This window comes from Nicotiana sylvestris, chromosome 7, assembly GCF_000393655.2.
Source record: "Nicotiana sylvestris chromosome 7, ASM39365v2, whole genome shotgun sequence".
Lineage (NCBI taxonomy): Eukaryota > Viridiplantae > Streptophyta > Magnoliopsida > Solanales > Solanaceae > Nicotiana > Nicotiana sylvestris.
In genome coordinates, this window is record NC_091063.1 from 32,565,854 (window position 1) to 32,637,942 (window position 72,089).

Below are 72,089 nucleotides of genomic sequence, written 5' to 3' on the forward strand. Positions count from 1 at the left end.
ACGAAGGTACTTGTGGGAACCACTCCGGTGCCGAGTCTTTAATTCACAAAATTATCAGAGCAGGGTATTACTGGGACAACATGGAAAAATATAATAAGGATTTTGTCAAAAATGTGATAAGTGCCAACGGTTTGCACCGATGATCCATCAACTTGGAGAACAGCTCTACTCCGTCCTATCCCCATGGCCTTTCATGAAATGGGGGATGGACATAGTCGGTCCCCTACCAACGGCCCTGGGTAAAGCTAAATTTATTTTGTTTATGACTAATTACTTTTCTAAATGGGTGGAAGCACAAGCATTCGAGAAGGTCAGAGAAAAGAAGTTATTAATTTCATCTAGGACCACATCATATGTTGGTTCAGGATGCCTGCCGAGATTGTATGTGACAATGGAAAACAATTCATCGGCAGCAAGGTGACGGAGTTCCTCAAAGCACATAAAATAAAGAGGATCTTATCAACACTGTATCACCCAACTGGAAATGGACAGGCCGAATCAACAAACAAAACTATCATTCAAAACCTGAAGAAAAGGTTGGATGATGCAAAGGGAAAATGGAGAGAAGTTCTACCCGAGGTCCTTTGGGCATATCGAACAACATCGAAGTCTAGCATAGGGGCTACTCCGTTCTCTTTAGTTTATGGCTCCGAGGCCCTTATCCCTGTCGAGGTAGGAGAACCCAGTGCCAGGTTTTGACATGCATTGAATGATTCAAATCACGAGGCTATGAATACTAGCCTCGAGCTATTAAATGAAAAATAAGAGGCAATACTTATTCGGATGGCTGCACAAAAGAAAAGAATCAAGAGATACTACAATAGAAGGACCAACCTTCGATACTTTGGAGTCGAGGACTTAGTTCTACGAAAAGTCACCCTCAACACTCGAGACCCGAATGAAGGGAAATTAGGCCCGAACTGGAAAGGACCGTACTGAATCCTCGAAGTTGTCAGTAAAGGATCTTACAAACTTAGCACAATGGAAGGTGAATAACTGCCAAACAATTGGAACGTATCATTACTCAAATGATACTATTGCTAAGGTATGATTTTCTCTTTTGTCCATTCAAATTTGAAACTAACCCACAACAGATGTTCGATCGAAGCTATCGAAGGCATCATTTTTACACGAAGGCCTTAGGTTTTAAAGCATGCGTTGTACTCTTTTTTCCTTAGATCGGATTTTGTCCCATACGGGTTTTACCCGCGAGGTTTTTAACGAGGCAACAACTATGTGCTACCTAAGAAGAACTCAACAGTATCGAAGGAGAACAACTATGTACTACCCAAGGTTTTTAATCAATCTCGAATACTGGGGGGCATCACCCCTTGGAGGACATATTTTCGAGGAAAATACTTCACGCCAAAGAGGGCCTCGATAGGAGAACTTTGTAATGGCCAAACAGTCAGATGAACCATGTCCATATAGTATAGTCGAGCCCCGACAAAAAAACATGTATGCATTATTAAAAGAAGCATTATTTTTATATAAAAACACATTGTGTCTAAAAAAGAAGTCTACTATTATACGAGCTCTACACTTATAATTCTGCGAGAAACAACCAATACACCCTGAATATTCGGGGGCTGACATTGACAGTCAACACATCCGAGTCATCAAAAACTCGAACTCATAAGACCTTAAAGAGGCACCCCCTCGATATAAAAGGCCAAGGCCATCATACTTGGGGACTAGAACTTCGAACAAGTTCGAAAGGTTATCAGGAAACAAGTCCAAGAGACATACCCAAAGGCTACGACCATATTAAAGACTACTGTCATGTAAAGGCTATGACTGAAATAATGTGGCTCGGAGACGTCCGATTTGCTCCATAAATCACAGGCCTACAAACACTTTGAAAAACCGGTTAAATCAGGCTACCCTCAGCAAAAGCAAATAATAAAGGGGCTTCGACAAAATTAGCTCCTAAATGATTTAAAGGCTTCGATAAACATCAGCCTTCAAAAAAACCTCAAGAGGTATTCGGTTATCATTACACAAACGAATTACTAATGGGGTTCTGATCGGTAGAACCTTCGAAAAACCCAACGAGGAAAAAAAATACATGTTAAGGCATAAACAAATTTCACTAAGTCTTTTAGCCGAAAAGAGGAAAAATATATAGCCTCTTTAGAGGCCGAATTGGCCCAACTTAAAGAGCATAAGGGTCGACCTAAAAGAGCCTAAGGGTCGATATAAAAGAGCCCAAGGGCCAAAATATATAGGGTTAGAGACTTTGCTCTCACTCAACTCCGACTCAAAGGTCCCGACATCCCGAGCTCACATCAAATCAATTTAAGCTTAGCTCGAGGATTAACAAAAACCTTAAGAGGTATTATATTGATCTAAAAAAAACCAAAGGGTTTATTATGTTCTGAGTCCACACCGATATTCGGACTGATTATTAGAGTTATACAATCAATTTTTTCACAAATGAAGACGAATTGGAATTCAACACAAATCTAAGATAAATTAAAGAGGTTCTTTATATTTATAAGAGACGTCTGCAAAATATATTTACAATGCCCACGAAGGGCCCCTGCACAAAAACACAAAAACAAAACCTAAATCTACTTCAAGGCCACATCCTCGAGAGTTGCGTCTTCTGGAGCCACGTCTTCGGGAACCTTCTCCTCGGGGACTTCATCTTAATCTCCTCCGCTCTCGGAGCCGCTAGCCAAATCCCCGTTATCAGAGAGCAAAGCGGCAGCTTCTTCCTCCAAAGTCTTTGCTTTATCAATGTCGGCTGAGAGGTCGAAGCCACGAGCGTGCACCTCCTCGAGGGTTTGTCTCCGAGACTGCCGCCTGGCGTAGCCAAGATCACATGGTAACTTAACTTCGACCGCAATTGATATCTCCTTTGTCCAAGTTTTAGCAGCTTCGGCGTCAGCTCGGTACGAAGACACAAATGCCTTTGCATCAGATTTGGCCTTTGCTAGCTCAGCGGCATAATTAGCTTCGAGCTCCTCGATTTTGTGGCTTCTAGCCAGGCTTTCCTCCCTTACACTTTGAAGCTGGAGTTCAATCAAAGTCAACTACTCCCGAAGTGTATCTTTCTCTGAGGCGAGACAATCCATGTGTTGTCTCCACCCTAGGGTCTCAACCTCTTTCATCTGGAGCTCCTCTCGAAGCTGCTCCACCAGCTCGCCCTTCTGTTGGACCTGCAAAGTTAAAATGTTAGTCTCCAAATCGAGTAAATGCATAACAAGATTCACAAAGGCTATGTTACCTTTTCGATAAGCTCGGTCTGTTCTTGACGAGCCTTTGCCAACTTGGATCGGAGATCACTGATCTCCCCCTCTTTTTTGACATAGAGGATCTTAAGACTGTCCCTCTCTTCCACGACCTTTTTGAGTTCGGCTTCACATCGGGAAATCTTAGCTCGAGATTTGGCAAATGCTTGTCGGTGAAGTGACACGGTCTTCTCACAAAGAAAAGGAGTTAGGCTTAGAAAGGTGAAAGTTAAATTCGAAGCATAGTTATGAAGACGAAACTTTCTTGTTTGAGAAGCTTTTCAGCCTCTTCAAAAATAAATAAGGCGTCAGGATCGGGGCCAGCTTCGATCCGCGTGAGGAAATCCAAAAAAATCACCCCTTTCATGGGTCGTTCCCACATCAGGAATCCTCATGTCCTGGGCATCTCGGAATTGTCCTTCAGAGAACACTAGGCCCTGCAATGAGTTATCTATGTTTATTATCCTAAGTGATTCACTTGGGATATTATCCTGTCTTTGAAGGGCCTCGGAGTTAGGCTCTTCGAGCTCATCCACCAAGCGTCCTTCGGGACGAGGTGTACCTTTTCCAGCTGATGGCTCGGGGACTTTTCTCGAGCTCCCCTATGAAATTTCTTCGGTTCGAGATCGAACCACCTCTGCCACCATCAGTTCAACGGCTTTCGGAGCGTCACTGCTACCTCTTTTTCGAGCTACCAGCAGACAGTAGTCTTCTTCTCCCTCTTCATCCTCATCCTGAAGACGTTGGGCCGTCTCTAGAGATAGGACCACGGTATCAGCTTTATTCTTTCAAGCCTTGCTTTTCTTTGGCTTTGGGGAATTTGCAGACAACCCCCTCTTTCTTTTCTTTTCCTTGGAAGGCTTTGGGATCTCTTCTTCACCAGTAGGGGGCAACCGCATAGCAACGGCGTCTCTGAGGCCTGCATAAAGATAAAGTAAATATTTTGTTAGAAACGTAAGAATGCGAACAAAAAGACTCACTATGGTTTTTAGCCTCCTATCGACCTTTGGCTAGGTCACGCCAGTTGCGCTCCGTGTATGAAGAAGTAGAGGCCAATTTTCGGACCCAACCCTCGAGGTCCGAAACCGCATCGGGAAACCAAGCAGCAATTACACCGTCGGAAAAGAATTAGGTTGGGAAAGAGTAGGGAAAGTGGAATATAAAGTCACTATCGATGAGCCTGTACTTACGTTTCATGTTCCATTCCTCGGGGAATGACATCCTCTCAGCATGAATCAGGTCAGAGGTCCTGATTCAGATAAACCGACTTATCCATCCTCGATCCTTGTCCTCATCGATGTTGGAGAAGAGAGATTTCATGGATCGGCGTTGCAGCTTTATCAGGCCACCTCGATAAAGATGAGGGATGTATAGCCTAATCAGATGATCGAGGGTGAAATGCATCCCCTCGACCTAGCTCGAGAAGTATCTGATCAGATTGACGATGCGCCAGAATGAAGGATAGATCTGGCCAGGTGTCACTTAGTATTGTTGGCAAAAATCAAGAATAACTGGATTTGTGGGACCTAGAGATGGATATGCAGGACCCAGTATGAATGAGTAGGTATACATGCTTAGATACCCTGCATTGTGAGTAGTGATGTCCTCTTTAGGGGAAGGGATCACCACATTTTTGTTATCCCATTTATAGTCCTTTTTCACCTACTCGAGCTAACTTTCGGGTATCAAGCAGATGTATCAGGACATGGGCTCACATCGGCCTGGTGTCGACGCAGGTTTATCAATCTTGAAATCAGATGTTATTTTACACGGCGGGGGAATACACTCCTCAATACGAGGTGGCACCACCATTTTATTTTTGGTTGGCCGTGATGACGAAGAGGTTTTTTCTTTTTGGGGAACAGGTTTAGATGTTTTAGCCATTATGGTTTAGATATTCAAAAGGAGAGAACGTTGATGATGAAGTAAGAACAGATTGAGAGAAGGGTGAACTCAGGGAAGTAGAAAGAGCTAATTAGATTTTGAGAACGATTTGAGAAGTAAAGTTTGCAAAATTATAAAGTTGGCCTATTTATAGAGGTCACCTAAGCGTATTGGGGAAGCCAAATAGCCAACCATCAGTCGCCTCTAATTAATGACCTTGGAAACTATGGAGATGCGACCTTTCAATCACTTCAGTCACTGACATCACGGGATTGGCATCGTGATCGAGTTATCGAAGGGTTGAGAATCAAATCATTTCTTATCATTTTATTCTAAGAAACGCAGGTACTATCTGTATACGGTCAAAATCAAATATGCCCGATTCCCCGGGCTCGAGGGTCCCTTCAAGCCCGAGTTCAGGTAAGGTCGATTCCGAGATCGATGGACCAGACTCAAGCTCGAAGACATAATGCAATGTCCGAGGATCGAAGTACGCAAACAACATCGGAATCAAGTACATCCGGCTCCAAGACAGTGCCGTTGTGAGTTTGTTACAGAAGGACAAGATTTTTGCCACGTCCCCAAGATCATAGCATAAATTCTGGAATTGATTTGTACGAACTAGTACAAATCCGTACTAGGCGGTTACACAACTGTCCCAATAAAATTCTTTAATGTAAATGGAAATGTACCTTATTTAGGGCTCCCCTTCTATATAAAGCTCATTCCCTTGTCCTCATGATGCTTACAAATGATTGGGGTCCCCTTATAATTTTAAAAAAAAAGTTCAATAGAGATGGCATATCTTTATGCAATTTTATATTATATGCGTGAGTGATTGTGTGATACAATTGGCTTTTTCTCTTCCTTCCCGTGGCACCTAATCTAAGACATGCGAAAGGAGGAGAGGATATTCTTCCAATAAAATAGAAAAAAAGAAGGAAAAAAAAAGAGAAAAAGGAGAACTTTTCCAAAAACAAGAGCGCTAAGCAAAGGTTTGACATGTAACACAGAAAATAGAATATGATTGAGAACAATGATTAATGTCTTTTAAACGCATTGTTTTTGCAGATTAATGAAGTTAGGTTTCAGCCCAATAAGAATCAATATATAAGTAGATAACCTATCATATGACACACACAGAAAAAAGAGAAATTATAAAAAGACACTTTGTAGCAATTGTCACACCTCCTTTTTCCGGCCCCGCGAGGGGCGTAGGGAGTTTTTTCCAATTAAAGGACAGTCGAAACGGGATTTATTTGTTTGTTTCAGAGTCGCCACCTGGGAATTTTAAGGCATCCCAAGTCACCGGTTTTAATCCCTGAATCGAGGAGAATATGACTCTGTTTGTTATTCTGCGAACCAGAAATCCTGAGTAAGGAATTCTGTTAATTCCGGAGAAGGTGTTAGGCATTCCCGAATTCCATGGTCTAGCATGGTCGCTTAACCATTTTTATATTTGGCTTAATTATCTTGATTTACTAAATACATTTTTTCTTGTTGCCCGATTTTATTACCGCTTTTGTTTAGATTGTTTACAATTATGTAAACGAATCACGCGTATGTATATTCGTATTATATACCCTTTATAATTGTAGAGAATCGTGTCACGCATACGTGTACACAGAAAGGTTGATAATATTTTTTGTATATATATAAAAAATGATGTACGCAATCGTGCTTAAAATAAAATCAAGAACATTCGCCCCTTTTGTATGATTAAGTAGTGAACCGCACATCTCGGGTTTTTATGAAATTAATTTAATATCCTCCAACGAATCTCTTTTTATTAAAACTTTGACTCAAATTTGCGCGAACGCATAATCCGTACTGCCTTAAAAATGTAATTTAGGCCACGCGAACGTATCCCTAGTTTCACAAAATATTCTTGATGGTAGTATAAATTTTTCCACAAATTATTTATTACATCCATATTTTTATGTGAAAATCATAAGAAATCAATATTTTTCTAGTCTCTAAATTCCTCGAAAAGAATTCACAATTTATTGGACGTTGATCGCAAATTATATTTTTTCGCGTATAAATTGTATTCCTTCAAGCCATTCAAATTTAAAGAGTAAAAATAAACAACGTGTGATTAATACTACCATTTTTCTCGTAAATACAATATATGCATGCCCAAAATGTGAATGTCGTATAAAACTAAAAAAAATTGATTCATGAAAGGAAGTGATATTTTCGAAGAATTTTCATTATTCTATTTGTAGCGAATGCTATTTTTACGTTCTTAAAATTGTTACAATTTATAAATCTAATCTCCTTCTACATCACTTGTTCTTAATCCGATAGGCATAATTATTTTGATTAATTCTGCTTATGATTGAGTTTGGGATATACATAATCAAACCAATTTTTATTCTCAATCTATGCGAACTATTGCTAAACACTAACTTTATGCGTTGCACAAATTGTTGACGTTATCTTTTACATTAATTTTAAAGAAATGAGTTGATCGCCTTCAAATACCTAGGCCATTTGTTATTAAGAAAGAGAACTAATCTACCTGTTGACTTAATAAGATGATATCACATATAACATCATTCGCCATATTCCAACATTGTGAACATAACGGATTGTATTAATGCATCTTTCAACTATTGATTATAAACATAGCCATTATTATGCCATATATGAACAAAATACAACTAACATCATTCAATCCACAACTAAATCGGATATTTGACAGAATAGGCTAGTGATATAGTTTTTTTTTTTTGACATTTCCATACTATTCTTTACTTAACTAACAATGTCCCAAGACTTAATTAATGGCCAACTTTATGCCATGTTCCTTATCTTGATAATTCAATCATAACTATACTTAATGAAATTTTGAAGTAGATAACATTATCACAACACTTATACGAACTTCAAACGGGAATGATTAACTAATAGTCATCATGTCAAGCATACTACCATGTTAAATAACTAAAACAAAACTGAAATTTAAACGAGTAAAAGACATAATTATAATCCCAAACTTCATTTATTTGGCCATGTTGAAGATTTCCACAACATGAGTTTAAAATATATACCTGGAAATGAGGGTAAATAAGGCAAATTTCAGCAGTAGCAACAGCAACTAAACCAACAGAATATACCAATGTTTCAACAGATTTCAACAGCAAACAACCAGACCCATGAAGCCCAGACGTATAGTGGCAGGAATTTTAAGAAATTTCAGATTTAACCCAAGCAATATCAACAAACAGACCCGGACAGATTCAAAAAACAATGTTTCAGATTTCCTTTCTTTCTCTTCTATTTTTCTGTTCCAGATCCTTTCTTTTTATTTTTTCCTTAGTTCTGTTTTTTTTCTTCTCTTCTTAATCTCTCTTCAGATTCCTCTCTATAATCTGTATCTCTCTCTCTCTCTTTCGATTCTGTTCTCTATCTCCTTTCTATCTTCTCTCCTTCTCAGATTTGTTCTCTTCTAGATTTTTCTCTATATTCTCCTTCTATTTTTCTCTCTAATCTGTGTGTGTCCCTAAAATTAGTCTCCAACTCCTCTCTTTATGCAAGTTAACTCCCTTCTTCTTTAGACCACTGCCCGGACCCCCTCTAAGGCAGATTTTTCCATTAAAATCTACCACTAAACTGCTTTTTCTTAGTTAATCAGCACTAAGGATACCTTTCCCTTATTTTCAGCCCTTCCACTTCCCTTGGTTTCCCATTATTACATTAAATTATAGCCATCAACATTCCACTATAACACACTAATACTAACATATTATTCCTACTGTTTCTATCCCAGAAATACCCCTATAATCCCTTAATATTATTGTTATTACTGTCCCAGACCAAAACTGCCTAAACCTTAACAAATTATCTGAATTAAACTGTTTAGCAGCTAATAACCAATTCCTAAATCAAACAAACACTTTATCCTTACAGATTAGGCTAAACAGGGAAATGCAATAGCTAATTGATCCAACAAACCCAATGTCCAATAGCTAATGGACAAAAGCTAAATTCAGATTGAACACTGAACTTGCATACAAACATATTAACAATACACAGAACTCAACAGAACAAATTTGAATAGAAATTGAGATCAACATGAATGCAGGGGTATGTCAGTACTGACCTTGCCTGAAACTAACTGCTCAAAATCAACACACACATGTTTGACAAACTTTCTGACTTATCAAACAAGAACCAACTGATTACAACAAAATGATAATAACCAATCCAAAACAGATAAACAGGTTGTTACAATCAGCATTAATGGAAATAAGAATTTACAAAACAACTAATCGACGAACTTAATCGAGTCGATTATACATATTGTAAACAATCATAACCAACAGAGACAATGCTATAATTTGATCTCATAAACGGGTATGAGACAGAATCACAAAACCAAATAAACAAATATGAAAATTACACAGGCTACTGAAACAGTCAACAATATACACATAAAATACAGAAAGGAGTAGGGAAAATACATTTGAACCTTCAAATTTATACGGACACAGGGTCAACTTGGATTTGGACCTCTTGAGGTTGAACAGACTTTATTCGAAGTATTCTCAATTGAGAGTACCTCGATTAAAGTCTCTTAGACCTCAATACCTTAATTAATCGGACAACTTCCATGATTTGGCATTTTAGGGTTTTTTAAAGGTTTGATTTGGAGCTCAATCATTTCCGATCAGATTCGAAGGGAATAAAAGAAGTCATAGGGGTGAGGGAGGCCTAGGGGTCATTTGATGTGAATCTGAAATGGATCTGGGTGAGTTAATGTTTGACTCGAATCTTCAAATGAAGATTCGAGAAGCTCTGAGATGATTCGAGCCAAACAAACAACAGATCCATAACGAGGTAGGTTAGGGGGTGCTATGGTGTTAATTAGGGGCTATTTGGTTTGGATCTGAGTTTGGCTCGAATCTTCAAATGAAGATTCGAGAACCTCCAGGAGGATTCGAACTTAGTGGCTAACAGATTTGGATATAGGATAGTCAGGGGGTTCAGGGGTGTTGAGGTGGTGACCGGTGGCGTTGTTGCCGCCGGGTTTCAGGCGATGGAGAGTTAGGGCGGCTAGGGTTAGGGGTGTGTTTTCGGAGATGATGATGAACAGTAGAGGAGAGGGGGTGTTTAGTTAGGGGGCCGAGGTATGGATTTGGGGTTTATATAGGGGAGGGGTGAATTGATCTAGGCCGTTAGATCAAACATGATCCACGGTCAGGATCAGTTCACTTATCCAAACGATGTCGTTTGGTTTAAGTTTGGGGAAAAGGTTGGCCCGGGGGGTGAAGTGGATCGGGTCTTGGTGAGTTTTCGGGGCCGTTGGATCAAGATAGATGAACGGTTCAGATTGACTGCTTAAAACGCCGTCGTTTCATATCAAACAAAGGCTGCCCTGAACCATTTGATTTGTTCGATCAACGGCTCAGATTGATGATACCCATACGACGTCGTTTGGGAGCCGGTTGAGACCTGGTCTTGGACTGGGTCATTACCCATTTTGGGCCTGAGTTTTTTTGTTAAAAATGGCCCAAACCAATTTTCTTTTCTTATTTTTCTTTTACTTATTAAATTCCTAATTTTAATTATAAAACATTACCCTTACAAAAATATTAATTACCTTTTAACAACTATTAACACATAGACAAAACATTAAACACATAATGACATATTTAAATGACAAAAATAGAACAAATGCATATTTTTTCGATTTTCTTTTTGAATTTAATCAATTCTTAAATGCATAATTAAATCTTAGATATGCATGCAATTATAACAAAGTAAACATTTACGGACAAAACACAAATATTTAACAAATGAAACATAAATTCTAAAAATTGCATACCAAGAGAATTTTGTTTTATTTTTTGATTTATTTTAGAGTATTTTTCGTGAGGCAAAAATCACGTGCTCACAGCTGCCCTTCTTTGTGCGGAAACTCGAAGAGTTTTCGTGTAAAGATAAAGTGAGCGGATATGAGCGATTTATGCCTGTTCGAATACTCTGTGGGAAGCACATTTTGAAAGATTTGACCGAACCTCTGCTTCAAAGGTTTCCTACATATCCTTGGATATAAAGGAATCAGGTCAATGTAGTTCGCGAAGTTTTGGGTAGCTGGGACTACCATGGGACTGTGATGTTGCTGCTGTTTCGTGCTGCTTTTACTGCTTGCTGACCTCCTTATTACACCCTGCTTTAAAGGTAAAACAAAAAGCTAAACTAGACTATGGTATATGAATTACAAAATCTTATCTAGATCCTGCCCTTGCGTTTCTTGTTGTCTTGATGTCTTGGTGACTCCTAGGCATCCTTTGCTTCTGACTTATTCCGCATTTCCTTTCATTGTGTCTCGTATTTCCTTTATCTGTTTGGGACTCTTGTTGTTTCCTGCTGGGGATTTGGTTGGACTCCTCTGCTTTATTGACTTTACATGTGCTCCTTTCTCATATGGGCGGGCTTTTGACTTTAACCCGTAATGTCAAAATACATTGCCATTCTGTTCTTCAGGTGGGCGCCTGATTACTGATACTTCAATTGTATTCCCTTATTCTCCAGGTAGGTGCCTGACTGCTAATACTTCAATTTTATTCCCTTATTCTCTAGTTGGGCGCCTGACTACTGATACTTCAACTGTATTCCCTTATTCTCCAGGTGGGCGCCTGACTGCTTATACTTCAATTGTATTCCCGTATTCTCCAGGTGGGCTCCTGAATGCTGATACTTCAACTGTATTCCCTTATTCTCCAGGTGGGCGCCTGACTGCTGATACTTCAATTGTGTTCCCTTATTCTCCAAGTGGGCGCCTGACTGCTGATACTTCAATTGTTTTCCCTTATTCTCCAGGTGGGCGCTTGATTGCTGATACTTCAATTGTATTCCCTTATTCTCCAGGTGGGCTCCTGACTGCTGATACTTCAACTGTATTCCCTTATTCTCCAGGTGGGCACCTGACTGCTGATACTTCAAATGTGTTCCCTTATTCTCCAGGTAGGCGCCTGACTGCTGATCCTTCAATTGTATTCCCTTATTCTCCAGGTGGGCGCCTGACTGCTGATGCTTTAATTGTATTCCCTTATTCTCCAGGTGGGCACCTGACTGCTGATACTTTGATTGTGTTCCCTTATTCTCCAGGTGGGCGCCTGACTGCTGATACTTCGATTGTATTCCCTTATTCTCCAGGTAGGCGCCTGACTGCTGATACTTCAATTGTATTCCCTTATTCTTCTGGTGGGCGCCTGACTGCTAACATTTCAACTCTTCATCCTTGTTCTCCAGGTGGACACCTGATTGCCTTTTCAATTGTTCATCCTTGTTCTCCAGGTGGACGCCTGATTGCCATTTCCTTTCTTCATCCTTGTTCTCCAGGTGGACGCCTGATTGCTATTTCCTTTCTTCATCCTTGTTCTCCAGGTGGACGCCTGATTACTATTTCCTTTCTTCATCCTTGTTCTCCAGGTGGACGCCTGATTGCTATTTCCTTTCTTCATCCTTGTTCTCCAGGTGGACGCCTGATTTCCATTTCCTTTCTTCATCCTTGTTCTCCAGGTGGACGCGTGATTACTATTTCCTTTCTTCATCCTTGTTCTCCAGGTGGACGCCTGATTGCTAACATTTCCATTCTTCATCCTTGTTCTCCAGGTGGACGCCTGATTGCTATTTCCTTTCCTCATCCTTGTTCTCCAGGTGGACGCCTGATTGCTATTTCCTTTCCTCATCCTTGTTCTCCAGGTGGACGCCTGATTGCCATTTCAATTCTTCATCCTTTGCGCTGCTTTATTCTTGCTTGCTGGGGATAATACCACTGTGGGAGTCTTCTTTCTTCCCCTCCTTCAAATTCAAATTTTTTTTTCTTTTTTTTTTTTATTTTCTCTCAACACTGCTGAGATAAAAGTGTTATCTTCTCGGGATAACGTTGTTGAGGATAACGCTGCTGGGGAATTTTATCCCTTCAAATCGATGCTTCATTCTTCTGGAAGCTGATGGGGATGATAATGGCTTTTTTCTTTTCTGAGCACAAGTGTCATCCCGTTGTTCTGTCTGCTGGGAAATAACTTCCTCCATTTAAACTTATTATGTTGGGGCAACACTGGTTCAAAGACCACTTCCCTTGGGACTGGTGTTATCTTTATTCTTCCTCGAAAGGGTACCTGACTTCCAGAAAATTTTCCAAATGAAAGGAAAATTTTCTGCTCCAGTTTGACAGCCTCCCTTATGGCATGTATTTCCGACATCGATGCCATTTCCTTTACCTGCTTCAAATCAAACAAAATTTGTTAGTTTAAAAATGCGGTGGTTGGTTATGATACTCCTACTGGAGATGGCTTTCCCTTTCTCTTTCCTTGCTCTGCATTCCACAACTTGTTGGGGATGATATTATTTGCTGGGAATAATCCCTTTCTGCTGGGGATATCCCTCTTCTTTTGTGGCATAGCTCAGAAATTGTCCTTTCCCCGACCTTTTAGTCTAGTATGAATTTCCCAAATCATGCTCATTGCTCTCCTTGATTTGTCCACAGGCCTTGGCCATGAGGTTTATAACCTTTGATTTTGGCAAGGATATCCCTCTTGACACTCGTCAATCCTTTTGTTGGGGATATCTTTCTTGACACTGGCCTCGCGCTTGTTCCTTCCTAACTATACCACTTGGATGTACTAGTCAGATCTTATCTTGGAAAGCTGATGGCCTATTTTGAAGTCATTTCCCACTGGTTCTGACCAAACAGACTCTACTGGGGAAATTTCTATGAAAGGAAAAGATAAAAGGGAACAGAATAAAAGACAACGGAAAAAAATGACTCTTTAACAAAAGAAACTATAAATAAAAACCTATCAAACGCAAATACCGACTCTAATGGTCATGACATGCACATGTGGCCTATCCTCTGCCGTCAATCGTCTTTCAAGACCTTCAATTGGCAATTCCCCATCTGATTCCCAATCTTATTCGACTTGTAGTGCCCGAAGGGTTTTCACTATCAAGCCTCTCTCATTTTGGTTTTTCTCTCAGCTTTCATCGCCTTATGGTGTCCGTGAAGATTTTCACCGATAAGACTCTCTCATTTGTATCACTTTCCAGCTGGGGATTTGGAGTGTTGCCGGTATGACTCTCTCTGCTGGAGATTAGAGTCCTTTCTGCTGTGGAACAGAATGTTATGTTCGCCGGTAAGACTCTCATTTGTCTGACTTGGCATCTTTTGAAGACTGGTCAGAAGGTCTTTCTTTGGACCGTAATGTGGGTTTTGGATAGGGCTAGAAAAAAAAAGGTATTAAAGGCTCAAAAAAGCATTAATTCTGGGTTATTAGTTACAACTTTCGGAACTAGATTTATTTACCACAAACGCAACTTTTGCCCCAGTTTCTTGCTTGGGGATATTTTACTTGATTGATTTATATATTTTCAAAACTATGACCGAGCCGTGAAGCGCCTACGTATCCTCTTTGAGGAATCAGGTCAAACGTAGTTCACTACAATAATAGTGATTTTCTATTTTTCTTTTCTATTTTTTTTTAAACTTTCATTGATTCCAAGAGAGGGTAAGAAAGAAACGAATGTGGCTCAAAGGGGAAAACAGAGGGTACAGTATTTGGATAGCAGAATAAATTGCCTTTGTCATTCCAATCTTTGAAATAATGCCGAATACAAACATTTAATAACTATCCCAAAGAAAAATTATGCATAATATCTCTTTACCGCGTCAGAATTGATAGCCATGTCTATGCATTTTCCTTCAATATCTGTTAAACATAGCGCACCATTGGACAATACTCTGGTCACAGTGAATGGTCCTTGCCAATTCGGGGCAAATTTGCCCTTTGCTTCAACCTGATGTGGAAGAATACGTTTCAGCACATGTTGACCCACTTCAAACTTTCGGGGACACACCTTTTTGTTGTATGCCCTTGCTATTCTTCTTTGATATAATTGGCCATGACATACTAATGCCAATCATTTTTCATCAATCAAGTTTAACTGTTCCAGACGGGTTTTGACCCATTCATCATCATCAATCTTAGCTTCGGCGATGATCCGAAGGGAAGGAATTTCAACTTCTGCAGGAATTACTGCCTCAGTGCCATATACCAACAAATAAGGAGTTGCTCCTACTGAAGTGCGAACAGTAGTGCGATATCCCAATAACGCAAATGGTAATTTTTCATGCCATTGTCTTGAACCTTCTACCATTTTCCGAAGTATCTTCTTTATGTTTTTGTTGGCTGCCTCGACTGCTCCATTCGCCTTGGGCCGATATGGGGTAGAGTTGCGATGTGTAATCTTAAACTGTTGACATACTTCCTTCATTAAGTTACTGTTAAGATTAGCACCGTTATCTGTGATGATCACCTTTGGGATTCCGAATCGACATATGATATTTGAGTGAACAAAATCGACCACAGCTTTCTTGGTCACTGATTTGAATGTTTTGGCCTCAACCCATTTGGTAAAATAATCAATGGCTACCAGAATGAACCTGTGCCCATTGGATGCTGCCGGCTCAATTGGTCCAATCACATCCATGCCCCAGGCAACGAAGGGCCATGGTGCCGACATTGTGTGCAACTCGGATGGTGGAGAATGAATCAAATCTCCGTGTATCTGGCATTGATGACACTTGCGCACAAAACTGATACAATCTCGCTCCATGGTAAGCCAATAGTAACCAGCTCGGAGGAATTTTCTTTGCCAACACATATCCGCTCATGTGGGGTCCGCAAACTCCCGAATGTACTTCAGACATGACAGCCGTAGCTTGTCTGGCGTCTATGCATCTTAATAATCCAAGGTCTGGTGTTCTTTTATACAAAACTCCTCTGCTTAAGAAAAATCCATTTGCCAATCGCCTAATGGTTTTCTTTTGATCCCCTGTGGCTTGTGCTGGATATATCTCTATTCTGATATACTCCTTGATGTCGTGGAACCATGGTTCACCGTCAAATTCCTCTTCAACCATATTGCAGTAAGCGTGCTGATCGTGGACTTGAATATGCAGTGGATCCACATAAGCTTTGTCCGGATGGTGCAACATTGATGCCAGGGTAGCCAATGCATCGGCAACCTCATTATGGATCCTTGGAATATGCCGGAACTCCACTGATTGAAACCGCTGACAAAGATCATGTAGACATTGTCGGTATGGTATGAGCTTCAAGTCTCGGGTTTCCCATTCTCCTTGAATTTGATGTACCAGAAGATCCGAATCTCCCATGACTAAGATTTCCTGGATACCCATGTCTGCGGCTAGCCTTAACCCCAAAATACAAGCTGCATATTCAGCCATATTATTGGTGCAATAAAATCAAAGTTGAGCCGTAACAGGATAGTGATGCCCTGTTTCAGAAATAATTACGGCTCCTACCCTGACTCCTTTCATGTTAGCGGCCCCATCAAAGAAAAGTTTCCAGCCAGGTTTTTCAATTTGTTCCATCTCATTGATATGCATTATTTCTTCATCGGGAAAATAGGTTTTCAATGGCTCGTACTCCTCGTCAACCGGGTTTTCAGCTAAATGATCGGCCAACGCTTGGGCTTTCATTGCAGTCCGAGTTACATAGATGATGTCAAATTCTGTGAGCAATATCTGCCACTTTGCAAGACTCCCCGTTGGCATAGGCTTTTGAAAAATATATTTCAACGGATCCAGACGCGAAATGAGGTAAGTAGTGTAGGATGACAAATAGTGTTTTAATTTCTGAGCTACCCAAGTTAGGGCGCAACATGTCTTCTCCAGATGAGTATACTTAACCTCATAAGCTGTGAATTTCTTGCTAAGGTAGTAGATGGCTTGTTCTTTTCTGCCGGTGGGGTCATGTTGCCCCAATACACAACCAAATGAATTTTCCAAGACCGTCAAGTAAAGAATCAGAGGTCTTCCTGGCTCTGGCGGGACCAGCACGGGTGGGTTTGACAAGTATCCTTTTATTTTATCAAATGCTTCTTGACACTCTTCAGTCCATTTGACCGCAGCATCCTTTTTCAACATTTGAAAATAGGCTCACAGGTTGTTGTGAGCTGAGCAATAAACCTGCTGATGTAATTCAACCTCCCCAGCAAACTCATTACTTCAGTTTTGTTCCTTGGAGGTGGCAATTCTTGGATGGCTTTGATTTTTGATGGGTCTAGCTCGATGCCTCGCCGACTGACTATGAATCCCAGCAACTTTCCAGATGGAACTCCAAATGCGCATTTGGCAGGGTTAAGCTTGAGGTTGTACCTGCGAAGTCTTAAGAAGAATTTCCTCAAATCCCCAACGTGGTCGGCCTGATGCTTTGATTTTATGATCACATCGTCCACGTATACCTCAATCTCCTTGTGTATCATATCATGAAACACCGTGGTCATTGCTCTCATGTAGGTTGCCCCGGCGTTCTTCAAACCGAATGGCATTACCCGGTAGTAATAAGTTCCCCATGGTGTGATGAATGCCGTCTTTTCTGCATCTTCTTCATCCATTAGAATTTGATGATACCCGGCATAACAATCCACGAAAGATCCTATCTCATGCTTGGCACAATTATCGATCAAAATATGGATATTGGGTAATGGGAAATTATCCTTCGGACTTGCTTTGTTGAGATTGCGGTAGTCGACGCATACTCTAATTTTGCCATCTTTCTTTGGCACAGGAACGATATTAGCCAACCAAACAGGATATCGAGTGACTCGAATGACCTTTGCCTCCAACTGTTTGGTGATTTCTTCTTTAATTTTCACACTCATATCAGGCTTGAACTTTCTCAACTTTTGCTTGACAGGAGGCACCATTGGATCAGTGGGCAATTTGTGAACCACTAAATCAGTGCTCAAGCCTGGCATGTCGTCATATGACCATGCAAAAACATATTTGAATTCTATGAGTGCTTTAATTAACTCTTCTCGGATCTTTGGTTCGAGATGGACACTTATTTTAGTTTCTCGGATATTATTCGTGTCCCCTATATTGATGTCTTCGGTATCACTCAGGCTAGGTTTGCTTTTTTCTTCAAAATGAATTAACTCTTTACTAATCTCTTCAAAAGCCTCATCTTCATCATATTCTGATTCATAATCACAATATATTTCTTGAATTATTATTTCGGAACCAGATTGATTTTTAAGACTGGGCTGAGGATTCCTCATGCATGCCATATCACTAGAGCCAGCGTAAAAAGAACTGTACAGAAAAAGAAGAAAAGGAAAAGAAAACTATCAGGAATGATAATGAAAAAGGAAACTGTATTTTATTGGATGATGAAAGATAACAAGGTTTGCACACTTCAAACAAACTGTAAGATAAGCATTGGGATTACAACCCTGAGGTAACCCAAACAAACTGAAGGAAAATCAAAAATAAACTACCAAGACTCCTTTCGAATGGGGAGAGGAGTGACTTTCCAATTATTAAGCTTTGTTTTTGGCCCAACGAATTGAACTTCTGCGTTGCTACAACTTTCCCCGCTTTCCACCATATTCACATCGTCAAACAATTTCTCGAATCTTTCAATTAATTCCTCCTCAGGATTGACCAGGAATTTAGAAATTGTTGTTATCGGGTGATTTTTAGCACCGGTCTTGACAAAAGACTTTGATAGATGTGGGACTGGTTTTGGAAGAACCCATGACTTTTGTTTCAGCTTTCTGGCCTTGCTCACGTCTGTGACAGTGGGTATGAATCCCAAACCAAATATTCCCCAGTTCTCGGGGAGAGATACTGGTTGAATAATTCCTTGCAAAGATGAGCCCAAACTTTTGCCGGGTACAAAACCATTTTTTAACATTTCATAGGCTACCATGACTGATGCAGAGGTTATCTTTGGATTCGGAAGGTACTTCCCCTCTGGAATTTTCTCTACCGACACTGTGTCGGACACTTGGTAAACCCATGGTCCTTGGTCATTTTATATTCATTCGATCTGTACAATGGCACTACTGGGAGAATTTAAACTTTCTTCCCCATGCACAACTATTTTTTGCTGATCCCATTCAAACTTGACCGCCTGGTGTAGTGTTGACGGGACTGCTTTAGCAGCATGGATCCATGGTCGACCCAACAGCAAATTATAAGAAACAGTTATATCCAACACTTGAAACTCCATTGTGAATTCAACTGGCCCTATTGTCAGCTCCAGCACTATGTCGCTAAATGAATCTCTGCTTCCACCGTCAAACCCACGTACGCAAATATTATTCTTCTGGATCCTCTCCTCTTTTATTTTCAACTTGTTTAAAGTGGAGAGAGGGCAGATGTTTGCACTTGACCCGTTGTCAACCAATACCCGGGTTACTACGGAGTTTTCACATTTCACGGTGAGGTAAAGAGCTCTGTTGTGCTCAGTACCTTCCACAGGCAATTCATCATCAGAAAATGTAATTCTATTTGCCTCAAAGATTCTGTTGGCTATTCTCCCCAAATGATTTATGGAGATCTTATCAGGAACGTGCACCTCATTCAGGATTATCATCAAAGCTTGACGGTGCTCCTCTGAATGGATCAGTAATGACAATAATGAAATTTGAGCGGGCGTCTTTTTCAATTGTTCCACAACAGAATAATCATGGAGCTTCATCTTTCTTAAAAACTCTTCCGCTTCTTCTTCCGTCACAACTTTCTTTATTGGTGTTGGATTATTTTTAGTTTTTCTTAACTCCTCGGGAATAAAACATCTTCCCGAACAAGTCAAGCCTTGCACCTCACAGACTTCTTCCTTGACTTCTTTTCCTTTATACATTACCGTCACCCATTCATAATTCCATGGAATGGCTTTGTTGCTGATCACTGGTAACTAGGTTACCGGCTTGATAATGACCCGATCTATACGGGCTCCTTCCACGACTACAATGGGTTTGTTGGCGACCCCTGGTACTATCACTTTCGATCTTTCTTGCTTTGTGGCAACTTTGCTCGAAGATCCCTTCTCAACTACCATAGATGGTTCATCACCATTTTTGTTCTTCTTAGGTATCGACTTCTCCTCAGTTAACTGCTTATCTGGCTTGGCTTCATGAGACCTGATCATTATGACGGTTTGTGACGGCTTCTTTGTTTCCCCATCAGCCTGTACTATTTCTATCATATTGGCCTCCTGATGGGCTGGCATTGGATTTCTGTTGATATTGGGAGCTTCGGGGGTTTGAACCTCAATTTTATTAGTATCAATCAGTTCTTGTATTGCATTCTTTAAATGCCAACATTTTTCCGTATCATGGCCTGGTGTACCAGAACAATACTCACAGCTAATGGTGTAGTCCAGATTCTTTGGAGGAGGATTGGGTAGCTTGGATTGTATTGGTCTTAGCATGTCCAGCTGTCTCAGCCTGTGGAACAGACTAGTGTAGGACTCTCACAATGGAGTGAAGGTTTTCCTTTTCTGCCCCCTTTCACCCATGAATACTGGACTAGGCCTGAAACCTGGTCCGGAGTGGGCTCGCGGATAAGGGTAGGTACTTGGTATGACAGGAGCACGCCAATTAGCGTGAACAGGTGGTTGATTGTATACTTGTGCATGGTTAATGGAAAAATGAGGTTCCGAAGGGTGATAGTAGTGTTGGGGTGAATTGTGGTGGTAAGTTGATTGGTGGGGTCGATGTTGATTATAGTAAGGAGGTGAACCTATGGATCCCGACCAAGTTCCTGAATCAACCACTGATGCTTCCTCCCTTTTCTTTCTTCCAATCCCTCCTACTCCGCCTTGAAATGCTTGAGTAGTTGCCTTAATAGCCGAATAACTCATGATTTTATTTGTTTTGAGGCCTTCTTCCACCATACCTCCCATCTTCACTACTTCGTTGAATGATTTTCCTATCGCTGAAACCAAATGGGCATAGTAAGTTGGCTCCAGGGCTTGTAAGAAGTAGTCTACCATTTCACTTTCCTTCATAGGAGGATCTACCCTTGCTGCCTGTTCCCTCCACCGGAAACCATACTCTCTAAAGCTCTCATTGTGTTTTTTCTCGAATTTTGTCAGGGATAGTCGATCTGGGATAATTTCTAGATTGTATTTGAAGTGATACGCAAATGCCTGTGCTAGGTCATCCCAGGTGTACCATCTCCCATGGTCTTGGCGAGTATACCACTCTAGAGCTGATCCGCTCAAGCTTTGACTGAAATAAGCCATTAGTAATTCGTCCTTTCCCCCAGCTCCTCGCATCTTGCTGCAGAAACCCCTTAAGTGGGCTACTGGATCGCCGTGACCGTTGTATAGGTCAAATTTGGGCATCTTAAAACCAATTGGTAATTGCACATTTGGGAATAAGCATAAGTCCTTGTAAGCCACACTGACCTGTCCTCCCAACCCTCGCATGTCTCGGAACGATTGTTCTAAGCTTTTGACCTTTCTGAACATCTCTTCTTGTTCAGCATTTTTGACTGGCTTGTTAATTTCAGTTGGGAGGTCAAAACGGGGGGTAAATGAATGGATTTCGGAGGCTTTGAGAGTAGGCTCCGGCGGGTAGTATTGGTTGTCCTGGGCGTGGAATGTAGGCTCACTAGGAGATTTGTGGAGTATAGCTGTGGGAGGTGCCACAAAGACAGGAGTTACAGGTGGAGGAAGGTATGGAACTGGTTTAGGAGGGGGAGACTGCGGTGTCTGAGAGGTGGTTCCTCGGTAGTGTTGGTAAATGGGGAAATTTGGGGATAATTCAGTGGTAATATTATCCTGAGTTTGGGTCATTGATGGAGCAGGGTTAGTTGGGTAAGATGGGGGTAACTGTCCTGTAGACCAGGCTTGGTACATCTCAGCCATTTGCTGCTTGAGTTTAAACATCTCTTCTTTCATTTTCCCGACATCCATCTCCTCTAGCTCAATACCTGTGTCAACATCTGGGATAGACATACTTTCGGGTATTGGTCCTTTTGATCTCGTGTGATAATGATAATATGCCAGTATACTCTTTAGAGAAACTAACTGCTTGAATTCTGGAAATGAGCAAACTTGTTAGTTTTGAGAGTTTAACACATATATAATTACACGTTGAGATGCAATGCTCCTAGACAAATAACCCATTTCTATTATGTATTTGCTCGGCTGCTTGTGTCATCCCAGCTTTTCTTGGTCTTTTATTGTTGCTCACTCTTATTTTATTTTATTTTTTTTATATTTTTTTATTGTGGTTGAATCTTATAGAGATTGCCTACGTATCATGCCCCTGCATGAATCAGACCTTGCGCAATTCGGACGTAAGGCAAACACTTTTATTTATTCTTGAAAATAATACAAAGATGGAACATACATCGCATTTGGAAAACATTTATAAGATAATTGTTTGAAAACACACACACCCAAATCAAAATGAAAGACACAACTTTTAACATCTCTGAACATGCCCTACTTTCCACTTTTGTTGTCAATCGTTGGATTATCTGCTCAATGTGGGGCTTGACCCGGATGACCTCCCAGTGTACGATACATTCTTTCTAACTCTATTGCCAGATGACGGGCAAAAATAGGTGCATGCTCTATAAACCTTTCATAATCCATCCCTTGGCAGTTTACATAACTTTGAGAGGTGTAAACTGCTAAATCATGGATTTGTGCCCTGAAATCTTGGAGACTTTGGTCTTGGTTTTGCAGTTGCTGTTGGCGAGTGGTGGCTATATCTCTGATACGGTCCTCACGATCTAGAGCTGACTCTAATTGAGCTTGGAGTCTGGCCTGATCGAGTCTTGCTTGTGCTCTTTCTCTGTCAATGTCAGCGTGCTGATGTTCTCTGTTGTATCTTCTCGCTTCTTCCAGTTGTGCACGAAGTTGGTCTTCTGAATGTATCCAATGGTCTTTTTCCTTCTTGAATTGTGCCCTGTCTTCTTCGGATTGCCTTACTTGGCGTTCCTTATTAGATCTGGCCTCTTCGTTTAATTGTTGGATTCTTTCTTTAGCTTTTCTCAACGCCTTTTCGGTTTTTGCCACAATGGAATCATAATCTTGCATTTTTTCAAAACGATTGGCGATGATTTTTTGATCCTTCCAACTCCTCATTGGTGTTTCAGAAGCTTTTTTCATTTTTTGAAATTGAGCGTGAAGATTTTCATTCTCACAAGCTAGACTCTTCTTCTCGCCTTCGGCTTCTTGTGCTTGCAAATCTTTCTCCAGACTGAGGCTCCTCAGATTTTTCTTTAAGGTATGGATAGTTGCTTTGTACCCCTTTTCTTTTTCTCCCCAAATCAGCCGCTCTTGGATTTTATCATTAAAGGTCTGAACATGGGGTCTTTTTGTTGGCCTTCTTAGATCGGGTTCTGGTGCATCATCAACGCGGGACCGTTTCTCAAACCACCTTGCATATCCTGGATTTATCTCGCCCTTTGTAGTGTCTGGGACTTGGGTATCATCTTTTAAGTATCGACATCCATTCCACATCTGCTGAATTAAAGCCTCGGGAAGAGTGGCTTTAGGGTGTAACTCGATTACTTGCATACTTAAATCTTCATCATCAAGAACCACTTGGTATCTTCCTAGTTGTATTAGAACTTTCTGTGGCGCATATGGCTGTATGCTTCTCAATCCCAATAGTAGCAAATAACATTTCAAGGTTGACATGTGTATCACTTCCTTTATTGGGAGCCATCCCAAAGTCCACTCAATTTGATTCGCCGTTAAAGCCCTTAGATGAGATACCCAGGCTTCCATCCCTTCTGGGGACTTATAATCTTTTATTCTTTCCTCATAACTCTCGATGAAATTATCATTGCTTGGACCATACTGTATGATCTTGGGCTGATGTTGGAGATATTCAATCATCCACATTTGCAACAAAATTTTGCATCCTTCGAAGACTTTTGCCCCTGATTTACATAAAGTCAACGCTCGATAAATGTCTGAGAGAATGATCGGGGCAAGGGTGTGATTTTCCTTGGTTGTGAGGACCTGTACGACTTTCGCTGTGCGAATATCAATTGTTCGTTCTTTGTTTGGGAAGACCATGATTCCCAGAAAAGCCACCATGAAAGCGAAGCGACGGTGAATCTGCCAGGTGTCTTTATTTTGCTTGTTAGTAAGGCCTTTCTCATGAATTTCAAATCCATCTAGCTTTCCGAACCTTGAATATAGGAAGTTGAAAGAGCAACATCCGTTGATGACATTGTTTTCCTGATTTGATTATTGATGTTCAGAAGACCGAAGAATCGATGTACCGAGGGAGCCTTTGTGAATATCAGATTTTGATTTCTTAGATCTCCGTCAAAACTAGCATATCCAGCTATCTCTTCTAATGTAGGAGTAATCTCGAAATCAGAGAAACGAAAGACATTGTGAACAGGGTCCTAAAAAGTTACTAACGCCGCAATCAGATCATCACGTGGTTTAACTTTCATAATATCTGTGAGATTTCCCAAATGCTTAATGACCCATTTTTGACCATCTTCGCCTAACTCATACCACCACATCTGAAGCCGAAATAGAAACTCGTCTGCATTCGCGGACGGTGGGTTTTGTGTGGTGCTCATTTTGTATCTGAAATTAATTTTAACAAAATCAAGACTCATTTTGAAAACAGACACTAAAAAATTATTATTATTATTATTATTTTTTATTTATCTATTTATTTAGCACTTCTTATTTTTCAAAACTTAAATATATATATATATATATATTTTTTTTTAAAAAAAACATTTTATTTCTCGGCTCTCGCAATGATTTTTTTTTCCAATTAAGCTGGTCAACAAGCAGATCCGAGGCAAATGAATGCACAAGTAGCAAGTAGGATGCACCAGAATGGTCTTTTCATTTCGGGTTCACCTGTCCTAGACCGACCCAACCCCTGTGTTGAGTCTCCAAGGTCAAATGTACATGATGCAAATAAATGTTCCTACTAGGGATCCGGTACGAGGCTGAGTTATTCTAGGTGAAAAACCTGAGGCATATTGTTCTAAACCTGGCTTACCCAAGTGGACAGCTTGAGCCGAAGTGGGGGCAACGTACCGGGAGCACGAAAGTCTACCCGGCCTAGTTACTTGTCCCAACTTCGTCTTATTTGGTATGACCTTTAACAGAAAGGTGGGCCACGCGCACGTGTGCACCATAAATTTAGAAGACTCAGAAAGAAGGTGGGTTACGTAGCAGTTTTATATTCACAATTCAAATAATATTAAAGCGGTAAAAAGCAACATTTAGCATATTAAGCATAAACATGTAAAAATCATATAATAAATAAAGCCAACTATAACAGTTATTTAAGCTCGAATTCATTATGTCCCCAGCAGAGTCGCCAGAGCTGTCACACCTCCTTTTTCCGGCCCCGCGAGGGGCGTAGGGAGTTTTCTCCAATTAAAGGACAGTCGAAACGAGATTTATTTGTTTGTTTCAGAGTCGCCACCTGGGAATTTTAAGGCGTCCCAAGTCACAGGTTTTAATCCCTGAATCGAGGAGAATATGACTCTGTTTGTTATTCTGCGAACCAGAAATCCTGAGTAAGGAATTCTATTAATTCGAGAGAAGGTGTTAGGCATTCCCGAATTCCATGGTTCTAGCACGGTTGCTTAACCATTTTTATATTTGGCTTAATTATCTTGATTTACTAAATACATTTTTTCTTGTTGCCCGATTTTATTACCGCTTTTGTTTAGATTGTTTACAATTATGTAAACGAATCACACGTACGTATATTCATATTATATACCCTTTATAATTGTAGAGAATCGTGTCATGCATACGTGTACACAGAAAGGTTGATAATATTTTTTGTATATATATAAAAAAATGATGTACGCAATTGTGCTTAAAATAAAATCAAGAACATTCGCCCCTTTTGTATGATTAAGTAGTGCCGCACATCTCGGGTTTTTATGAAATTAATTTAATATTCTCCAACGAATCTCTTTTTATTAAAACTTTGGCTCAAATTTGCGCGAACGCATAATTCGTACTGCCTTAAAAATGTAATTTAGGCCACGCGAACGTATCCCTAATTTTACAAAATATTCTTGATGGTAGTATAATTTTTTCCACAAATTGTTTATTACATCCATATTTTTATGTGAAAATCATGAGAAATCAATATTTTTCTAGTCTCTAAATTCCTCGAAAAGAATTCACAATTTATTGGACGTTGATCGCAAATTATATTTTTTCGCGTATAAATTGTATTCCTCCAAGCCATTCAAATTTAAAGAGTAAAAATAAACAACGTGTGATTAATACTACCATTTTTCTCGTAAATACAATATATGTATGCCAAAAATGTGAATGGCGTATAAAACTAAAAAAAAAATTGATTCATGAAAGGAAGTGATATTTTCGAAGAATTTTCATTATTCTATTTGTAGCGAATGCTATTTTTACGTTCTTAAAATTGTTACAATTTATAAATCTAATCTCCTTCTATATCACTTGTTCTTAATCCGATAGGCATAATTATTTTGATTAATTCTGCTTATGATTGAGTTTGGGATATACATAATCAAACCAATTTTTATTCTCAATCTATGCGAACTATTGCTAAACACTAACTTTACGCGTTGCACAAATTGTTGACGTTATCTTTTACATTATTTTTAAATAAATGAGTTGATCACCTTCAAATACCTAGGCCATTTGTTATTAAGAAAGAGAACTAATCTACCTGTTGACTTAATAAGATGATATCACATATAACATCATTCGCCATATTCCAACATTGTGAACATAACGGATTGTATTAATGCATCTTTCAACTATTGATTATAAACATAGCCATTATTATGCCATATATGAACAAAATACAACTAACATCATTCAATCCACAACTAAATCGGATATTTGACAGAATAGGCTAGTGATATAGTTTTTTTTTTTTTTTGACATTTCCATACTATTCTTTACTTAACTAACAATGTCACAAGACTTAATTAATGACCAACTTTATGCCATGTTCCTTATCTTGATAATTCAATCATAACTATACTTAATGAAATTCTGAAGTAGATAACATTATTACAACACTTATACGAACTTCAAACGGGAATGATTAACTAATAGTCATCATGTCAAGCATACTACCATGTTAAATAACTAAAACAAAACTAAAATTTAAACTAATAGATTTAAACGAGTAAAAGACATAATTATAATCCCAAACTTCATTTATTTGGCCATGTTGAAGCTTTCCACAACATGAGTTTAAAATATATACCTGGAAATGAGGGTAAATGAGGCAAATTTCAGCAGTAGCAACAGCAACTAAACTAACAGAATATACCAATGTTTCAACAGATTTCAACAGCAAACAACCAGACCCATGAAGCCCAGACGTATAGTGGCAGGAATTTTAAGAAATTTCAGATTTAACCCAAGCAATATCAACAAACAGACCCGGACAGATTCAAAAAACAATGTTTCAGATTTCCTTTCTTTCTCTTCTATTTTTCTGTTCCAGATCCTTTCTTTTTATTTTTTCCTTAGTTCTGTTTTTTTTCTTCTCTTCTTAATCTCTCTTCAGATTCCTCTCTATAATCTGTATCTCTCTCTCTCTCTTTCGATTCTGTTCTCTATCTCCTTTCTATCTTCTCTCCTTCTCAGATTTGTTCTCTTCTAGATTTTTCTCTATATTCTCCTTCTATTTTTCTCTCTAATCTGTGTGTGTCCCTAAAATTAGTCTCCAACTCCTCTCTTTATACAAGTTAACTCCCTTCTTCTTTAGACCACTGCCCGGACCCCCTCTAAGGCAGATTTTTCCCTTAAAATCTGCCACTAAACTGCTTTTTCTTAGTTAATCAGCACTAAGGATACCTTTCCCTTATTTTCAGCCCTTCCACTTCCCTTGGTTTCCCATTATTACATTAAATTATAGCCATCAACATTCCACTATAACACACTAATACTAACATATTATTCCTACTGTTTCTATCCCAGAAATACCCCTATAATCCCTTAATATTACTGTTATTACTGCCCCAGACCAAAACTGCCTAAACCTTAACAAATTATCTGAATTAAACTGTTTAGCAACTAATAGCCAATTCCTAAAATAAGCAAACACTTTATCCTTACAGATTAGGCTAAACAGGGAAATGCAATAGCTAATTGATCCAACAAACCCAATGTCCAATAGCTAATGGACAAAAGCTAAATTCAGATTGAACACTCAACTTGCATACAAACATATTAACAATACACAGAACTCCACAGAACAAATTTGAATTGAAATTGAGATCAGCATGAATGCAGGGGTATTGTCAGTACTGACCTTGCCTGAACTAACTGCTCAAAATCAACACACACATGTTTGACAAACTTTCTGACTTATCAAACAAGAACCAACTGATTACAACAAAATGATAATAACAAATCCAAAACAGATAAACAGGTTGTTACAATCAGCATTAATGGAAATAAGAATTTACAAAACAACTAATCGACGAACTTAATCGAGTCGATTATACATATTGTAAACAATCATAACCAACAAAGACAATGCTATAATTTGATCTCATAAACGGGTATGAGACATAATCACAGAACCAAATAAACAAATATGAAAATTACACAGGCTACTGAAACAGTCAACAATATACACATAAAATACAGAAAGGAGTAGGGAAAATACCTTTGAACCTTCAAATTTATACGGACACAGGGTCAACTTAGATTTGGACCTTTTGAGGCTGAACAGACTTTATTCGAAGTATTCTCAATTGAGAATACCTCGATTAAAGTCTCTTAGACCTCAATCCCTTAATTAATCGGACAACTTCCATGATTTGGCATTTTAGGGTTTTTTAAAGGTTTGATTTGGGGCTCAATCATTTCTGATCAGATTCGAAGGGAATAAAAGAAGTCTTAGGGGTGAGGGAGGCCTAGGGGTCATTTGATGTGAATCCGAAACGGATCTGGGTGAGTTAATATTTGACTCGAATCTTCAAATGAAGATTCGAGAAGCTCTGAGATGATTCGAGCCAAACAAACAACAGATCCAACGAGGTAGGTTAGGGGGTGCTATGGTGTTAATTAGGGGCTATTTGGTTTTGATCTGAGTTTGGCTCGAATCTTCAAATGAAGATTCGAGAACCTCCAGGAGGATTCGAACTTAGTGGCTAACAGATTTGGATATAGGATAGTTAGGGGGTTCAGGGGTGTTGAGGTGGTGACAGGCGGCGTTGTTGCCGTCGGGTTTCAGGCGATGGAGAGTTAGGGCGGCTAGGGTTAGGGGTGTGTTTTCGGAGATGATGATGAACAGGAGAGGGGGGGTGTTTAGTTAGGGGGCCGGGGCATGGATTTGGGGTTTATATAGGGGAGGGGTGAATTGATCTAGGCCGTTAGATCAAACATGATCCACGGTCAGGATCAGTTCACTTATCCAAACGATGTCGTTTGGTTTAAGTTTGGGGAAAGGGTTGGCCCGGGGGGTGAAGTGGATCGGGTCTTGGTGAGTCTTCGGGGCCGTTGGATCAAGATAGATGAACGGTTCAGATTGACTGCTTAAAATGCCGTCGTTTCATATCAAACAAAGGCTGCCCTGAACCATTTGATTTGTTCGATCAACGGCTCAGATTGATGATACCCATACGATGTCGTTTGGGAGCCGGTTGAGACCTGGTCTTGGACTGGGTCATTACCCATTTTGGGCCTGAATTATTTTTGTTAAAAATGGCCCAAACCAATTTTCTTTTCTTATTTTTCTTTTACTTATTAAATTCCTAATTTTAATTATAAAACATTACCCTTACAAAAATATTAATTACCTTTTAACAACTATTAACACATAGACAAAACATTAAACACATAATGACACATTTAAATGACAAAAATAGAACAAATGCATATTTTTTCGATTTTCTTTTTGAATTTAATCAATTCTTAAATGCATAATTAAATCTTATATATGCATGCAATTATAACAAAGTAAACATTTACGGACAAAACACAAATATTTAACAAATGCCACATAATTTCTAAAAATTGCATACCAAGAAAATTTTGTTTTATTTTTTGATTTATTTTAGAGTATTTTTTGTGAGGCAAAAATCACGTGCTCACAGCAATCAACGAAACACTCAAGTGGGAGTTAATCTTTGTTGAAAACTTCAGTTAAGATATTATAAAGAATTTGATTGCTTTCTCTTTTTATTTTTAATTGTTGCAATATTATGCGATTGCAAATTCGTTTTCGACGAGTAATATGTTAAATTGATTAATGGAAAAATTATGCGATACACAAACATATACGCTGTATTTATCATTCGTACGTAGCTATATTTTAAGAAAATTATCATTCATAGTTGTATTTAAATTTTATAACAAATCAAGTGTAGTATTGAAACAAGACATCAATTGTTTTGAACTAAAACAAGAGAGTAATAAGTCCTTGTAGTTCAGTTGGTTTGACCACTCGCTTAGCAAATACAATCGATACAGGTTGTATTCTTTGTTGATCCCCTGACTTTAGGCTATTAGAGATCAAAACCAATGCACCACTTAGTCTCTTTTGATCATGGGTTCCATCAAGTATATATATTTATTTTTTTTTCAAATTATGTACATCATATCCATACTTTAACCCGAGGACCACGGGTTTACGTGAATCATATTTTACATGGTAGATCCGCCCCTGCTATAAACGAATATAATATTCATTGCGTGTGTGAATACAAAATGGTAATTCCTCTTGATTAATTAATAAGAAAAAGTAGGGAGTTAATTAGGAGAAGTAAATACCAACGCGTTTCTAAGATTGGCTTTTTTCGATGGTAAATATGTGGAGTTTTTCTTTTTTGGTTTCCGACCAGGTGTTCGATATCCGTATTGGAGCCCGACTATATTCGGATTCGTGCCGAGTAGGGCCCCATTCGGGGGTAGTACTTTCTACCAAGAATTTTTCCATACCCAGGGCTTAAACTCGAGACCTCTACTTAACGGAGGAGCAACTCTATCCTAACACTTGCATTCATGACACGTACTCTCCCTTTTCGTGTAAGTGAAAGTTAGATTCATGATGGATTAACAGTGGCGTTTTCTGATTAACTTTCTTTCTTGTTTGTATTTTTTGCTTTTTCTTCTTAATCTTCCTTCTATATTATAAAATTACTTATTTGAAAAGTTAAACAATTTCTTAAACTTTTTATGTGTAAATTGTGATTTCTAGTACGAACTCTTTATATAATATTATTTTTTAAACATGTAATTTTTATTTAAAAAATTAAAATAAGTACACATTCGATTCTACACAGAAAATTGGACTTGTCGATTTTCATACTCCGAATTCGGCAAACATTTACTCGCGTCGCATGTTTATACACATCAACAAGTGCATGATATGTGTTTGTACATAGATTCATCTCACTTAGTTATGCTTAATTAAAATATATATTTTGCACTTAATAAAATGACATAACTATAATAAATTGGTACAATTTGCTAAAATGACCGGGGGTAGAGAATACTATTTTCTTTTATTTTTCAGCTTATGCAACCACTAGTCATTCCGAGAGGAAATATTTTACTTGGAATAGTTTTCCCTTTCAGCTATTATGGGAGCATTCTAGCTGCCTGCCACTGCGCTGCACATGGAAGAACAAACCCTCAACTCCTAGGAGTGTACATCAGTCGAGTTGGTTCGGGTTTTATAATTATCAAATTAAATTAATTGTGTCGGGTTATTAAATCTAAAGATCAAACCAAACCAATAAAACTCAAATTTTTCAATCTCGATTTTTTCCGGGTTTTCTCGGATTTTCTCGAGTTTTTTTCTGGTAAAATCTTCGTAGAACAAAACATATAACATGTGCTCAAAATATTTCTTTAATCCCAGTAAGATACAACTATATAAAGTATTTTCCAAAAAAATAATACAAAATATGAGATGTGTCCATGACATTATCCTAAAATATTCAACAATAAAGATAATAAATTATGTAATATAAATATTGCTAATTAAAAAGCCATAATAAAAATAAACATAACCTAAAAGTACTAAGTCATGTTAAAATAAGTAGACTAATAAGGGAGTATTAATTACATGACTAAACACTAAAGAAAAAATAGATATTCAATACATCCCCTTTCGTAATATTGAATTGAATGTCTTTTGTTAGCATTAGTATTGATTTGATTTTAGCTTGGCCTTTTGTTAGCATTATTTAATTTACTAATATTAATGGCTATAAAACTTATTGGAACATTCAAAAGTTCTAAGTCCAACCTTGAAATAATACCTTAAAAGATAAAATTATGAAATTTTTTAAGAAATATTTATAAATTACATCACAATAAGTATATTTATATATTAAATATATCTAAAATTTCTATATATGTAATGTCGGGTTGGTTTGGTTTCGGTTTGACTTTCTTTAGTTAAAACCAAACCAAACCAATTATGGTCGGATTTTTTTTCCAACACCAAACCAAATCAAATCAAACCATAGTCGAATTTTTTTTCGGTTTGACTCGAATTATTAAGTTGGTGCGGTTTGTCGGTTTCCTTTGTATACCCCATCCTCTAACTATATTGCTTGTTAGTGTTTGTCTAAAATTCCCAAATTCTGATTTGGGTGTAAGCTCCTCATTCTTTTTAAACTATTTAGTGTTTATATGTAGATCCATGCACGAATTCGGATTTGGGAGTAAGCTTAATCTATTTTATATGATTTTCATTAAATTGCCACGGATCTCGTATCAGGGCAGACTGCCTATAACATACCCCTTGGGGCAGATGCAGATTCAGGATTCAAATTTTATGGGTTCATATTCGCAATTTTAATACATTTCATCTAGTTTAATGGGTTCAAAATTTATTATTTGTACATATCTAATGATTTTTTGAGCAAAAATGTAAGGTATGAGCAAATTATGAATTCAATTGAATCCGTAGCTTTTACACTGCATAGAATAGTTTGTACGCGGAATGACCTTTTTATTTTATAACCTAACTTCTATATGAAGCAAAAGTTAAATAAATATACTAGTATATGGAAAAGGTTTGGACACTTTGCGTGATGCTCGTGGCACAAAAGCTGATCATGAAATTGACGAGAATGCATTTAATTAATTCACTGCTCAACTAAACCTTCTGCATCGAACTCCCAAAAGTAAACCTTAGGGATAGCGACAATCAATTGTTTCACAAAGCAATAATCTTGATAAGCTTCGTCCTTCAATTTTTTCATTTTTCAATGATTTATGATAAGCTTAGCTTTTTGCTTTTATTTAATGTATCAACGTAGAAGATGATGTTTGACGAGGCAACAATTTCGATGAGATTCTTCCTTTAAATTTTCATTTTTGAAACAAGTTATCTAAACCTTAGTTTTTTGCTTTTATTTAATGTATCAACGTAGAAAATGATACTCCTATTTTAATTAATTTAGATTCGCAATAAGTAAATACGTAAAAGGGATAAAATACTTTCTACTGAAAGGTTATCTCCATTCTCAGCATTTAAATTGAGACTTTTATTTAAAGATGGTAGAATTCTAGCCATCTTATGACATCCTTAGTGGCGTAGATATTTCCTAAATACATTTGTACAAGACGCTGAATTCTCCCCGTTCATTTTACTTGTCTTAATTTGATTAGATATTAAATTAAGAAGACTTTTGATTTATATATTATTAAACTAAAAATGTATATAACCTATTATATATGCCATTATTTAAATCTTATATCTTAAATATGTCATGACGGTGTCATTAAGAATTAAATAAAAATTTACTAAATAAAAATGTTAACGTTTTTTTTCAAACAATAATTAAAAATTAAGCAAAGACTATTAAAAATGAGTTGATGTTTATCTAAAATTCCAGATTTTATCCAGCTACAAAAATGAAGTCTTCAACCCCTTTTATCTTCTTTTTTATGATGCCTGAGATTTTCACGGCAAAAGATAAGTGTACAAAACCTAGAAGAAACTTACACAATTGATTGAAAAAAACTCAGAAATTAAACGTTGTTGTACCATGGTGAGTACAGAGGGATTTCTTACTTCATTTCTGGGAACTGCATAGGAGGATTTTCCAATTTCCAGCGTTCGACTAAGGAGAAAACTATAAGCCCTACTGATGTTACAACTATTGAAGAAACCTTACCCATATAGATGAGCAAAAACAAAACGAAAACAAAAAAATACAAACAAAACGAGCTTAAATTCATGACTAATAAGTTGTCACATTCAGCTGAACCATATTTAGCTTCTTTCTGCTCGTATGATGAGATTGATGAGATTGAGTTTGAGTTTGAGTTTGATCTTGATAAGTCAGAAGATGATGATGTAGTTGATGATAAAGATGAAGTTGAGTAAGAAAGTTCAGATGATGAAGAGCTTGCTTTTGATATTGTCTTGTCTTTTCTACTACTCCTCCTCCTCTTACCTTTTGTTTTCAACTGCAAATTAAACCTTAGTCAAAATTTAAACCATAAATTTCAGATAAACCCAACAACAAAATAAACTCAGTAAAATTTTACTTGGGGAGTATAGTTTGTACTCGGACAACAAAATAAATTCAGTAAAATTTTACGAGTGAGGTCCGGAGAGTATAGCTTGTACTCGGACATTATTTCTATCTTGAAAAAATAGAAAAGTTATTTTCAAGAGACTTTCAGCTCAAGCAAAAATGAAAAAGAAGCAGTAACGATAACAAGATAATAAAAAAGCTAAAGTGAAAGAAACAACCGGCAGAAAAGACTTACAGTTGGATTTTCTTTATGATATTTTTTTCTTGAAGAAGAGTGATGATCAACATCATGCTTGAGAATAAGAGAGTCCTCTGCAACATCAAGAGGTCGAAAACAGAGGAAAAGCTTGTTCTTCATTTGGACAGCTGATTTAGGAGAAAAAACGGAGACGACAATTTCTGAAGTGTTGTGAATTTATACCAAGGGAGTTGTAGTTGAAAACAAGAAAAGGTGGTCTTGGTTTGTCAGGTCACAGGTGGTAATTCGGCTGCTTAGGCCGGCGTCTCTCCTATTCTTCTATTTTGCCAGTTGCTAGTAAGACATGTGATGGAAAACAACCAACTTACTCTATTATTATTTATGTCAAAATCGGATCAGAGAAATAGATTATGAACTCGACAAGTATTTACCGTATTACTCCAATATGAAGACTTCAAACACCCAAACATAACTACTCCCTCAATCTTAACTTATATGACACAATTTTAGTATGTTAAAATGATATATTTTTTATATTTAAAAGTTATTTAACTCTAAAATTTTGTTGTACTTTTGATAGGATGATTTATAGTCACACAAATTCGGAACTTATATATCAGCACCTATAGTTAGCTAACTTAACCATAGTTAGAATGGTGGTCATTAGCATAGTTAGTACATTTGTCAAGTAGTTAGTCTGTTAGAGTAGTTGTATAAATATACACTGTGGGCTTCCATTTGTACTGTACAGAAAATAACAGAATCGAATTTCTTCTCTTCTCTCTTCGACATTGATTTCTCTTCTCAAGCTGCATGTCAATGATAAATTCATCATGGTATCAGAGCTATTAATCGAATGATTCTAGGGAATTTTTCGTGCAATCGAAGAAAAATTTGAGAGAATCTACTCAAATTTAGCATTTTTGAACCCTAATTCTGCGCATTTCCATGGCGATTTCTAGAAATGCCGCAAATACTGTGAATAATGGAGCTGAAGCGAGTACTGGAAAAGTCGTTAGCTCTATCGTTCTCGATCACAATCATTCTCTTTACCTACATCGCTCCGACGGTCCTAGATCGATGCCAATGAGACTCATTTTGACAGAAATGGAGAATTACCCTCTTTGGAGTAGTGCAATGAAGGTTGCATTACTAGGTAAGAATAAATTGTGTTTAGTTGATGGATCGACATCAAAGGAAGATTTTGGTTCTGAGTTAGTGAATAAGTGGAATCCATGTAATGCCACTGCGACTTCATGACTTATGAGCAATGTGAGCAGAGACTTGGTAACAAGAGTGCTGTTTTCCTCTAATGCACAGAAGGTTTGAGCTGCCTTCAAGGAACGATTTGACAAAGTAAATTGGTCAAGACTATATTACTTGCACAAGGAAATATTCACTCTCACACAGGGGATTTCATCAGTGTCAACTTATTTCACCAAGCTCAAAGTTCTCTGGGCAGAGTATGACTCGATACTGCCATCTCCGTCAGCTACATAGTATGTTGATCAATTGGAATATCAATGGCTGATGCAGTTTTTGATGGGATTGAATGACAATTTTGAGAAAGCGAGGAGCCAAATCCTCTTGATGCCTACTCTACCATCTATTAATAAGGTTTATGCTATGGTAGTTCAGGATGAAAGCAGGAAAATGATTGCTAGTGGTACCTATGGGCAAGCTGGGCATATTGATCCTACTGCCTTGTTCACTGCTCATTCAACAACCAGACCAAGGTGAAGTTACAATTTAGAATGTGATTTTTGTCATTTGAAAGGTCATACTAAGTGTGAATATTACAAACTAATGAAGTGTGAATTTTGTAATTAGACAGGGCATCTAAAGGAGAATTGTTACAAAACTGTTGGATATCCATATGAGTTCAAGCAGAAGAGGAAAGTGAATGCAGCCATAGTTGATACAACTGAGTAGCAAGTGTTGGGAACTCCACCAACTGCGTATCAACCAAGCAACAATGCTAAAACTGCCGATTTCTTCACTAAGGAACAATACAACCAGCTATTACAATTGCTGAATAAAAACTCCATTGGAGAAGCAGGTGCCAACACGACAGGTAAATATTTCTGCGGTAATGTAGCATTATGTGAAAAAACTCTGTAAATAGATAGTTGTCATGATCCAACTTTCTCTCCGTTTGGGTATCGTGATGGAACCTAGTCATAGAGACTAGGTAAGCTTAACATTTTCAGAATAACAACAATAATAGAGAACATCTAACAATTTGAAAGGGAAATCTCCACAAAATTTACAATTCCCAAAACCGGCAGTACAAGTCATAAGCTCTATAGAGTTCGCTACAACTTCTAAATACAACTATTTAGAAATAAGTAAAACAGTGTGAACAAAAACATAGGAAGGTGACTTTGAAGCCTGCGAACGCAGCAGGAGGGGTACCTTGAGTCTCCTTGGCAAGAATCTGCACAACTACTAATGATCAATACATGGATTTGTACAAAAAAATATACTGAAGTGTAGTATGAGCACACCACAGCGGTGCCCAGTAAGTATCAAAACTAACCTTGGTGGAGTAGTGACGAGAAACAGTCAAGACACCCACTAGTCTAATAAACAGAACAAGCAGAAGTGTAGGAACAACAGAATATAATATATCTACATAAGTCTACGCAATATGGCTAACAATACAAAACTTTGCAATAAGAAAGGAACAACAAGTATCAGCGGAATACCATAGAAATGACATAGAAGAGTGAGCGAAAACACAACCTAAATCCGAAACCATAGATACAACAAGGACAAATAATAACTCAACAACTACGGCAATTTTCATATTTGATTTTTAGTCAACAAAGTCCAATCAATTAGTCAAATCCTTCAAGTATAATTCTTTCACCCATAAGTTTTCGAATAGAAATCTTAGAATATAATCTTTCCCAATAAAGATATTTCGAGATATACTTCCTTCAAATAAATAAATAGATTTCAAACATAGTTCTTTCAAAATAAGTACCTTTCGAATATAATCATTTCAAATAAATATCTTTCGAATATAAGTCACCCTATGACACCTCATCTCATAATCATACAATACAGGTCTCAATACCTGAACCCTAACACTTGGCATCCTGTGCACTCATCACACCTCATAACCGCACTGACGACTCACGTGCCAAATAGAGCTATTCTCACATGGAAGGCAAGTAAACAAGGGTGTGCGTCTATACTCATCAATACCAAGAAACCTCTTATCCGATAAGGGTACTTAGCTATGTGTATGTTTGTGCAAGAGTCCTAACATAGTTCATACCAGCTAGTAAGTATAAGGAAAATAACGGACAACACATAGAATAAATGAAAGAAAAAAACTCATAACATAGTGATAACAACTGGGGATCTCCCGAGATACCGTCTTGTAGTCCCAAACATAAATGTACAGAACAGGGGGATCTCCTGGAATACCGTTCTGTAGTCCCAAAGTAAATAAGGGGATCTCCTAGAATACCGTTCCGTAGTCCCAAAATAAAGATGCAGCGCAACCAACAAAGATGACAGTTACAACACGACAGAAACCTCGTGCATCATCACAACAAGTACAATAGAAACAATGACAATAAGAAAAAGCACAGCAAGTAAATCAACTCAAGAACTTTAATTCACAAAGAAACGGTAGAACCCGTTTGGAAGGAATAACAACAGTGAAGAATGCTAGGTGTAACGAGAACAACTTAACAAGGGAAAACTAAAATGTAGCAGTGATCCCACAATATACAATTCAACAACAAGGAAACTAACACGAGTCAAATAATTCCAAATAATGCTATGTCGGCTGATATACAAGATATCTAATTTCTTTTAAGGTTGAGTAATTACGAAGGTTATTCAGCAATTCAATTAAGGAATAGTGGCGGAAAGATAATAGCAACTTCAATTAAGACTAAACAATTATAGGATGAGATAATAATTATTTCATATAAAGTTAGGCAGTATGAAAACATAGCATGACAATAGGAGAGGTACAAATCTTCAGTTAAGTGAAATAAGAGTCAAATAGGCAATAATAATGAATTATAAGCAACTAATTCAAATTAAGCATGTAGAGGTGAAACTAGTAAATAGACACTCAATCATATCAATAACAATTTTATATTTAGTGAATATAAGGACTTAAGAACCCTAAAAGGCTAACTATCCACAAATAAGTTCGAGCACGCACTCGTCACCTCGCGTACATGGACCACAATCAACATACAAGACTCAATCCTAAGGGGAAATCTCTCACACAAGATTAGGCAAAATACTTACCTCAAAGAAGACAAACCGATACTCTAAAATGAACTTCTCTGGTGAAAAAGACCTCCGGACGGCTCAAATCTAACCAAAATAACTTCAAAGCACAAATAAAACTCATAAGAAACCATTCCGGATCATAAAGTCTCAATCTTTAACAAAATCCAAAAATTGGTCCAAAAGTTGACACCCACGCCCACAACTCGGAACCCGATAAATTTTATAAAAACCAAATACCCATTCCAATACGAGTTCAACCATACAAAAATTATCAAATTCCGATACCAATTCATCCTTCAAATCAAGATTTTTCATTTTGAAAATTTTCTTCAAAACCAAACATTTTCCTCCACCAAAAACACAATTTAAAGGATAAAAATAAAGATAAAATCATGGAATATAATAAATTCTAGGTGAATAACACTTACCCAATCGATTGACTTGAAAAACCCACGAAGAATCGCTTAAAACCGAGCTCTACAAGTCAAGATATGATAAAAATGGCCTAACCCTCGATTTAGAAGATATATATATTCTGCCCAGGTCTTTATGCATCGTGAACGCGGGGAAAGGATCGCGTTCGCGATGAAAAAAAATGGAAGCTGCTCAGTTTTGCTTCGCGAATGCGAAGAAGAAAAGTCTTATGGCCCAACAACTACTCTTTAGGAACGCGTGAAGTAGTACGCGAACGCGAAGAGTGGAATGGCATAACTATGCGAATACGTGAGATGAACGCGAAATCGATGAAGGAAAAGACAGACCTTCGCGAATGTGAGAGAATGTATGCGAATGTGAAGAAGAAATTTGGGGTGGTCAGCAGAAGAACTTCGCGAATGCGAAAGTCACTTAGCGAATGCGAAGAAGGACACTAGAAGACATGATCAGTAGTTCAAAATTGGAGGAAAATGACCCGTAACCCACCCGGAACACACCCGAGGCCCCCGATGTCACGACCCAAATCGATGGGCCGCAACGGACACCGGGTACCTTACTCAACCGAGTATCTACGTAATGTTTCTTTCGTATCATACTATCATAGGTAAATAAGCCAGAGAGGTTGTCGTGAGATAAGTAGAATAAAACATGGGGAAAATACTCTACATAGACCGACCCAGCCTAATATAAGAACTTACATACGTGACATACGAGCCTATAAGACCAACATGATCATTGGTAAACTCAAAATATAGGCTGACAAGGCCATACAAGTATCTGTATACATGACATCTGTCTACAAGCCTCTAATAAGTCATACTTAACATAAAGGTCGGGACAGGGCCCCACCATACCAAATAATATGCGTCTAAATCATACTGACCAAACAAGCAACTCCGAAGCAAATGGAGCGCACCAACATATTCCGCTGAGCTGATAGCCTAATTGGAGGACTCTCAACATGTCTATCGGGACATGTGGGCATGAAACGCAGCGTCCCCAAGCAAAAGAGGCATCAGTACGAATAATGTACTCAGTATGTAAGGTACATAAATAAGTAGACATGGAAAAAATATAGAGTAAATGACTCAACCTATAAGTTTGGGTAACTTTGTAAATAATGAAACAATTATAGTGTCATGCATATGTGCATGAATGTCATGTCATGCATAAGTACATGTTTCATAACATCATTAGGCCTCTGAGGGCATCCCATCATATTATGTCGGCCACTGTGGGCAAAATCATCAATGTATACCAGCTGATTAGGTGGTGGTGAATATATAATACCATAACCTTTCCCATATTCCATATACATATAATATACATATATATGCGTATATAACGCCATCTGGTCATAAGTCAATGTACATGTATAAATGAATGCCATGCATGAGAAGTATGTCAATATAATCTTTCGGAATATTATAAGACCATTATGCCTTTGAATAATATCGTGAAGTAAACTTTATCAACTTACGTATTTTGTGAGACCCATGAACAAACGATAGAATAATAAGACATATAGGAATTCAAGAACATAGGCACCTCTAATACTTCTATGAATAGAGTTATTTATGAAAGTTGTACATTTGCTCATTTCGTTTGTGTCATATAGATCATGCCAAAAGAAAAGAAGGGATAGCCTTAACACACCTGAGACGATTCTCTTGACAATCCTTCCAACGCACGTTTTTTGTGACAAATCGCGTAACGGTGGATCGAAGTAGGGGAAATTCATATGATATTCTTGAGAAAGATTGCACCGTACTCCCTTAGAATCGCAAATTCCGTTGCTATTACGCAGTATAATTTCGTATAAAATTTTTGATGAGCAAAATCATGTCAAAGTATCTCACTTTGTAGGAGAGTCAAATTTAATTTTTCCATCCGACAATTATTTTGATTACAAATTAATACCGTAGAGGGATTGTTTTATCCACAAGTAATTTTGGTCAGATAGTAAGTTTAAGGTTCTTTGCAAATGGAGTTCAAAATGTAAAATCTGAAAGGTTGAGAAACTATATAGGCAAACATATATATATATATATAGGCAAACATATATATATATATATATATATATATATATATAGGCTAACGTTACACATTTTGCTCTTCAGTCATTTTTGAAAAACAAATATCATTCTAATTATCCCATCCTACAAAATTTGATGGCTTTAGATGCCTTATATGTGGAGGTGGCAGCCACCACATCCCCTATTTTTCCACCTTATCTAATGACTTAATGAGTCATGAATGATAAGGTGGTTTGCTGCCACATGGGGGGGGGGGGGAATCTATCATTATCACAATTCTTATCCACTTAGTTCCTTAATTAAGTTGTTAATCTCCATTAACCAATAATTATCTAATCATCCATATTATTAGAAATTTTCTCAAATTACTTAAAACATCACTCACTTTTAACACACTTTATACACCTTATAATCATGGTCATGTGGTACCATATATGGTACTAATCCATAAATACCGGGTATTATAACTTGGGTCGCATTTTATCCCAACATGACAATCTTCGACGAAGTTTTTTTTCTTCGATTTACTTACCATCTTACCTACACAAATTTACTCATTATTTGTTTGAAATAGCATAATACTTATAATCCCAAAATAATCTCATTCCCAAAATTTCGTCGATTAACTTACGACGAAACTTTAACGTATGAAAACATGGGGTGTAACATCATTCCCCCCTTTGAAACATTCGTCCTCGAATGTTGACTGATGTACTTATCATTATTATACCCTATAGTCCTTGTGAATACTTTAGTACTCTCCTTGCCATTTTAGGCAGTTGTTCTGTGAATAAATCCAAGGTCCAGGGTATTGCCACCTGTAGGTATCCTTTTCACAGTACTACCTGTGGTCGGAATTCTCCATTCTCGTAACTCTTGCTACCTTCTAATATTAAGAGTGATTCTACAATGTTCTCAATCGTGATATTTATAACTTTCTGGGTCCAATAAGCATACTCCTAATTTACTTAGTTGATGTAACTCTTTAGTTTCCTCTTTCTTTTGATTAGCCTTTATGTAGGCTCATGCTATCTTCCGGTCTGTGTCTCATGGCATTTAGTTATTACTTTAGCCTTTTATAAATGCTATGGAAAACCATGATATAACCTTTTAATGATTCAATCTTCTGTCTATGACCTGGACCCAATTCCTTCTTTTAGCTTATACCGAAGTCTTCTACGGCTGATCATTAATCAAATAATTCTTTTTGTTCCATTTTAGCTTTCTTCAAACGTAAGCAATTGCTTTTCCTGGCCTTTTTGCCCCCTTGTTGCGTGCATACTTAGCTTATCTGAGTTTTCACGCATGCCGAAATTTTTGTGCAACTCATATGGTCTCGAATATTACTTTTGGTCTTACTCCCCGCTCATTAGCCATGGTAGGGTCCACTTTCTTTTGGAGTGCATATAATTTTGTGGTGAGACTGGTTTTTCCTCTTTAGGTCACTGTGCTTTGGTTAAAGCCTTCTTCCTTATTTCCTCAGCTAGTCTTTCATTGTAGTACTTAGGGGGGAGGGATCCTCTGACTCTTGTAAGGCTGCGAGCTTATCACATCGTATGCCTGACGTAATTTTTGATGTTCTTCCTCGCCTATAATTACCCATAGTTACTTATCTCCATGCCATTGCGCTTTTAGGGTTACTCTTGAACTAATATTTTGATTGACTTTATGGTGGCACTCTCTTTTATTTCCGTAATACTCATATGGTACCATTTTAACTTCCCCAAATCTTATATGGATATTTTTTAAGGATCACAATGTCATAATTGTTAGGCCAAATTCCCCATATTGGGGTTCCCTATGTTTATATTGCACGATCTGTTGATTTTTCTGTATCCTCTTGTCTAGCCATAGCTAGGTTCTTCTTGAATCAACTACTAACTACTTGTTGGCCCATTCCTATATCAATATTCCGCGTAATCTTTCTTGGGTTATTTCCTTTGTCTTAACTTACCTCTCGCACTGTCTCTTTAGTACTCAATAGCATCTCGGGCAAGAACCCTTACTTCCTCTCCTTGACGTCGTGTTTGTATAATGCTCTGGTATCGTACCATATCTGAAGGCTTTGGATAAGTGCAATCTCATCCCTTTTTCATTTTATCGTATTCTTCCTTTACCATTCCATAATTAAGTAAAACCACTTAATTCTGACGTAATGCCACCTCACTCCACATTCTCCCCTTTAGGGAAGTACTAATATTTAGTGCTACAACGATCTACTTATAGATGTTTTACCACTTCTATTGGCATCTTCTCACATTGTCGATGACCCTTACTCGCCTTGTGGTAATCCTTCTATACCAAGGATAACGAAATTCCTTACTCGTAAGGGTGGTACTTGGTGTAACTGGCACACATAGTCCCTTAAGCTTAACTTTGCTCACATTGATTGCTTCAGGGAAATGTCTTCCTGAATGACCATTCTCTGAATTTCTCATGAATCTTCTTCTATTGTCCATTCTATTATCGCCGGAATGAAATTTGAAACTCTCATGATGCCGAGTATTATCCAATCACTCAGTCCCTAATCCACGTTTAGTTTATCTTATTCACCAGCCCATACTGACTTCTATTATTCTGGGGTCTAATTTTTCCTTTTGATAGTTGCGTTGGAGTCACGAACTTGTTTCTTGAAGTGAGGATATGACTTCATGGCCTATACTCTTTTGTTATCTCAAGGCCTGTCATCTCTTGTCTTTTCCTTTACTTGGTTATAGACTCTGTACTACTGTCATCTTTTTGACCTACCGTTGTCATCCATTTATTACATCTTATTCTTAATGCTTCATTAACTCTCTTCTTATTTTCCTGCTAAGATTTCTGTCTATCACTATATTCTAAAAGAATCGAACAAAACATTCTTTCTCTTTTAGCCCCTCTTGCTCCATCCATTGGCTCCTCTAATTGCCTAACATTCTCTTTCTACCAAGGATGGGAGCCACACTAAGGTAATATTTATCCCTTCCAGGCTTCCAGTGCTTATATTTGTAGTACTCATATCTAGCTGTACTATTTTAGGGTGCACCATCGAGGTGTCTCACAAGGAGATCCATTACCATGTTTGCACTATCCTTCGGAAATGTCAACTAACTCTACCAATCCATCAAATATTTTGGGTTACTCTATCCCAAGCCGGATCCTGATAACTCGTCCTCTCTTAAATATGTCTGTTAGCTCCCATAGGGCATAACTAGGATCAGTGCGGCCGATTGTACATACATCTGTCACTGTTGAAGATAACTCAAAATGCTTAAATCTCCTTTCCTGAATGGTAGATAATGATAATCTTTATTAATTGGGTACCTCGTACTCTTCTTCATCTTGCTTCTTTTACTTCTTGAAACTTATATTTATCTTCTGAATCTCTCATTGTCTTTCACCATAAAGGTGGATAAATATTCTTTCCTTAAGATTCCTTATCAAGAGGCTTATACGTCTTAGTATACACATGATCTACTGAATACCTCATATTTATCCATCATAAGCATGATGCAAAAATTGAGTTCCTTTGACTCAACTCTTCCACAGATATATCTCTTACCAACCGTCTTTCTGGATGTAGGTGTCGTTGTATTACGAATAAGATAGAGTTTAGGAAATTGAATTCTTACAACTGAGCTCTATCACACGATCTAAAGTAAGAAGAAAGAGTGACAGTCCTAAATGCCCTATAGCCTCATGCTTATAAGTATGGTGTACAACTGATCGAAGCCAACCCTGCACTACTATTGAGTAGTGAGAGAGGTCGAAGCAGCTTTTACCCGATCAGGGTTGGGATCGATTTCCACAGGGAGCTAGAAGTTGGAGTCGGGTGCCTATCTAAAGCTGAGTTGTGTAATTGCTCCAAATTTCACTTCTCAACATTTTTGGGTTTTGATTTACTTCTAATTATATAAAACTACAATGCTCAATTAAACTAAAATAAGCTAAAGTTAAACTATTGTGAGTTGTTCAAATGGTTAAAAGGCACTAGGGTAGTGACTTTCGCCTAAATGGTCAATTGATGGATACTTGAGTGTAAGGCATGATTGTCACATTTGGGGAGTATGATATAACCATTGCACGATTCTACTCACTCTACACCTCTCGATAGTTCGAGTGATTTTACCCGAATTGACTTTTTCAAAACTAATTGGGTATGCAAATTTGCACAAGCAATCAAGGTTCAAGTTGGGTATTACTATCTCTAGGTGTAACCCTTTAATTGGGGCTATCAAACTCTTGAGTACGCCCCAATTCCTTGTTGGACCAATTTTAGAGACTTAGACTCTCTTTCTCAAGAAGAGCCAAAGTCAATTAAACACAAACTAGTGTTTGCAACCACTAATTCAGCAATTAAGCATGAAATTAGTCCAAATATCAAACACCCATAGCCAATCAAACCCTAAAACACAAGACCCATCAATTACCCATACTAGGGTTGAGACACAACCTTAGCTTATAGGTCTAGCTACTCATAATTGAAGAAGAAAACAAAGAATAGATAAAGAAAAACTCATATTAATTAATTTCTAAATTAAACTAGAAGATTCAATGTTGGAATGAAGCTAAAATTACTCAAAACAGCTAAAAATATCGAAGTCACGAGCGCAGCCTTCAGTACAAACTATCTGATGACCTAAAAATGGGAAAAGAAGCTATTTATACTAAGCTGAAAAATCTGGACAAAAATACCCTTGCAGGGTTAGTACGGACCACGCAAAATCACGTGCGGTCGCACTAGGGCTATGGACTTGAATAAGCGACTCTCTGAACTTGGGCAATGCAGACCATACAGAATCGAGTGCAGCCGCGGTGGCCTCTAGTGCGGTCCGCATGAAATGGAGCGCGGACCGCATTAGGCTTCAAACTTGGAATTGGTAACTCTCTGAACCTTCTCTCTGCGGACAACACTAAATCGAGTACGGCTGCATTAATCCCAGTGCGGACCGCACAAAACCTCGTGCGTCCGCATTGCCTTTTTTCCCTGAATAGCAGCCTCTCTGAACCTCACTTGTGCGGACCACATAGAATTGTGTGCGGCCGCACTAGCCCTGTTTTGCCTGAGCTTGTCTTGTCTTGGTACTTGTGCAAGTTTCACTCCTTTTTGAGTTGATCTTTGACATCTTGTCACCTTGTTGATCAAACCTGCAATCAAGCACAACGTGTGAGCCTTTTGGGACTATTTGTATACATTACTAATCAAAACTTAAGCATGAAGGAGTATAAAATGTATCAAAATCCCTAGTTTTCAACAACACACCCATAAACAAGGCTCTACTAGACACAACTTCTACACTCCCTAGGATAAAACTGCTCTGATACCACTTTTGTCACGACCCAAACCGATGGGCCGCAACGAACACCTGATACCTTACTCAACCGAGTATGATACGAAAGATACATCACGTAGATACTCGATTGAGTAAGGTACTGGGTGTCCGTTGCGGCCCATCAGTTTGGGTCGTGACAGCAAGGACCCCGTCTAAACACACAAACAAGTTCTATGACCTAACACGGACTCGCTCGAGGTCTTAAATCTTATCAATCAATGCCAAAAATGCAAATTGCGCCATGAATCGAACTATGAACTTCCAAATCTTCCATCTTAAAAAACTCATGCCAAAACCAATCAAACTAACCTGGAATGATGCTAAATTTTGCAGACAAGTCCCAAATGATAAGACGGAGCTATTCCAACTCTCAAAATTGTATTCCGACCCGTATATCACAAAAGTCAACTATGGGTCAAACCTTTCCATTTTTCGAACTTCAACTTTTCTAGCTTTCGCAGAAATGCCTCAAATTACCCTACGGACCTCCGAATCCGAATCCGTACACGCTCCTAAGTCCAAAATCACCATACAAAGATGATGACATCATCTAAAACTCATTTCGGAGCTGTTTAAACAAAAGTCTAATTCTGGTCAAATTCTCACTGCTTAAACTACCTAACTAGAATCCTTCTCCCAAATTTGACTTCGAATCATCCGGTAATTGAATTCAATCATTCACGCAAGTCAATACACATAATATGAAGCTTCTCAAGACCTTATGCCACTGAACGTAACTTAAATTTTTAAAATGACCAACCGGGTCGTTACATCCTCCCCCTCTTAAAACAAACGTTCGTCCTCGAACGTGCCAAGATTCACATCAAAGTCCTGAAATCACTGAATGCACACTTCCAACATACACCCGTGGGTGATCCCACATCACCCAATCCACATAAACCTGACAACATCATATAAACTGTAGTTTACCCCTTCCACCAGTACTAATAAGCCTTAGAGCCAAAAAATCTCACATTCCATTCATTTCCAAAAGACCCGATTCGAAATCCATATCCGGTATCAGTCTTAACCAGCTGCAACAACTCATGCCTACACCCCCAAGGTACGGTCGCCCAACATGACATATCACATATAGGCCTACAATAACATTTCTGATCATAATACTTGCCCGAAATCAAATCCAGCACCGGCCATTAGCCATATATCCAAAAGGAACCTATTTCAAACCTCCAAAATACTGACGATGATACAAGAACCACAAAAACCTCATAACTAAACACCCGAATCAACAAGTCACAACTAACACTAACAGGCACACACCCCGCAACTTAAAATTTAAGAAGCACAGTACGAAAATGACTGAATATATAAAGAGAAACACATAAGGGAACTATCAAACAAGCCCTATAGGCACAACTCTGTATCAGTACTAATCTACAAAATAACATAATAATGAAAGAATTAAAGCATATGAACAATTCACAAGGACCTTATCCTGATATAACTACCACCGCGGTACACAGCCCAGAACAAACACATCAAATCACATGAAATCATGATGGTCCCAACCTCAACTCTAAATCACAAGTAGGATATACATCGAAACAACTAGAACCTTTCACTAGATCAATTCTGTTAACAAAATTACAACACGTACATAAAAATCACAGCTCGTAACCAAAAATACTCAAAAATCACATCAAGTCTACTATAATGGACAACATGAATTTATTACTAGTCTCATAACTCTCAATAATGAATAGAAATAGACGATAGACATGGGCTATCACTCATAGAACATCCCAACATGGCAACACATAAATAGAGTACTAATTATGAACGCACCCATAAGTGGAGCAACAAATAAGAGAACTTGCCCCGATAAGAAGAACTGAAATGAAATATGGATGGTGCTCCTTTACAACAATCCGAAAGCATACCTGAATGACATCATCTGGCACAGCAGCCTCAAGACTACCATATGAAACACATCAACAGGCCGAGCCTCCCCCTCTTTAGCGCCCTCTACACACCTGAATATCTTGCTGTGATACATCTGTCCGAAGTCTGGGACAATCTCTCACCATGTGGCTAGTACATTCACACTCAAAGAAACCTCTCTACTGATGTGGCTGTGGGAACTGTGCGGTATAGGTACTTTAAGACCCATGAACACCTGAATCACTGTGCAAAGTCTGAAGTGCAACTGAACTGGCTAACCCATAAAACCTCTACCATGTCACACCCTGCCTCCAAAATAAGGACCAATAGATCTCTCCGGCCTATGAGGTCTCCTCGCCTCCCCGTACTCTCTCTCCTAGTCTCGTCTATCCTCTCACTCTCGGACCCACATGCCCTCTAACCAGTAAGCGATCCCTACCACCTACTAAAAAGAAACATCTGACTCCAACTCTCGAGCCATGCTAAACCGAATATCATGCCTAAGACCCTTAATAAATCTATAGACTCACTCTCTAACTATAGCGACCAAGGTAGGTGCATGTCTAGCCAAATCATTGAATCTGACGCAACACTTTAATACTGACATAGTGCTCTAGCGCATATGCTAAAACTCCACGTGCCATGCATCCCGAAGGGACTGAGGTACAAACTCTCTCAAAACATATCTGAAAATTGAACTGATGTAAGTGAAGCTGCATCGGTTGGGCTACGCAACTCATATGCCCGCCACCACTGATAAGCCACTCCTTTAAGCTGGAACATAGTAAAAGTAACCCCACTCATCTCAACAATACCCATAGCACAGATAATGCAATGGAACTCCTCTATAAAACCCCGTGCGCTCTCTAAAGCCAAACCATTGAATGTAGGAGGGTCATATTTCTTGAACCTTGCAAATCTAAGCTTCCCTTACTCGGATGATGCTGCCCTGACTATGGGCTGAACTAGAACCACAGGCTGTGTCACCATGACACCTAGAACCTGGCCAACGTGAACTCGCTGATCTTGAGTGTGGACGGCGCGAGTCTGAGTCCCTCCCCCGATCTGTGAAGTAGTTGGTGCAGTCGAAATCAACCCCGCTTGAGCCAATGTACCAAACATGCTCAGGAACTGTGCTAAAGTCTCCTGAAGTCCAGGTGCAACATCAAGCGCCTCCGGTACCTGCCCCCTAACTGGAGCTGCTAGCGGCTCCTCAACTGCTGCTTTGGTAGGTGCTCTAGCTGCGTACGTACTCCTCATCAGCCTCTACCTCTGCCTCTAGCAACACCTACTTCGAAAGCAGCGCCATCAATAACTACAGCTCATGTCTTCACCCTCAGTGAGAGAATGGATTCATATAAGTTCAAACATCCGAGATCAATAAGCTCGCACGATAGGAATGAAAGAAGTGAGATTGTCCTAATAGTTCCGTAGCCTCTCAAAGATAAGTACAAACGTCTCCATACCGATCCGCAAGACTCTACTAAACTCGCTTATGACTCATAGCACCTATGAACCTAGAGCTCTGATACCAACTTGTCACAACCCAACTTTCCCTACATTTGGGTATCGTGATGGCACCTAGTCTTAGGGACTAGGTAAGCCTAACATTTTTAGAATAACAACAATAATAGAAGAACATCTAACAATTTGAAAGGGAAATCTCCATAAAATTTACAATTCCCAAAACCGGCGGTACAAGTCATAAGCTTTACAGAGTTCGCTACAACTTCTAAATACAACTGTTTGGAAATAAGTAAAATAGTGTGAACACAAAAATAGGAAGGTGACTCCAAAGCCTGTGAACATAGCAGCACCTTTAGTCTCCTTGGCAAGAATCTGCACAACTACTAACGATCAATACCTGGATCTATACAAAAAAATGTACAGAAGTGTAGTATGAGCATACCACAATGGTGCCCAATAAGAATCAAGACTAACCTCGGTGGAGTAGTGATGAGGAATAATCAAGACACCCACTGGTCTAATAAACAGAACAATTAGAAGTGTAGGAACAACAGAATATAACATATCTACATAAGTCTACGCAATATGGTTACAATATAGAAATTTGCAATAAGAAAAGAACAACAAGTATCAGCGGAATACCATAGAAATGACATAGAAGAGTGAGCGGAAACACAACCTAAATCCAAAACCACAAATACAACAAGGACAAATAATAACTTAACAACTACGACAACTTTCACATTTGATTTTTAGTCAACAAACTCCAATCAATTAGTCAAATCCTTCAATTATAATTCTTTCACCCATAAGTTTTCGAATAGAAATCTTAGACTATAATCTTTCCCAATAAAGATATTTCGAGATACACTTCCTTCAAATAAAGAAATATATTTCAAACGTAGTTCTTTCAAAATACATAGCTTTCGAATATAATCATTTCAAATAAATATCCTTCGAATATAAGTCACCCTATGATACCTCATCTCACAATCATACAATACGGGTCTCAATACCTGTACCCTAACACTTGGCATCTTGTGCCGTCATCATACCTCATAACCGCACTGACGACTAACATGCCAAATAGAGCCATTCTCACATAGAAGTCAAGTAAACAAGGGTGTGCATCTATACTCAACAATATCGAGAAAACCTCTTATCCGATAAAGGTGCTTAGCTATATGTATGCTTGTCCAAGCGTCCTAACATGGTTCATACCAGCCAGTAAGCATAAGAAAAAGAACGGACAACACGTAGAATAACAGAGATAGAAAAAATGAAAGAAAACAACTCATAACATAGTGATAACAATAGGGGATCTCCCGAGATACTGTCTCGTAGTCCCAAACGTAAATGTATAGAACAAGGGGATCTCCCGGAATACAGTTCCGTAGTCCCAAAGTAAATATGCAGAATAGGGGGATATCCCGGAATACCGTTCCATAGTCCCAAAATAAATATGCAGCGCAACCAATAAAGATAACAGTTACAACACGGCAGAAACCTCATGCATTATCACAACAAGTACAACAACAACAACAATGACAATAAGACAAAGCACAACAAGTAAATCAACTCAAGAACTTTATTTCACAAAGAAACGGTAAAACCCATTCGCAAAGAATAACAAAAGTGAAAACTGTTAGGTGTAACGAGAACAACTTAACAAGGCAAAACTAAAATATAGCAACGATCCCACAATATACAATTTCATAACAAGGAAACTAACACGAGTCAAATAATTCCGAATAATGCTATGTCAGCTGAATATAAAGGATATCTAATTTCTTTAATGGTTGAACAATTACGAAGGTTATTCAGCAATTCAACTAAGGAATAGTGGCGGAAAGATAATAGCAACCTCAATTAAGACTAAATAGTTATAGGATGAGATAATAAATATTTCAAATAAAGTTAGGTAGTATGAAAATATATCATGACAATAGAAGAGGTTCAAATCTTCAATTAAGTCAAACAAGAGTCAAATTGGCAATAAGAGTCAATCATAAAGTAACTAATTTCAATTAAGCATGTAGAGGTAAAACTAGTAAATAGAAACTCAATCATATCAAGAACAATTTCATACTTAGTGAATATAAGGACCTAAGAACCCTAAAAGACCAACTATCCACAAATAAGTTCGATCACGTACTCATCACCTCGCGTACACGGACCACAATCAACATAGAAGACTCAATCCTAAGAGGAAATCCCCCACACAAGGTTAGGAAAGATACTTACCTCAAAAAAGACAAACCGATACTCTAAAATGAATTTCTCGGGTGAAAAGACCTCTAGATGGCTCAAATCTAACCAAAATAACTTCAAAGCACAAATAAATAAAACTCATATGAAACCATTCTGGATCATAAAGTCTCAATCTTTAACAAAATCCAAAAATTGGTCCAAAAGTCGACCCTCGAGCCCGCAACTCGGAACCTGACAAATTTTACAAAAACTGAATACCCATTCCAATACGAGTTCAACCATACAAAAATTATCAAATTCCGATACCAATTCATCCTTCAAGTCATGATTATTCATTTTGAAATTTTTCGTCAAAACAACCATTTTCCTCAACCCAAAACACAATTTAAATGATAAAAATAAATATAAAATCATAGAACATAATGAATTCTAGGTGAAGAACACTTACCCAATCGATTTGCTTGAAAACCTACAAAGAATCGCTCAAAATCGAGCTCTACAAGTCAAATATGATAAAAATGGCCTAACCCTCGATTTAGAAGATATATATTCTGCCCAAGTCTTTATACATCGTGAATGCGGGGAAAGGAACACGTTCGCGAAGAAGAAAAATGGAAGCTGCCTAGTTATGCTTTGCGAACGCGACAACACGTTCATGAACGCGACAACACGTTCATGAACGCGAAGAATATAAGTTTGATGGCCCAACGACTACTCTTCGCGAACGCATGAAGTAGTACACGAATGCAAAAAGTGGAATGGCATAACTACGCGAGTGCGTTAGATGAACGCAAACGCGATGAAGGAAAAGACAGACCTTTGCAAACACGATGAAGAAATTCGGAAGCACTTTGCGAACGCAAAAGTCTCTTCGCGATCGCGAAGAAGGAGACTAGAGATAGAATCAACAGTTCAAAATTGGAGGAAAATGACATTTAGTCCACCCGGAACACACCCGAGGCCCCCGGGACCCCTTCTAAACACATAAACAAGTTCTATGACCTAACACAGTCTCACTCGAGGTCTCAAATCACATTAAACAATTTCAAATCGCGCCATGAATTGAACTATGAACTTCCAAATCTTCCATCTTCGAAAACTCATGCCGAAACCAATCATACCACCCCGGAATGATGCCAAATTTTGCAGACGTTTCCCAACAGATGATTCTAACTCTCGGAATGGCATTCTGACCCTGATATCGCAAAAGTTAACTATGGGTCAAACTTCTCCATTTTTCAAACTTCAACTTTTTTAACTTTCGCCGAAATGCCTCAAATTACCCTACGGACCTCTGAATCCGGACGAGTGACTAAGTCCAAAATCACCATACGAAGCTGCTAACATAATCCGAAACTCATTCCGGAGACATTCACACAAAAGTACAATTCCGGTCAAATTCTCACCACCAAAAATTCCAAACTAGAATCCTCCTCCCAAATTCGACTCCGAATCATCTGATAATTGAATTCAACTATGCATGCAAGTCAATACATATAATTGTAATGACACGTCGAGTCATTTTAAGAGGTAGAGCCCTGATCCCCTATTAACTGCTTTCCCCATATCGATTTTTACTATTGTGACTTGCCGGGAGGGTTCGTTTTGAGTTTCGGAGTGTTTTGGGACACTTAGTCCCTAAATGAGAGCTTAGGTCTTAGAATTTGGATCGTAGTTGGAATAGTGTGAAGATAGCTTCGGAATGGAATTCTGTCGATTCCGTTAGCTCTTTTGGGTGATTGTGGGTTTAGAGGCGTGTTCGGATTATGTTTTTGAGGTCCGTAGCTCATTTAGGCTTGAAATGGTGAAAGTTGAATGTTTGGAGTTTCGGGCCGGTAGTGGAATTTTTGATATCGAGGTCAGAATTAGATTCTGGAATTTGGAGTAGGTCCATAGTGTTAAACATGACTTGTGTGCAAAATTTGGGGTCAATCGGACATGGTTTGGCTGGTTTCGGCATCAATTGTAGAATTTTGAAGTTTCAAGTACATAAAGTTTGGATTGGAGGGTGATTCGTGATTTTAGCATTGGAACTATGGAATGGTATTCTGGGAGATCCCCCTATACTGCATATTTACTTTGGGATTACGGAACGGTATTCTGGGATATCCCCCAGCACTACATATTTACTTTGGGATTATAGAACGGTATTCCGGGAGATCCCCCTGCACATTTAAGTTTGGGACTACGGGATGGTATCTCGGAAGATCCCCCTATTGCTATTACTGTTGGTTTCCATTATGTTATAATCCTATTAGATTTCTATTTTTCTTTTACTGTAATATCTTTTTGTCGTATTTCATTATATTTATACCAGTAGGGCCCTGACCTGATCTCGTCACTACTCGACCGAGGTTAGTCTTCGTACTTACTGGGTACCATTGTGGTGTACTCATGCCCTTTCTTACACATGTTTTTCGTGTGTAGATCCAGGTTCATTGTACCAGCCTCATCACTAGTTGCAGTCGCTGCTGCTTGTTGGACACTTCAAAGTACATCTCCCACGCCTGCAGATCCTCGGAGTCCCCCTCTATCCCCTTATGTTCATTTCTCTTTCTTTCTGTAGAGATGATGCATAGAACAGTTAGAACATCTTAGTAAATTGTGACTTGCGAGTTTCTGGGTTTTGGGTATTGTTCGGTACATTTCTGAAGTGATAACTGTATATGCCGAGTGGCATTTAGTTACTTATTAGATAATTGTACTATCAGTAGTTAATATTCATGTTTTTGTTTCATTTCCGCAATTTGTTAGGATTACCAAGTCGTAGAGATTAGGTGCCATCACGATAGTTCACGGAGGGAGAAATCAGGTCGTGACAAGTTGGTATCAGAGCTCTAGGGTCATAGGAGTCGGGAGTCACAAGCCAATTTATTAGAGTCATGCAGATTGGTATGGAGACGTCTGTACTTATCTTCGGGAGGCTATGAAACTTTTAGAAAAAACCCACTTCATTTGATTCCTTGTCATGCAAGATTATTGACTTCAAAATTCTGAACTTCTATCTTTTATTCTTTCCAAGATGGTGAGGATACTACTACCGGAGATGACCAGGCACACCCGCCCCCTACTTGAGCCACTTGAGGTAGGGGCCGGGGTCAGGGTAAAGGCCGAGGACGTGCATGTGGTGCAGCCATAACATCCACATGAGATGATGTAGAAGAGCCACCAGTAGCTCCAGCTAGAGCACAAGCACCTGGTATGCCTACTATTACTACTCTAGCTCTCCAGGAAACCCTTGCACAGTTCATGAGCATGTACAACAATCTAGCTCAGCAAGGTTGATTCCTCTTGCTGCAGGCATATCTCAAGTTGGGGGAGAAGCACAGACTCCTACTGCCCGCACTCCAAAGCAGCGTGTTCAGGTTGATCAGATCCCAGAGGTTATACCGGTATTGCCTGTAGCCCCAGTTCAGCCCGAGGGTAGGGCAGTAGCTTTAGAGGAGGAACATCGAAGGCTTGAGAGGTACAAGAAGTACAAACCTTCTACATTCAGTGGTCTAGCATAAAGGATGCTAAGGGATTTCTAGAGGAGTGCTACCGTATCCTCCGCACTATGGGCATAGCAGAGCCGAGTGGGGTTCTTTTCACTGCCTGTCAACTTCGAGGGGAAGCCTATCAGTGGTGGCATACTTATGAGTTGGACAGTCTGACTAAGGTAATTCCCTTTCATGGACTTAGTTTTCTGACATGTTTTTGAGAGAGTATGTCCCTCAGAGCCTCAAGGACGTATGTCGCGCGAAGTTTGAGTAGTTGCACCAGGGTACTATGACTATTTTAGAGTATGTAGTCTGTTTCAGTGACTTCGCTAGGAATGCACCAGCCTTGATTTCTATAGTTCGAGATATTGTTTGCCAGTTTATTGAGGGACTCATTCCCAGCATCAGGACTAGCATGGCTCGGGAGCTTGAGATGGATATCTCGTATCAGCAAGTGGTGAGTATTGCTAGGAGAGTAGATGGCATGTTTGCTCGAGATAGGGAGGAGAGAGAGGCAAAAAGGTCTCAAGAGTCAGGCCATTATTCCAGTGTTTGTGCCCCAGCTGCAGTTCTTCATGGTAGGGGTTATGTGAGTCGCCCTGCTCATTTAGCTCTTCCAGCCATCAGTGGTATTCTAGCTCCTCCTAGACCTCAAGAGCCTTATTATGCAACTCCAGTATCTAGTGTGCCTCTTGCTTAGGGTGCTATCAATGGTCAGTCCGGCAGACCTGGCCCGAGCCAGTCACAGCCGCCACGTCCTCCCAAAGCTTGTTTTGGGTGTGGCGGCAGACGCCATATAGTGAGGGATTGCTTTAGACTTAGGAGGGTTGCACCTCCACAGACTTCTCAGCCACAACGTGCTCCACCAGGTCCTCAGGTTATGATTATAGCACCAGCTGCCACCCTACCTGCTTAGCCAGCCCGAGGTAGAGGTCGGAGTAGTAGAGGTCATCTTAGAAGGGGAGGCCAGGCCAGATACTATGCCCTTCCTTCTCGTAGGCTGTTGCTTCCGATTTTGTCATTACAAGTATTGTTACAGTCTGTCATAGAGATGCATCGATTCTATTCAATCCAGGCTCCACTTATTCTTATGTGTCATCTTATTTTGCCCCCCATTTGGGCATATCTCGGGATTCTTTAAGTTCCTTTATTTATGTGTCTACTCATGTGGGAGATTCTCTTATTGTGGACCGCGTGTATCAGTCGTGTTTGATAACTCTTAGTGGTTTTGAGACCAGAGCCAATTTATTAATGCTCAATATAGTAGATTTTGATGTTATCTTAGGCATAGACTGGTTGTCTCCCCATTATGCTATTCTTTATTGCCACGCCAAAACTGTGATGCTGGCTATGCCAGGTTTACCACGATTAAAGTGGAGGGGTACCTTAGATTACACTCCCAGCAGGGTTATTTCATTTCTTAAAGCTCAGCGAATGGTTGAGAAGGGGTATGACGCGTATCTAGCCTATGTGAAAGATGTCAATATTGATACCCCTATATCTGGTTCAGTATCAGTAGTGAGGGATTTCCCTTATGTGTTTGCATTTGATCTTCTGGGCATGCCATCCAATAGAGATATTGATTTTGGCCTTGATTTGTTACTGGTCACTAAGCCCATATCTATTCCTCCTTACCGTATGTCCCTTCTTGAGTTGAAGGAGTTGAAGGAATAGTTACAGGAATTGCTTCATAGGGGGTTCATTCAGCCTAATATGTCACCTTGGGGTGCTCCTGTCTTATTTCTGAAGAAAAAGGATGGTTCTATGCGTATGTGCATTGGTTATCGCTAGTTGAACAAAGTTACAGTGAAGAACTGGTATCCTTTGTCTTGTATTGATGACCTATTTGATCAGTTACAGGGTGCCTGAGTGTTTTCCAAGATTGACTTGCATTCAGTTTATCATCAGTTGAAGATTCGGGAGCCAGATATCCTGAAGACTGCTTTCAGGACTCGGTATGGTCATTATGAGTTCCTGGTTATGTCATTTGGGCTGACCAACACCCCAACAACATTTATGCATTTGATGCACAATGTATTTCAGCCTTGTCTTGACTCGTTCGTCATTGTCTTTATTGATGACATTCTGGTGAACTACCGAAGTCGAGAAGATCATGAGAATCATCTGAAGATAGTGCTTCAGATCTTGAGAGAAAAGAAATTATATGCAAAGTTCTCAAAATTTGAGTTTTGGTTAGATTCCGTGGCATTCTTGGGTCATGTGGTATCAAGTGAAGGGATAAATGTGGATCCAAAGAAATTGGAAGCAGTGCAGAGTTAGCCCAGACCATCCTCAGTACAGAGATCCGGAGTTTCCTAGGTTTGACGGGATATTACCGTCGATTTGTTGAGGGGTTCTTTTCTATTGTAGCGCCTATGACCAGGCTGACCCAGAAGGGCACTCTGTTCAGATGGACAAAGGAGTGTGAGGAGAGTTTTCGGAGGCTCAAGACAGCTTTGTCTACAGCCCTAGTATTAGTATTGCCTTCAGGTTCGGGGTCTTATACAAATTATTGTGATGCGTCACGAGTTGGCCTCAGTGCGGTGTTGATGTAGGACCGTAGGGTGATTGCCTGTATCCAGACAGTTGAAGGTGCATGAAAAGAACTACCCTGTCTATGACCTTGAGTTAGCTGCTATTATCCATGCATTGAAGATTTGGAGGCACTATTTGTACAGTGTCCTTTGTGAGATCTACACTGATCACCGGAGTTTGCAGCATCTGTTCAAGTAGAATTATCTTAATTTGCGTTAGAGGAGGTGGTTGGAGCTGGTTAAGGATTATGATATCACCATGTTGTACCACTCGAGAAAGGCCAATGTGGTGGCCGATGCTTTGAGTCACAGGGCAGAGAGTTTAGGGAGTTTAGCTTATCTACCTACAGTAGAGAGGCCCATGGCATTGGATATTCAGGCCTTAGCCAGCCAGTTTGTGAGATTGGATATTTTTGAGCCTAGTCGAGCATTGGCTTTTGTGGTCTCTCGATCTTCCTTTTATGATCGTATCAGGGAGCGTCAAAATGATGACCCCCATCTGCTTGTCCTTAGGGACATGGTCCAGCACGGTGATGCCAATGAAGTCACTATTGGGGATGATGGTACATTGAGGATATAGGCAGACTATGTGTGCCTAGTGTAGATGGTTTGCGTGATTTGATTCTTAAGGAGGCCCATAGCACGTCATACTCTATTCATCTGGGTGCCGCAAGGATTTATTAGGACTGGAGGCAGCATAATTGGTGGCGTAGAATGAAGAAAGACATAGTGGAATATGTAGCTTGGTGTCTAAACTGCCAACAGGTGAAGTATGAGCATAAACGACCGGGTGGATTGCTACAAAAGTTAGGGATTCCAGAGTGGAAATGGGAGCAGATCACTATGGATTTCGTTGTTGGACTCCCACGGACTCCACAAAAGTTTGATGCAGTTTGGGTGATTGTGGATAGGCTGACCAAGTCAGCTCATTTCCTTCTTGTGATGACCACCTATTCTTCCGAGCAGTTGGCTCAAGTTTATATCCGTGAGATTGTCAGACTTCATGGCGTGCCAATATCTATCATCTCTGACCGGGGAACGTAGTTTACTTCACAGTCCTGGAGAGCCGTACATCATGAGTTGGGTACTCAGGTGGAGTTGAGCACAACACTTCACCCTCAGGCGGACGACCAGTCCGAGCACATGATAAGTGGGGATTTTAACCCTTATTTGATTTCTTTTACTTGCGTTTTGGGCTTAAAATGCATAAAAGTAATGCCGAAAACTAATGTAATATGCTTTCTTGTAGGGATTGTTCACAATGAGACAAAGTAGCCATGATCAACTCATAAAGGAGTCAAAACTGGAACAAAGACCAAGATTGGGCCAAGAGCTGTGGAACGCGGACCGCGACCGAAAAGTGCGACTGCGAAAGTATCAACACGGACGTAGTCATGATTATGTGGTTCGTGAAATAGAGAATCACAGAGGTTGTTTTTTGCCACAAATATAAATGTGGACCACGTCAGAAAGAGGCGATCGCGAAAGTACCATTGCGTCCGCGATTGGAATTCCGCGGAGCGCAGTTTCCAATATTCAGAGAGTTCAAAAGTGACGCAAAAGGGAGAAGGGCGGTCCGCGTTTAAATTACGCAGCCACGGAAGTCTTTCACGCGGACGTGGTGGAAAGTACGCTGTCCGTGAAACAAGGTTCAACCCAGACTCAGATATGAAGAAACGCGGACCGCGATCAGAATTACGCGGCCGCAAAAGCAAGAGTGCGGCCACTGTCAAAATTACGCGGTCACGAAACCTCCGTAAGTGTATTTTTATTTGGAAATTTTAGCTTAGTATAAATAGATCTTTTTGACATTTTTAGGTAAAGTTTTGTTTTAGCTGAACACGTGAGACAACTGCAAATTCCATTTTGAAAAATTTTGTATTAGATTCAACTTTTAACATTAGCTTTTCATCTTTTAATATAGTATTTTGGATTTAATCTTTATTTCATGTTTGATTTCTGTTATTTCCATGAGTAGATAAACCCATAGCTAGGGTTGTGACCCAACCCTAGTGTGGGTATTTTATGGGTCTTGAATTTTAGGGCTTGAATGTGTATGAGTTAGTAGTATTTAGTCTAGTTCTTGTTAGAACTATGGAATTAGTAGTTACAAACACTGATTCATACCTTTATGACTTAGTCTCTACTTGAGAAAGAGGGACTAAGTCAAGGAAAACTAGACTAACAAGGCATTAGGGTGAACTCAAGAAATTGATAGCCCCAATTAAAGGGTTAAACTTAGAGATAGTAATACCCGACTTGAGCTAAAATCACTTGAATTGCATGAATACCTATTTGGACTTGAGAAAGACAATTGAGCAAAATCACTTAAACTACTGAGAGGTATAGAGTGAGTACCTGGGTGTGATATCTATATTACGACCCCAATTAATCACATGATTGTCCTAGATTCTTGCTACCCATTAGATATCCACCTAGGTGGAAGCCACGACCCTAGTCCCTTTAAACCCTTGAAAATCAACAACAAAAACATTGTACTTAGTTTCAAATATTGCACGCTATAGAATAGAAGTAGAAGTAGGAAACAAACCAACCATTTGTGGAAGTGTAATTAAGAGCAAAACCCACATCTAGACTTGGATATAAATCTAACTCCAAACAAATTAACACCCTGTGGATTCAATCCCGACCTTGTTGGGTAAAACTGCATCGACCATCCTCACTACTCAATAGTAGTGCAGGCTTGGACCCGATCAATTTTTGGCGCCGTTGCCAGGTAAGTTAAACGGTTTAGCTATATATCCGAGTATTTATGTGTTTTATTTCTCTTTCCTTCCATTTTCTAATTTGTTTGTGAATTGCTTTTAGCTACCAAATGGCTTTTAATAATGATGCCCTCGAAAATTTTCCATTGTGGGAGGAGGTAGATGATGATCATGTGGATGAGATTCAACCTGAACCTCAAGCACAAAGGAGAGGCTGACCGCCTCATGATAATATTCCAAACCCTCCCCCACCTTCAACAAGGTCAGCACACCGGGTGTTGCCCAACAAAGGCTATGCAAGTGCAATAGTCTCGCCCCGAATTAGGGCTGACAACTTTCAAATAACCAATTTCATTCTTACGCTCTTGGAACATAGGGGTTTCTTCATCGGAGCTCCACACCAAAACGCCTACAAGCATCTCAAAGGTTTAGTTGATACGCGCTGGGGAGCAAGCAAACTAATGTCTCCGAGGATGCATTGTAGTTAAGGCTTTTCCCATTTTCTCTAAGGGGGAATGCTTTGGATTGGCTAGAAAGGTTGCCAAACCATTACATCACCACTTGGGATGAGTTGGCCGAGAAGTTCATCGCAAAGTTCTTTTCTCCAGGATATATGACGATGCTAAGAGATGAAATCCTTGCTTTTAAACAAGAGCCAAATGAACCGCTTCATGAGATTTGGAAAATATATCGGACGATGGTTAAAGAATGTCCGAATAATGATATGACCGAAGTCATGATCCAACAAACATTCTACCGTGGCATCAATACAACAAACCAATGTGTGGTTAACCAACTTACCGGGAGGAACTTCAGGAACACGCCATATGTCGAAGTGTGTGAAATACTTTATGTGATGGCGGATACCTCTTCGGCGTGGAAAAGTCGAGCCTAATATGCCACAAGGTGATCCTAATGTTATTCACCAACACAATGAGCTCCATGACCACGGCCAAACAATAACCGAGTTGAGTACTACCATGAACTAATTGGCCAAAGCTTATTTGCAACAAGTTCAAGGGACTAAACAAGTGAATGCGAAGGAAGGAATGAATATGATGATCAATAAGAGAAGGCAACGAGGTCAACAAGTTCAAAAAAATCCGGACCAATTTGAGCAAAGTGGTAGCGGGTACAATCAAGATGATGTGTATGATGATCAAAGTTAAGAGGTTCAACATATGAAAAATTATCAGGGTCAACGGGGCAATGCTCCAAATCAACAATAGTGGAGGTCACAAGGAAATTGGGGAAATCAAGGTCAACAAGGAAATTGGAATAGTGGCAACAAAAACAACCAAAGCAATTGGGGGAACAACAACAATCAAAATTAGGGTAACCAAGGAAACCAAGGCAATTAGAGTGGCAACAATAATAGCAATTGGGGAGGCAACAATAATCAAGGGGGTTGGAACAACAATAATCAAGGGAATCGGGGGTCGGGCTTTCAAAGGCCTCCGATGTGTCAATAACCAAACAACCCCCCCTCCATATCCATCACAAGGTCCTAGCTCTTCCAATAATGAGATGGGACGGATTGAGACAATGTTTGAGTAAATGATGAAGAAAAATGCCGACTCCGATGCCCAATTGGCCTCCAAAAACACTTATATCCGCACATGGAAGTCCAACTTGGCCAAATTTCTCAAGCATTGAATACTCGCCCTAAGAGGGAAATACCAAGTGACACGGTAGTAAACCCGAAGTGTGGGAACAATACGGGCCATGCTATGGTGGTGACTACAAGAAGTGGTAGAGGTGGAGTTGCTATTACCTCTAATCCAAGAAAAGTTGTGAGTGATGATGTGTTGGTACAAGATGATCATGAGCAAAGCAATGATGTGAAAGTGAATGATAAGATTGTGAATGATGAAGTGAGGATAGACATTGGTGACAATGTAGAGGAAACACAAAATGATGTGAACCCATCTATGGAACACATGATAGACATACCGAAAATGGTAGTGCCCAAAGCCAAGGCTCCTTTGCCAAGGCCTCCTCCACCATATCCTCAAAGGCTAGCAAAACAAAACAATTAGAACTAGTTCAAGAAATTTATTGATATGATGCAAAGTTTGTCCATAAATGAGCCTTTGGTTGAAGCTCTAGAACAAATGTCGGGATATGCCAAGTTCATGAAGGACTTGGCAACAAAGAAGAGATAAATGAACTGTGAAATGATCAAAATGACACATCAAGTGAGTGCTATTGTTCACTCCATGGATCCAAAGTTGGAAAACCCTGGTGCCTTTAGAATTCCATGCACTATTAGTAGTGCCGATTTTGCCAAAGCTTTGTGTGATTTGGGGGCAAGCGTTAACTTGATTCCATATTCTGTCTTCAAGACATTTGGGATTGGGAAACCAAGGCCCACATCCATGCAGTTTCAAATGGCGAATAGGACAATGAAGAGGCCATTGGGGATAATTGATGATGTGCTAGTTCGGGTCGATAAGTTCATACTTCCCGCAAATTTTGTGATACTTGACTGTGAGGTTGACTATGAGGTACCAATCATATTAGGGAAACCTTTACTAGCTACAGGGAAGGCCTTAGTTGATGTGGAAGAAAGAGAGCTCAACTTCCGAGTGGGCGATGAAAAAGTTGTGTTCCATGTTTGCAAGTCAATGAGGCAGCTTAATAACAAAGTGTGTTCGTTCATGGATCTTGTGACCGAGGTGATTGTTGAAGACACCAGTGCTGTGATTAATGTGGAAGCCCCTTTGGAAGATGTGTTATTGGATCATGATGTGGATGAGAAAGAAGGCTTGGTTGAATATGTCAATGCTTTGCAAGGAATGGATTTATATACATATGAGCACCGAAAACTTTTCTTGGACCTTGAGAATCGGAAGACTCCACCAACAAAGCCCTCAATCGAGGAGCCTCCCATATTGGAGTTGAATCCTTTGCCTTCACACCTCAGGTATGAGTTCTTTGGCCCTTGTTATACTTTACCTATTATTCTTTCCTCGTGCTTAACTAATGTGCAGGTAGATACCACCCTTGCAGCGCTCCAAAAGAGGAAGAAAGCAATAGGTTGGACATTGGCAGATATTCGGGGTATAAGCCCTGCCTTTTGCATGCACTAAATCATATTGGATGAGGATGCCAAACCCTTCATGGAACATCAAAGAAGGTTGAATGAGGCCATGCAAGAGGTTGTTAAGAAGGAGGTTATCAATTTGTTGGATGTTGTGGTTGTCTACTCCATTTCTGATAGCTCATGGACTTCGCCGGTACACTATGTCCCAAATAAGGGGGCATGACTGTGATTAAAAATGACAACAATGAATTGATCCCTACAAGAACTGTCACTGGTTGGAGGGTATGTATGGATTATAGGAAGCTCAACAAAGTGACTCTGAAAGACCATTTTCCGCTTCCATTCCTTGATCAAATGTTGGATAGGTTAGCCGGACATGCTTATCATTGCTTCTTGGATGGGTATTCCGGGTATAACCAGATTTTTATTACACCTGAACACCAAGAGAAGACCACCTTCACTTGTCCGTATGACACATTTGCATTCTCAAGGATGCCGTTTGGTCTATGTAATGCACCGGCTACTTTTCAGCAGCGTGTGATGGCAAAATTCACGAATATGGTGGAGGACTTCCTCGAGGTGTTCATGGATGATTTCTCTATTGTGGGGGATTCTTTTGATGAGTGTTTGGGTAATCTTGATAAAGTCTTGGCACATTGTGAACAGACCAGCTTGGTGCTTAATTGGGAGAAGTGTCACTTTATGGTAGATGAAGGTATTGTCCTCGGCCATAAGATCTCCAAGAATGGTATTGAAGTGGATAAAGCAAAAATTGAAGTGATATAAGAACTCCCTCCTCCTACTTCTGTCAAAGGAGTGAGGAGCTTTCTAAGGAATGTGGGGTTTTACTGTCAGTTCATTAAGGATTTCTCAAAGGTGGTGAACCCCTTGTGCAAGTTGTTGGAAAAAGATGCAAAATTTGTGTTCAATGATGATTGCATGAAGGATTTTGAGCTACTAAAGTATAGGTTGACTACCACTCCCATCATTATTGCACCAAATTGGAGCTTACTATTTGAGCTCATGTGTGATGCTAGCGATGTGGCGGTAGGAGTGGTATTGGGGCAAAGAATCAACAAGATATTCCATCCGGTCTACTATGCTAGTAAGACCATGAATGACGCCCAAGTCAACTATTTGGTGACCGAGAAAGAACTCTTAGCCATTGTCTTTGCTATGGAAAAGTGTCTCCCGTACCTCATGGGTACCAAAGTGATTGTTCACACCGATCACGCGACGCTTCGCTATTTGATGAGTAAGAAGGACACAAAGTCTATATTGATGAGGTGGTTACTTCTTCTACAAGAGGTTGATCTTGAAATCATAAACTGAAAAGGGAGCGAGAATCAAGTTGAAGACCATTTGTCCTGTTTGGAAGAAGAGGGGAAGCCCCATGATGGCCTTGAGATCAATGATTCATTTTAGGATGAACAACTCCTTTCCATGTCTTTGACCGGGATGCCTTGGTTTTCCGATGTGCCTGACTATCTTATGAGTGGAATTTTCCCGAATGAGGTCTCTTCAAACCAAAGGAAAAAGCTCAAACGGGACTGCTTGGATTATTATTGGGACGAGCCATATCTTTTCAAAATTTGAACCGATGGTGTTATCCGAAGATGTGTTCTAGAAGAAGAGCAATTGGGTTTTCTTGAAGCTTATCATTCTTCTCACTACGGTGGTCACCATGGTTGGGCAAGAACTGCTAAAAAGGTCCTAAGCTGTTGATTCTATTGTCATACCTTATACAAAGATGCTAGCGAGCTTGTCAAGTGGTGTGATGAGTGCCAAAGAGCTGATGGGATTTCCAAGAAGAATGAGATGCCTCTCACTACCATCCTTGAGATCGACATTTTCGATGTGTGGGGTATCGACTTTATAGGTCCATTTGTGAGTTCATATGGGAACACTTATATTCTTATTGGTGTGGATTATGTCTCCAAGTGGGTTGAAGTTGTGGCTTTGCCCAACAATGAAGCACAGAGTGTGGTGGCCTTCTTGAAGAAAAATATATTCACAAGGTTCGACACCTCAAGGGCCATCATTAGTGATGAGGGTTCTTATTTTTGTAACAAAGCCTTTGAAAATTTACTCTCCAAGTATGGTGTCACTCACAAGGTGTCAACTCCCTATCACCCACAGGCAAGTGGATAGGTTCGGGTCTCTAACATGGAGCTCAAGAGTATTCTATCCAAGACAGTCAATGCAAACCAGACTGATTGGTCAAGGAAACTTGACGATGCTTTATGGGCCTATAGAATAGCTTACAAGACTCAAATTAGTATGTCTCCATATTGGTTGGTATTTGGGAAAGCATGCCACCTCCTGGTGGAATTAGAGCATAAGACCATGTGGGCGTTGAAGAAGTTGAACCTAGAGTGGGATGCAACTTCCAATCGTCGGGTGGAGAAATTGAATGAACTTGATGAGTTCCGGTTCCATGCTTACTCCAGTTCGTCCTTGTATAAGGACAAGATGAAATATCTACATGATAAGTCTATCCGGAACAAAGAATTAAAAGAAGGTGACCTTGTTCTCTTATTCAACTCTCGGTTACGGATGTTTCCGGGAAAGCTAAAGTCAAAATTGAGTGGTCCCTTTGAAGTGGTGCATGTAACTCCCTTTGGTGCTCTAGATTTGAAAAACAAGAATGGTGAGATCTTTAGAGTCAAAGGGAATCTAGTGAAGCACTACCTTGGTAAGGTTGATGATGGCCACGTTGTGGCATCGATTCATTTCAAGTGAATGATGGTAACATGCGTCATGCCGTGATGTTAAATCAGGCGCTTCTTGTGAGGCAACCCATGTGTTTTTTCTTTCTTGTGATTTTCTTCTTAGATTAGGCATTGTTTTGGACTAACTGGTTGTGAAGTGTATGTAGGAATTGGTTGTGCAGTGCAGAAATTTGACGGGAAAAAAAATTGGGTTAAGTGTTGGAAGTTCGCGTACCGCGCCCAAAATTTTGCGGTCTGTATAAGCATTTTTCGGCCACACCTTTTTGTTCGTGGATGCGTAATTTAAAAGAGCAAAATGCTAACTCTCTGAAGTTGGACTATCAAATATCCTTTAGATTTCGCGTTTGCGTATATATTTTGGCGGTCCGTGGTGTATTTCATGGCCGCATCCATTTTTCTGCGGACCACGCCCATATGTGAGACTGTTTTTTATCAGGTAACAAAATGTGGATCGCGATAGAATTTTGCGTCCGCGCTTATGTAAGGGGTTGGGTTTTCTGCTAAGTATAAATAGGGGGTCCTTAAGCCATTTACACTTTTCGAACCCTCATGTTTCACCGCCCAAAAGTACTGTTCATCTTCTCTAGCTCTCATTCTCATCTCTTTCTAATCAAGAGTTCTCTTCTTACTAAAATTTCACAGCTGGTATGTTCAAGTCCTTGAATTGATTTTATCTGTTTCTTTTCTTTTCGTTTTGTTTTAATTTTTCTTTTTAATTTTTAGTTAGAGTTAAATATATCCCATAATCTAAAATTACTACTTAAATACATGTGGGTAATGTTTATAGGCCTAATGGGAATAGGGTTAGTAACTTTGAATGCTTATTGAACTTTTTTTTGCACACTTAGTGAAAACCCTATGTTAATGTGTTCATCAGTATCAGTTGCATTTGAATTTCGCCGCGATCAATTTTCTGCGGACCGCTGTAGGATATAACCGCGTTCACGTTTTCGCATTCTGCGATACCCTAGATTTTAATTACTGAGTATTGTTATAAGTTCACGTCCACGGTCACTTTTACGTGGTCTACGACTGGTCCTTCAAGGACGTGTTTAAATTCTCGCGGTCTGCGCCTTTGAACTTCAAAGAATCTGTTAATTGCTTTCGCGTCAATGTTCACTTTTTCGTGGTACGCAGTTGTTCATTTGCGGCTATGTCTAATTTTTCACGATCTGCGTTTGTCCAAGATCATATAGTTAGTAGTCTGACTCTGGCCTCTTCGCGACCGCGTTCACTTTTATACTGTCCGCGATTGGCATTTCGCGGCCGCGCTCACTTTTACACGGCTCGCGGTGCCCAGTTGTGAGAAGCAGTGTTGCATTTTATCTGTATTTTGTTTAACACATGTTTTAAGCCCTTTTTCTGACTATATTTCACTACTTGTATGTTGTAGACAATGGTCCATTCCAAAGGTCGAGGTTGTACATCTAAAGGGAGGGCAGAACCCTCCCGAGGCAGGGGTAAAGGAAAGACTAAGATACCCCTAGCAGTGCAAAAGTCAATTGGCAAGTTGAGAGCCTCCATCAAAGCTGCAGATAGAGTAGCAGATCATTCAGACACCAGTGAGTATGTCCCTTCCCAGGAAGCTTTGGAAGGAGACTCTGTGCCAACACATATCTCCACAAAATTCCAGGGGAAATTCCATCTAGTTGATGAACCTACCTCCTATTCTGAGTCGTCTGCTGGCTTAGAGGAAGGTAGTAAGGCTTCAGCACCATCTTCCCCAGCTGCTACAACTTCGGTCTCACCGGCTGCCCCTATTAATGTTGATGATGACGAGGTCCTGGATGACGGGAGAGGGGGTGACACCAATGTTGGGGGGTTGGACAGGTCCAGAAAACCCGAGGTATGGGTCGATAGATTTGTGAGCGAAATAGATTATATGAAGTTTCGAGAATGGTGGACCCAACAGTCGCTCACCCTTGAGAGATAGTTCATAGAGAGAGGCCTCCTTCCCTACAATCCAAATGTCAAGAGGCAGTTTGAGAAGAGAATAGGGTGGAAATTCTACACCAGCAAAGTCCCGGATGCACATAAATATCTTGTAAAAGAGTTCTATGCAAACGTTGCCCATATCAAAAAGTGCACCACTGTGACAAAGGTCCAGGACTTGAAGATTCGGTTTGATGGACACACATTAAATGAGTATGCCGGTTTTGAGGATGTGGAAGCCGTGCAATACTTGGAGAAGCTGGAACTAGATGAAGCATCCCGTTCATGGTTGGCGGAGATATTAGCCCCAAGGACGACCCCGACATGGCTAAGAGCTAGAGCCCCAATAACTAGAAACACCCTCAGCTTTGAAGCCAAAGGGTGGTCCATATTTGTATGCAGCCGACTGGACCCATGTCAGCATGATAATGTCCTTCCACTCACATGGGTAGTCTTGATAGCCTCCATCATGGCGGGTTATCCTATCAATGCGGGGAACCTCGTGTACTATCACATAACAAAGGCAGTTGGAAAGGAAGAAAGATCCTACCCTTACCCCAACTTCCTCACCATGTATTTTGAGGACCAAGGAGTTGAGAAGAAGCATTATGACACAAAGGCAAAGCCTAAAAAGCCCTTCTCCTGGTACAACCTCTATGGATTGGACAACCGTAAAGCAAAGGGTAAAACTGCTATCTCCACTGGATAGTCTAAAAAGCCTTGGGTAGTGACTTCCACAGGCTCGGAGCCTTCCACAGCTAGGAGCCTGTCAGCTACCATGCCTCCTCCTTCATCTGGGCCACCCATCACAGTGCCATTATTTGTGCCCTTATCTTCTACTTACCCTCAGAATGCACTGCGGGTTTCTCAAACTTTATCCAGTATCAACAACTGGATACAGGCAGCTACATCAAAGATGTTTGTCTTATCCAGTGGAGTAGCAACATAGCCAGCCCCAACACAGTTTCAGGTACCTCCATCAGTGGAGGATTCATTGAAGGAGCTTCTGGACAACCAAAAGAAGCTCATAGACAACCAAAAGATGATCCTGAAGACTTTGGATAAACAGGGTAAGGCCATCATGGATCTGGGCAAGCAAATGAAGAAGATGAAGAAGACTCGGGCCATAAAAGAGTCAGTGGAGAAGCTGAAGAAGGAGGTAAAGAAGCTTACTTCTGTTGGAGACATCCCACTGGATTTGCTCATGGAGGAGCAAGTCCCAACAGCACAGGCAGCAGAGCACGAAGCACCAGCGGCTGGCCAGTCTGAGGAGCCAGTTGCCACTACACATAGTGCTGAGGAGATGATCCAGATGCTTCGCAACCCCGTGGTCCCCAAGTCATAAGATTTGGAGATTCAGTTAGAGGACCCGGAGGGAGCTAATGATCCTATGCAGTCCGAGTACCCCCACTCATGTGTCGGACCCAATATAGACCATATAGGGAGTTTTCTTTACTCTCTAGCCCTTTCCCTAATCTTATTTTGATATTAGCATTAAGGACAATGCTATCTCTTGTTTGGGAGGGGGGGGTCTATTTTGATTGGTGATGATTTGGTGACATTGGTATCTAATAACCATGATACTATTTTTCTTTATCTTTACTTCTCTTTATTATTTACTTTTGGTATGTATATATTCGTTACTTTCACATTTTGGTATGTATATATTTTTACCATTTGATGTACATATTCATTTTCATTTATATATATATATATTCACTTTACTTCAAGTTGTATATATTCAGTCTGACTTCCATAGTTTACTTCATAACTTCTTTCGTAATTTTAATTCATTACTTCTTATTTCCTTTAGTAGTTTCTTTTTAAGTTGTTTGCTTCTTTTTACGTTTTATGAGAACAATAAGCCTTTGGTTTTCTTATTGCCACGGTTCTTTCCAAAGGTGGATGTTGTGTGAACCGGGTGGCTCTTCCCAACGATGGATGGCGTGACAACCTTCTTAAGGAATTGAGTGTGTTTTCTTTATGTTTTGGTGTAAATAGTACTAACGAATAAAATTGTCTCAAGCAGGCTTCACTTGGTCCTAGCACATTTACCTTAGACCTGATGATTAGAAACAAGTTGATTGGCAAAGAATAGTTTTAGTTGTGACCTTTAGAATGTTGTGTTGACTAAACAATCATCGAGTGGCTTTTTGGAGCCATTTGTGATGCTCAATCTTATCTAGGGTTGTTGTGGGCCCTCGACTCTGTTCTCTTTAACAATCCAACAACTTGTAAGGTGAGGTATTGAATTGAAAGTCCAAGTCTCGTGCCAATAAGTCTAGAACTTGCCCTGAATGTTTGTCTAGGTGAAATTCTAAGTGTAGCTCGACTTGAGAAATGATTATAGGCTTTACTTGATACAATTTGAAACTTGAAAGCATCCATAACCTACCAAATATTATATCCCTTGTCAACCCCGTTGAGCCGAAGCCTTTTTTCTTTCAATAACTATGATACAAGCCTTTATCCGTTCTATAATGACCCTCTCTTGGCACCCGATCATTCCTTAGCATTCAAAATTGGCAAAAGCATAAGTTTGGGGGAGAGACGGGGAATGTGAAAGTGATAAAAGGTACAAAAGGAATAAAAGGTAAGGCAAAAGAAAATAAAGAAAAGTCAAAAAGAAAGTAAACAAGATAGAAAAGTGAAGGGATTCAATGAAAGCAATGATAAAAGGCATGGAATGATTAGAAAAGGAGAAAAATGATCTTCATGAGCAAGAAAGAGTGATAGTGTGTCTCTTTAGTTGACCAAAGGAAGAAGAAAATGACTCAAAGAGTCAAGAAAGTGTGAGCCGAAATGAGAAAATAGAGTGCTTAAGGAAATATAAGACCATCATATGCCAATAAGTCCTACCTTGATCCAAAAGCCTTCATTATATTCCCGCAAAAGCCCTATATGATTTTGAGTTGAGTGAGATTACATTAGTGGTGATTTACACAAGGGGCAAGCTTATGGTACTTAAAGCCAGACTTGTGACATTCCCTTGAGAGAGATGAGTGCACTTCTCCACAATCCTTGTTTTGAGTGCTACAATATAAAGTGAGATTTGCTTATGGAGAGTAGAGGAGGAAGAGTTTGGGCTCCACAATAACCTACGTAATAGAGCGAGCTTCCTTGGTTAATTCAGTCAACTCTTGATGCTCTAGTGTTGCATTAGAACTATGGTACTGTAGTGTTCCCTCATTCTCTCATTCACTCAGCTGGTCTCTCTCAACTATCTTATCTCTCTCTCTGAAACGCTCCACCTACTGGGCCCATTTCCTCCGTTCTCCGGCCGTATCCATGCCGGAATCCATGGTGGTCTCGCCACCTACCAGCCTTATGGCTCTCTCTTGAACGCGTGTCATTGTTTTGAGGCCTTCAAGTGAACCTAAG

General features: G+C 39.4%; 3 protein-coding genes and 1 long non-coding RNA gene across 4 annotated transcripts; 2 read left to right on the forward strand and 2 right to left on the reverse strand.

The window, feature by feature from the left end:
* Positions 1 to 2,651: 2,651 nt before the first annotated feature.
* Positions 2,652 to 20,098, reverse strand: LOC138872951 (uncharacterized). Its single transcript, XM_070151373.1, has 6 exons — positions 20,023 to 20,098; positions 19,420 to 19,563; positions 4,031 to 4,155; positions 3,233 to 3,424; positions 3,108 to 3,164; positions 2,652 to 3,017 (listed from the first exon to the last, which is right to left on the reverse strand). Exons 1-6 carry the CDS (start codon positions 20,096 to 20,098, stop codon positions 2,652 to 2,654), a joined length of 960 nt encoding a protein of 319 aa, XP_070007474.1.
* A 13,803-nt stretch (positions 20,099 to 33,901) lies between these two features.
* Positions 33,902 to 34,811, reverse strand: LOC104248894 (uncharacterized). The gene is made up of 2 exons (XR_011401129.1): positions 34,667 to 34,811; positions 33,902 to 34,360 (listed from the first exon to the last, which is right to left on the reverse strand). It is a non-coding gene; the product is annotated as an uncharacterized lncRNA (long non-coding RNA).
* Positions 34,812 to 56,989: 22,178 nt separating this feature from the next.
* LOC138872952 (uncharacterized) lies at positions 56,990 to 57,412 on the forward strand. The gene has a single exon (XM_070151374.1). The coding sequence runs from the start codon at positions 56,990 to 56,992 to the stop codon at positions 57,410 to 57,412; it is 423 nt and encodes a 140-aa protein (XP_070007475.1).
* Positions 57,413 to 63,184: 5,772 nt separating this feature from the next.
* On the forward strand, positions 63,185 to 64,090 carry LOC138872953 (uncharacterized). The gene has a single exon (XM_070151376.1). The coding sequence runs from the start codon at positions 63,185 to 63,187 to the stop codon at positions 64,088 to 64,090; it is 906 nt and encodes a 301-aa protein (XP_070007477.1).
* The last annotated feature ends 7,999 nt before the right edge of the window (positions 64,091 to 72,089 follow it).

Bases quoted from the DNA above. Each gene is read 5' to 3' on its own strand.
- LOC138872952 (XM_070151374.1), top strand. From the start codon at position 56,990: ATGCTCAATATAGTAGATTTTGATGTTATCTTAGGCATAGACTGGTTG.
- LOC138872951 (XM_070151373.1), bottom strand. From the start codon at position 20,098: ATGATCAGGTCTCATGAAGCCAAGCCAGATAAGCAGTTAACTGAGGAG. The intron at 4,156-19,419 runs GTACTGAGCACA...ATCTTTATGCAG, and splicing joins TGATGAATTGCCTGTGGAAG to GCCTCAGAGACGCCGTTGCT. The intron at 3,018-3,107 runs GTTGAGACCCTA...ATTGAACTCCAG, and splicing joins AGGAGCTCCAGATGAAAGAG to CTTCAAAGTGTAAGGGAGGA.
- LOC138872953 (XM_070151376.1), top strand. From the start codon at position 63,185: ATGACACATCAAGTGAGTGCTATTGTTCACTCCATGGATCCAAAGTTG.